The following is a 71,844-nucleotide window of genomic DNA, read 5'->3' as shown; positions in this document are numbered from 1 at the left end:
GCCTTCAGCCAAAGCACGATTATGTCAATGGTGTATGTGCCTCACTGATGCTTCCATCCCAGCAAATTTGGTTGAAGCAGAGATGGTTTAGTTTTGACTGCAGGTTTGACCTAGTGTCCATCAAAGAGAATGGAAAATTTGTTCTTGATTTGCAATGCTACATCAAGATCCTGGGTGTTGAACCACAAAGTCAGCCCCGGGGAAAGCCTGAAGCCAGTCAGTTTCCTTTTGTAGCACTGTATCTCTCTTTCTATTTCTAGTGCACTTTAAAGTACAGGAGGTTGTGTGCTTCTTATCACTTCCAAACAGTGCTCTAACACAAGAAGCAAGCAGCAGACAGGCCATGCCAAAGCACGAGTTAGGAAACAGTCTTAGTCAGGATCTCTTATTATTGTTACTGTGATTATTACAGTGTTGTTGTTGACTTTGTCTTTGCTTTACAAGCATGTAAACCAGCACCAAGAGCAAAGAGCAGAATAGAAATCGCATTTCTGTTGATGCAGCCACTGTTTCCCATTTCTGTTTATCTTTCTGTCTAGGCATACAAGAGGCTCAGAACAGAAACCTGACTCTCTGCCAACTTCATGTCCTCACCCAAAGCCAGTGCATCATCTCACACTGCTGGAGCATCCCTACAGCCATGCACTTTATCTGTACTTCTGCTGTGGTACTGACCTGCAGTGTCTCTAAGAGCCAAAGGACATGCATGTTGCTTAAAGAAAAGCCTGGATGGGTAGCTCAGATTTGATGCCTGCCTTTTAAATAGCTAAAATTGGATGATGAAGACTTCCAGCCCTGACTGTAAGAACAGTTGATCTCTCTGGGAAGTAGAGGTTTCTCACTGTGCTGGTTTTCCTGCTCGGATAGAGTTAGTTCTCATGGAAAGCATACGTGGGGATGAGGTTACACTGCCAACCATCCCATCCTGCCCTGGAAAAGCCTGGAAAAGCTTTAGGGAGGTCAGGACACAGATCACAGGAGACAGTCCTACAGACAGTTCTCCAAAAGGGCTGTGAGCCCCAAAACACATCTCTGTTCCCATTTATAGCATTCCATCCCCTCCACACTTATCTTCACTTCTTTCCCTCCAAGCTTCCCACACACAGTTCTTTTTCCATTAAAATATCTAGCTGGGTCTTAAAAGCACCTAAAGCCTTTGTGGCCTTCTTGGCAAATGCCTCCATCATTGTACTGCCTGTTAGGCAAGAGCTTTACCTGGAATCCCCTTTTGACTAATGGCCTCACTAACTTTGCACCTCCTCCCCAACACCAGTATGAGCTTTTTACCTTGCTTAGTCCCTTCTTATATCGCTAAACTTCAGTTTATGAGTTAGATCCCCCTGCAAAGAATATGTTTTGGATATGGACTCATCCTGATTGCCCCATAGGACAGTAACGTCTTTCCTTCCAACCACAATAAAGCAGTCATTCTTTTGAGTATAGTCACTCTGCAAGGTGATGCCATAACTATTATCTCCCTAAATTTATTAATTCCTTGCTACAGGGACTCCCAGTGTCCTATATTCTTCTTCTCCCTGTGGGATTTAGCCCATTGTAGCTTTAGGGCTGAAGACATCAAAAGATTCCTGTGATTTACAAGATGGCTTTATGCCTTCCTCCTTTCTCTTTTGCTCTGATATTCTGGCTTCCCAATATGACCTTGAGTGCATTCTGATGTCTCATCATATGGTTTCAGAAGTGCACATTTTTGTGCCAAGAAGAGTGATTATTGACCAGGAATGAAAGAAATCTTGTTATTTAGGCTCTGGACAGCAGAACAGAAAGCAGCAGCTTGGCACCTCGTCTTGAGTAAGAGCAGAAGCAAAGTCTATAAAGCTGTCTGCCTCTTTGCCTCACTCCTTTTTAGACACGTCTTTCAAAGCTTCACCTCCAAATGTGAAATTCCAAAAACTACAAGCTTATCAAAGGAAAGGGAGCACAGCCCAGTTGTTATTCCTGAGAGAATTCCAAGTGATATGAAAACAAATAAACCCAAAGATTACATTACAGAAAACTCTCCTGATGCCATTTGAAAGACAGTTATATATACTATAGGGCTGCATACTCCAGACTCTTGGGCATTGCAGGCTCCAGGGATGCTCAAACTCCTTCATTTTGCCAACATTACAAGATGTAGCTTGAAGTCGTTGTTCACACCAAAAGCCAAAGTTATCCAGCTTCTCTTATCTGCTCCCCTGTCTTTATCCAGCTGGAAAACACTGTGTATTCATTTAGCCATTTTTCAGACATGGTCTAGTTACTCATCAGATCAAAAAATGGAGGCTCCAGCGCCTTGGACAGTGCATAAGCACTTAAAAGAGGAGGGTTGGATTTATCAGTCATGGTTTTCCTTGTGGCCATTGTTTCCTGGGGACTCTGTCTTATGTTCAAAAGAAAGTCTGGTGCCAGCGGACTTGACGCTCACCCCTGGATTGGGAAGGCTCTGGACAGAAAATTATGGTAGTGGAAGAGAAAAAGAAGGGGTAGAAGCCCCAGAGGTGATGCAGAGGAGCAGAGATGGGGTGAGAGCACAGCCCAGTTGTATTTGTTTTCATTTCTGCCATTGCATTTACCCCAGGGGGAGCCAGTCTGGGTGGGTGGACTAGAGGTGAGAGGCATTGAACTCACTGTTACTGGGATACAGGGACCAAGGTGGTACCCAACTTTGCTGCATGATTCCCAGCCAACATGCACAAAGGGCTACTCACCAGCTCCTGGATCTTCAAACACTATCCACCTGATTTCAGCTCCATCAGAACATTCCCTCTCCTTGCACCAGAAAGCTCAAGTCCCAAGGAACATCCCGAAAGCCCCTGAAATAACCTTCTCCCAGAAGAAGAAGCCATCCCTCCACCCCAGTGAATTGCTCCCAGCTGCCAGGAGGGAGGAGCAGGGATGACTGATGTTGGCTGAGTAAATAGGTAGATGGACAGGCAGAAAGATTGAGAGATACACATATATACGCATCCATATACATACACACTGAGTTGGATGCGTAAAGAGAATAACAGTTTCTGCTGCACAGCTTATTTGACCTCATATTCTGTTTCTCCCTTGCTAAGCTAATAATCTCACTTGTGGAACCTTATCAAGTGATGTTTGACAATCCAGTAACTATATTGCATCCAGGAGTTCTTTGTCCTGCACCATAGCAGCAATATCTCCAAAGAACTCCTACCACAGCCAGGACGATTTACTCCTCGTAAATCACACACAAGCATTGGCCAGCTCTTCATCAATCTTCCTCAGGTGTTTCCCCACTCAACCTTACCACCATCATCTCCAGGCTTTTCCTGGCAACTCTGATGTTCATTCTTTCAATTGCCTTCACAGTGACACCCTGCTACTGCTTTTCTTTATGCACAAGTCTTAATGGTCCATGGAGATCTTCTTTGAATGTCTCATGAGGTTGTATCCCACAGATACTATGTTAGCATCTCTACCTCAGTGTCTGGTTGTCCATCAATCAAACAGGTAAATATATTTGATAGACTATATACCATATAGGTATAAAACTTATACCTATATATATAAACTTTTAAATTATATATAAATATAACATTATATATTAATATATCTTCTATATAAATATATATTATGTATAAATATGTTACATATAAATATATAATTATATATATTATATATAAAATGTATTAAAAGTATATAAGTATATTGTAAATAATATATAAAATATATCTAAACCATTAAACTTTAGATATAAAATACATAAAATCAGCATTCTCATTCATTTTCCAGTCACCACAGCACGAAGCAGGAGCCTTTCCTGGTTCCCAGAGAAATTCCCTTAAAACGTTTTTTGAAGAGAAAATGTCATTTCTCAACAGAATAAGTTTTCAATAGGATAAGTTTTTAACTGAAATTGCCTGCTGTATTTGAAGACAGTTGATAAATCATTACAAAAGAGTGAAACATTTCCCTGCATTGAATCATTTTGTAATGAAAAAGATTCATTTTACCATAGCTTTTGTTTTGGACAGCTTTTTGGGGTGCTTTTACCTCACTCTCACATGAAAAACACTGTTTGCTACCAAACCCCTCCTACTTTTCAGTTTAAGACTCACTTCTAAAAGCATCGAATGCATTTTTAATTCCTATTTTGGGTAATAGTTCAGGCTTAGCACTGCACTGACACATCTACATGCCTTCCAGTGTGGAGCTGGCTGACATCCAGGCAGCTGAGGATATGGGCAGCAAAGGTCATGTCTGCTTGCAAAAGACCACATAGCCATCCCCTGAAATCCCTCTGGGGAGGGATTTCTCAGCCTAAATGCACCAGGTGGTGTGAAGAAACCCCAAACCCAACCCATTCCTGAGATAGCTTTGATAATCTTTTGCAAACAGCAGCTTCTAGTATATAAGGATGCTGGAGAGGGTTTCTTCGTCAGGGACTCTAGTGATAGGACAAGGGGTGACGGGTTCAGACTGAAACAGGGGAAGTTCAGGTTAGACATAAGGAAGAAGTTCTTTACTTTGAGGGTGCTGAGGCACTGGGAACTGAGTGCCCAAAGAAGTGATAAATGCTCCATCCCTGGCAGTGTTCAATTCCAGGTTAGACAAAGCCTTGGGTAATAGTGTGAGGGGTCCCTGCCATTGGGAGGGAAGCAGAACTAGGTGATCTTAAGATCCTCCCGAGCCCTAACTATTCCATGATTTTCCATCCTCTCTGGCTTTTCCCTACCTCCCATCAGGCTCCTGGTGAACCCTTGCAGTGGTGGGAAGTGCAGCCTGAACAGCACCATGTAAGCACATCACCATCAGTGTGTCTGCATCAGCACACTGATGTTTAGGTGTTTAACCTTCCTCTCCCAGCCTGAAAAGGGGTTCCCAGACCAGGGGCCATGGAGCTGCTCTGGGTACACAGACCACTTCACAGTGGTATTTGAAGTGCTTGAATGCAGCCTGGAGAGCTAAGTGCCTTCTCCAGGGCAGCACACGTGGTGCCCATGCAGAGCCAGGAGCTTCCGATAGGCACGCGAGTGGCTTCCCAAATGCCTGTGTTGAGCTGGCACCATCATGTCCCTCCAGAGCTTTTTGGGCTGGGAAAGCACAGGAAGTGTTACAAGCAGAGGGGGGAAAGCTTTTCAAAGTGATCTCTCTCTATTGCTGCCCTGAAGTCCTCTGTTTTGGGTCCAAAAAGGAAAAGTTGGTATTTCCCAACCTGATTCACACCCCCACCAATAAAAACTTGCTGTTCATCGAAAGCTGCATCCCACTCTTCTCCTCCCAGGACCATTTATGAGCCCCCTGCTCTGAACCGTCACTGGAGCTGCCTGAAATCCTTGTGCTGCCTCAACAATCTGAACCTATTTGGGATGTTTGAGCACAAAGAATTGCCTAGAAAGAGGGGGGAAAATAACCTACCCCCTGTTTCTAAGCAGCTTTAACATATAGCTAATGGAGACCAGCTCTTCTAAAACCAAGCCTGTGGTGTCTAAAGTGTTAGCCACTTGAGATAGTACAGAAAAGTCATAGTCCTTTTTATATCTATTGCCTAGTTCTGGAAACCATCCTGTGAGTAGCCACTTGGACTTTAATAGGATGAATCACTGTTAAAACCAGCATGTGCTTATAAATGTTTACATGAGTGGGCCTAAATGGAGATACCGCAGGGAGGGGAGGGAGAGGAGCAGGGAAATCAAGCTTAAAGCTGCAGCCATTGCTAAGAGACACTTGCCTGGAGGGTTTCAGATCTGCTGCTTCTTGTTTTGAAGTCAAACTGCCCACCCCAGGTACAGAATTACCAACCACAGCACATGGGAGATACCCAGAAGTAATGTCCTCTGCTAATAAATGACACCAGTAGCAGTAGTGCCTGATGCAGAGGTAGTAGCTATGGTGAAGAGGTAAGTCATTCAGGGAAATAAACATCTCCCAGCATTGGGAGTCACAGGGCTATTTACATTTTGGGAAGGATTCATGGAAGGGTCTAAACCTGCAATGAGAAGCCCATGTTCATCCAAAAGAAATCATTAAGAAGCAGCAAAGAGCAGCCTGATGGTACCTGTCCCCTGAAGAGCACCCAAAGCAAAGGTACATACAGATAGAATAGCTAGGGCTGGAAAGGACCTTAAGATCATCTGGATCACTCCAGTGAATGACATTGCCATCATCCCCAGTCATTAATCTGCTATGTCTGTCTTGGTTTACCCTGTATTCAAGGTATCACCTGGTGTACATGAGATCAATTCTAGCCTTAGATCAAAGCTTAGGAAACTCTTAGAGACCATTTCTTACAAGCACACATTAGTTTAAAACAACTCACTCAGATAGGCAGAGTGGGCTTAAGGGCATGGTAAAAAAAGCTCCTCCGGGTTAGTGGTAAGGTTCCTACCAGCTTCAGCAGCTTTCAGATCAAGCCTTCTATGAGATAAACCTTAGGCCCCTACCAGACTTCCCTGGCATGGGATCTGGGAGGTTTGCTGTTGGCTTTGAGACTTTGAATCAGGGCCAAGTGATTGCAGCTCTTGGTTTAGGGGAAAAGGAAACAAAGGAACTATGAGCTTAAAGGATTAAAAGGGAGAGCTAAAAATAAAGTATCAGCAATGCCAGACACCCAAATTTACAGCTTTCCTTGCAAAGAGGGTGGGTTTTCCTGTTGTTTTAGAGGGGAATCAGAGTTCTGCATGACTTTGAAGAGCAGGACACCAACAGAAAGGCTTGTGATATCACTCACTGAGAACGGAGTTGTTCCTGTTGCTTTTCCTGCAACCCATCATCTGGCTAAACATGGAGAAGAACAAATGATTCAGCCTTTTCCTGGTGAGCATCTTCGCTACTTCAATGAAGAATTACCCATCAAATTCAAGAGTCCAAAGATTAAACAGTGAAAATGTATGGGGCATGATTTCTACTTGTGCAGGCTATGGTGGTAACCTGAAAACAAATAGCCCTGCCTTTATGTCTTCGTGCATTGCTGTCCATCCCCTTCCACCTTTGCCTTCACCTCTACATTGTCCTTTCTGTATCATCCAGAGATGATATTCAGGAAACAGGGGTGAAAAAGAGGGGGTGAGAACAGTAAAATGGGACACACCAAGCTGGTTGGAAAGGATGGGGGGTGGGAGGATAACAATGGGAGAGTTGCATAGATGCTGCTGCTCTTGAGAGGGTGAAAGGCAGTCCTACAGATACCATGGGGTGGAGATATATTGTCACTTATAAATTGGGAACTAGACATGGTTTCAGCTGCAGAGGCTCCAACACTGCAGCAATCCCAGCTCCTGGGTGAGCATCAGCCCAGTAGTCATGGGATGTTAGCAGAGCACCTACACAGCTTTTGAGCTTCACTTGCTGTTGACATCCAAATCCAATGCTGTGTGAGGCCTGGCTCATAGCGAGGATTACCAAAATCCTACCTGAGCCTCTGGACCAAGAATTCCAGTTTTCAATCTAGCTGATCCTACCTTGGGGCCTGGATAACCTTTTGGGGTCCTTTGTATCCTATCTCCCATACCAGGTCACCCCACCACAGAAGAACAGAAGCAGGTGCCACAAGGACCCCATTCATCCAGTTATGGCTCAATGAGGGATTTTTCTGGGAATGAAAGAAGAGCAGAGAACCACGTTCAAACCTTTCCTGAGCAGAGAGTTCACTCCTGAGAGGGAACCCAGCTCTTGGACCTACAAAACTATACACACAGAGATATGTTACATATTTATTCGAGGCAGAAATTGGCCAGGAAATGGCTATAAAACACACATTTTGAATAAAAGGAGGGAGATTTATGGCTCTTTTGCGAATCTGAGTCATATCTTTCTGCATCCCCCAGGCAGGAATACTCTAATCACTAACATACTCCAAACATGTACGCACAGTGGGCCGAGAATTGCTTCCTTCTGGCCACAGCTCCAGCTAAAGACGTGATAGGGATTGAGCTACTTTATCTGACAGTTGGTAAATGAATTGCCAATTCATTCTGAGCTCAGAGGGGGATTTTTTCCCCTTTCAAAAAAAGGGTCCTTTTATATATGTCTTTGATCAGTCAGGGCCTTGACAAATTATTTTCCAAGGAATTTCTTGAGCCCTAATGCCATGAGGAGGGAGACAAAAAAAAACCCAAACCTGGATTTGCTCTCAAAGAAAAGCTTTTATGTCTCAAAAATTACAGCAATGTAAGGGGTTTTCCTCCATTTCCCTTCATCTCCTTCGCTTCAAGAAATGGAGGCAGGTAGCCTGAAGAGTTTTCCATTCCACCTAAAGGCAGGAGGCAGATGGGAAGGAAGCACGGCCAGGTGTCCCAACCCGATTCCTCCCCAGCATGGAGGAGCACCATGAACTCTAGCAGAGACTGAAGGGAAAGGTCATGGTCATCAATGACACTGATAAAGAGGCCCTTCAGCACTAGTATGAGCAATGGGAGCAGAGAGCAGCTCAGGGTTGTGTCACCAAGAAGCTGCTTTCTTGCCACATTAAGCACTTTGGAAAGGCTGGGATACAAGAGAGCATCTCCCTCTGGCACTGCTGGCATCACTCCTAAGTGTGAGGATAAAGCAGTGTTTGCTTGTCTTTTCCCAAGCAAAGGGAATGGGGGGAGAGGTTTCCTGGGTTTGCCACTTTACTCTTTTTATCCTATCATTTAATCCCTCTTCTCCAGGCAAGCATCATGTCCTTGACCGAATCCCAAGTGGTCCAGGCAATGAGCTGCACAAGCCAAGTCTGCGCTTTCTATTACCATTAATGCACAAATAATTCATCCCCTCGTTATCCCACTCATCTGTCCTGCAGGAGGGCAGGCGCCCAACAGCACAGGATTCAATTAATGCTTTTCCACTACACTGAACTTCATCAGGATGGCTCCAACTTAAAACAAAACCAAACCCACAAGACCTTTTATCCAGCCTAGCCCCGCATGGGAACATATGTAACCTGTCTACAGGAATCCTCCTACTGGAATCCCAATAGCAGCCCCGCTGCAGACAAGACTGATGGATAAAGCCTTTTGGTTAGGGGCTAGCTGGGCCCAAGAGTACATTGTAGCTTAACCTTCTAAAGAAATTAGCCTAACCAAATCACTGCGGCTGACTCCTGGGGATTTTTCACCTTCATGACCGAAATCCAAGCACCTAAAGAAATAAAGATTTCAGGTTGAATATTGTAGAGGATCCTCAGTATGAAGACATTGGGCTTGAAGAGTTTTTTTGAGCTCATTCACTGTTTAAATAGTACCTGTTAAACTTCTCCTGGCTCACAGAGCCTTCAGATCTGGCTTCAGATTAAGCCTTAATAGAGGTTATATATAGCTGCTGTTCCATCGCTAGCCGCACCTCTCATACAGAGGGCTGCCTCTCTTGCTCTGGGAAGTCAATCCTCCTGGAAAGAGCAGCAGCCGTCTGCCAACCAGGAGTAGGAGACAGAGCCACAGATGGACTCAGCTAACGAACCAGGATGTTCCTGCCCCATCCATCAATAAGTGATCAAGTTGTTAAAGTTGTCCTAAAAGCTGCCACGATCAGATGAGAAAAAGAGATCTTACACACAGCTTTCCTGTACTTTATTAACAGCTGTGTAAATACAAGTAGAATCCAAGCAAACCAACATTAAATATAATCCCATACAAGGATCAGCAATAGCATGGGATATGGAGATAATCCTGCTCAGACCAAGAGCTCACTTCCTTACTGGCAAGAGCCTTCAAACATTGGCATGGACTGAACCACAGTGTCTGAAAGACAGACATTAAGAAAATATCTCAGGTTTTCTTTGGATTGATGGGGTTTTAATGCTATAGCACAGCTAGGAATGAGGTGGCCCTTTTGGTTCTTAGTGCTGACATTGCCATATTTTGTTATCCTTTTAAATACTGATTAGAGCTGAGCAACATTTTGGGATGTTAGGGTGGCTTGAGATGAGAACTGTCTTTTTTCTACAAATAGATCACATCAAGTTGCCCTTACAAAAGGATTCAACAACCACTATGAGACTTACCTCACCTGCCATTCCAACAACAATGTTTTATGTCAAAGAAGAACATCTCTGATGTTTCCTATTCTAGGAGACACTTTACATAGAAAGACACTTTATTGTTTCAGGTGGTTTGTTTAAAAAGAGAGGGAAAAGTACAATTAGAATAACAGAATGGTTTGAGTTGGAAAAGAGCTTAAGATCATCCGGTTCCAGCCCCATGCCGTGGGCAGGGATGCCTCATACTAGACCTTGTCTCCAAAGGCTCTGTCCAAGCTGGCCTTGAACACTGTTAGGGATGGAGCATCTACTACTTGTTTGGGCAACCTGTGCCAGCGTCTCACCACCCTCACAGTAAAGAACTTCTTCCTTATATTAACTTGAACTTCTCCTGCTTTGATTTAAACCCATCACCTCTTGTCCTATCACTACAGTCCCTGATTATTTATTAGTAAGCTAAGCAATCTATGTCCTTTAAGCCTAAGCAGTGTTTTAGTGCTGGCTTAATGCATCCAAAGAGTAGTTACCCACACTGGTCCAACAGTGGTTATAATTTCCTTTCCAAAGTGGTTTTGGAGGCTTGGAAGGTCACCCAGCAGCCTCATCTGTGGCCCATGGCCCTGGCTATGCAGTGCTGCCTCCTTCCCTCACTGCACAGCCTCAGTGTAGGACACTTGGACATGAACCAAAACAGAACCTCATTACTTGCTCCCCATGTAGGCAAGTGCTGCAGTCACTGCCAAGCTGGGTTCGTCATCACCACCTTGACTGGCATTGACCCAATAGCAATACTGGTGTCTGTCACTCAATGAGGCTGTTAAAGTGCCTGTACAGGCACACGCACCCATAACTCACTGACCAGCTCCAGACTGCTTACAGCATCCTGGACCATCCATGCTCCACTGACCCTCTGCCTTCAATTAAAAGCTCACAGAGTCTGGAATTCCCTCTCCTTCCCTACCTAGGAGCACTGAACGTCAAGCTCAGGCAGGACAGTCAACACTACTTGAACAGCAGAAAATACATCATCCTAACTTAGCTTTTCAACCAGGCTTCAGCTAGACTTGCTTTCCCCAGATACATGCTCCAAAAAAGCATCATGTGTTTTAGTGGGCTGCACTGTTTTCAATTAAAAGCTCTGATGAAGAAGGTGCATGCAGATGTCCTCAGGTTTACAGTGATCTTGAGATGGAAAATATTGGGGGGCACCCCCCAGCCTAAGTTTCTGATGAAGATCAGGACCTGCAACTACCTTTGACAGTCACCCATAGTGTCCTCCAAGTCCAAATTCATGAGGTATGGACTGGATAAGTAGACAACAAGGTGGGTGGAAAATTGGCTGGACCATCAGATGCAAAGAGTGATCACCCACAGCAAAACATCCAGATGTTTGCTGGCTACAAGCAGCATCACTCAAGGGTCACTACTGGCCCCAGTGCTTTCGAATATCTTATTAGTTTAAAGACCAGGATGATGGGACAGAGCACACGCTCACCAAGTTCACAGATGATACCAAACTGAAGGAGCAGCCAGTACACTGGAAGGAAGAGCTGCTACTCAGACAGACCCCAACAAGCTGGAGAAGTGGGATAGCAGGAACTTCACCAAGTTCAAAGGCAAAGCCCTGCCTCTGGCACGGATAATCCCATCCAACAGGACAGGCTGGGGCTAGAAAGCAGCTTTGTAGCAAAGGACCTGGGCATTCTGGTGAGCAACGAGTTGAACAGGAGCCAACCATGTAGCCTTGCAGCAAAAAGCAGCTGCACCCTAAACTGGATGATCAGAACCGAAGCCAGCAGGTCGAGGGGTGTGATTGTAAAGGATGTATTGGATGGCCAGACAGCAAGAGCAGGAAAGGGGGAAATAATGTTCCATCATGACCACCTCAACACCTTCTGATGAGAATGTTTCCCTAAAATCCCAGGAGCAACCCTCAAAATTCTGGTTCATTACAGCCCAGGGCTAAGCAAAAACTGAAGTGAAATACTGATGACTTTGGGATCCCTAGAGCTAGCGATAAGGATACCCCAACAGCACAGAGCCCTGCAGTGGTACAGACACATGGGAGATCTCCACGTGCCAGATCCCAGAAAGCAGAGGAAGAGCAGCAGTAGATTATTATCATCACGATGATAAAAACTACAATACAGTTGTTTGGCTTTATGCAACAGAAACATCACAACACCAGCATTTATAGATGTACTATGGGAGCCTGCAGTTCGTTATTAAAGGGCTCACTATGCCCTACAGCAGATTTCTGCCCCTACAATTTAGGGCTGTACTTTCTGTTCATAATCCAAGCAACATTTTTGACCTTGGAGCATATTACAAGTCACTTGTGAGGTCTTAAGTAGAGAGCAAACCCCTCCTGCCTTGCAGCACATTACACTCCCCTGAGAGCACTGCACAGTGCTGTATGGGTTACACAGAAACCCATTCATTCATAGGGACCATTTTCCATCTCCGCATCCCATCCCCAGTTTTTACATACTTGTGCTTATATGTGCTCCCAACAGCAGCATCAACACTGAACTTGCAGCATCACTGAGAACCTCCAATACAAAGCACACTCTTCTTTCTGCCTTTAATCCCTCTGGTGGGAGGGCTCATCCAGGTGGAAATGATGCTGGTGAGAAGCCTTGGAGAGTGTCTCCAGCTGCTGCTGCCTAACTCAGGGCAGCTGCAAACCCCACAAGTCTTTCAATGGCAATGAAAGACCAACAATAATAGTGAAAAGACAATGGCAGTGAAATTCCCGATGGGCATTGCCCAGACATTCCCAGGAGGGGGGCTACCAGGGGGCTCAAACAGGCACCATTGTCCCACCATCAGCCCTTCTGACTGACAGTAGGAGCTGGTGCATCGAAATGCCTTTATTTACTTCATGGAAGAACCATGGCAGATACTTGCTGACTTTTAACTGTACTTTACAGTAGCTGAATCATAGAATCATAGAATGGTTTGGGTTGGAAAGGAGCTTAAGATCATCCAGTTCCAACCCCCCTACAACAGACAGGGACACCTCACACTAGACTGTGTCACCCAAGGCTCTGTCCAGCCTGGCCTTGGACACTGCCAGGGATGGAGCATTCACCACTTCTTGGAGTATCCTCCCATGTGCAGGGTAAAGCCTTCAAAACCCACAGCAAAACACAGTCAGACCCATCTGCTGAGGCTGTAGGATTTGTTTCATCCAGCCAAAGGAAGCAGAAGACATCAGAGCTGCCGGGTGTGATGTGTTCCAAGTGAAACACGTCAGTATTTCACTCAGAAACGGCTGCAGGTTGACAAATTCCCCTTGAAATTTCAAAAGAGCAAAATCTCCTAAACATAAACAAAATATTCCTACTTTTTTGAGGGTGGGAATTTATTCAAGGCACTTTCTGAACGTTTTCCATTCACTTCAAGCATTGACAATTTTATTACTCAAAAAAATGCAGCTAAAGTATTCACTTTTCCAGAGAGAACTCAAAAAACAAGATGGGGTTTTTTTGTCTGGTGACGAGTTCTAGACCCACCTCCAGACAAGTCATTGCTTTTCTCTGTCTGACTTTCCTCTCCAGTAAACTTTCCAACTTTATTATAGAGCCTAAAACCCAATGAAGAACTAAAATGAGGGTGAGGGGAGTAATGGGGGGACTCAGAATCCCTTGAGAGTCTCATATAATCACAGGACTCCAGGAACTGGAAACTTTAAGAAAGGGGGGGGGAAAAAGGTTAAAGAAAAACCCAAAAAACACTTTTCCAAATCACATGAGACCCATCATAAAATTGCCAGAGTTGGCAGCACCATAAAATCTATGATATTGCGGGCTGGATTTATGAGCGAGAATCCTGAGGCTTTGGGATGGTTTATTCCCTCAGCCCTCAGGGCACAAAGGCAGTTTTAGGGATGGAGCATAGCCTGGAGCACCACTGAGCGGGCGATGGGTGACTTTGCCCCCTCTTGAGCATCCTTATCTCTAGGACAAACATCGCCAATGCTCTCAGTGGGGAAAAGCCACCTCCTCAAAAGATTCAGCATCTTTGCTGTTGAAACTTGAAATATGGAGGTGAGCTGATAGGGACAAAGAGTTCTCTGTGAGCCTGCTCAGGGCATCTGCAGCCTCCCCAGGTACGAGCCATGGTAATGCAGGGAGTATTTTAGCCCAGGCAGGCAGCTGAGAAAACAATGTTGTGACCACAGCCTGGGAACTGGCGCTGACTCTTCAAGAGATGTTTTTAGCAGAGCTTGGGTTTCTTTCTCTCCTTCTCCCCCTGAAGGAACTGCACAGCCTGCACTTCTTTATTACAGTTCATCCATAAAGGCCTGGTTTTCTTCTGCCTGGGGATGTTTCACGGCTACTTGCCACCCAAGCAGCAAGCTTGCTCCAAGGTTCCTCACCAAAAGGGATTGGTTCAAGGTACTGAGGTCCCCCTGCCCATGAGGAGGAGGATGGGTCACTGCTGCCTTCACCTGCCACACCAGCCCTACTCCTTCATTGGCTTTGCAGTGTTCCCTTTGGAGCCCAGCTCCCTCCTCCCCCAGGGACATGGTTCACTCCCCAACAAGTAGAGCTCTCCTGGACACTTCCACCATCCCTCTCCCCAGGCCCACAATAGAGCACAGTGCATCCAGCCAGTTCTCAGCACCCCCAGTGGTGTTTATGGGAAGCCACCAGGCAATGCTGAGGATTGTTTAATGATTCCTGGGACTTGGAAGCAAGAAGTGCCCATGTTCCATTCCTTTTGCCATGCTTGGATGGTCTTCCTCAAGTTTCGAGACCTCTTATGGGTGAATTTAGCTCTGAATAGGGTAAATTTTGCAACCTCTTTTGTTCCTTTCTTTCAATGACAGTAATTCCTATCTATTTTTTCCCAATTTTTTTTGTTTCTTTTAATTATCATCATCATCATTATCATACTCTGCTAAGGAATAAGTCAGTAAGAATAGAAATAGATGAAATCACTTCAGCCTGTTTGTGACAGAAAATCACAACCAAAGGGAGAGAACACCCTCCTTGACAGCTCCCAATACTGTTTTGGACCAGCTAGGAGAAAGTACAAGCTGTTTCTCAAGGTTCTACATAGGCCAGGCATGTTCACATCTAGGCTGGGAGTTACCATGTGCCTTTGAACATATCATTTTTTCTTTCACATCCTATCTGATTCCTCACAGTCCTGCTCATCCAATTGGAAGAGCAGGCTGTGCTTATACAGTACAACTGGGCTCCATCAAGACTAACAACCAGGAATGCCATACTGAAGCAGTAGCCAGTAACAAACTCTTCAAGAGGAGGAGGAGAAGGCTATGTAGCATCTTCCCATCCATCTTTGCCTTCATCCCAGATTTTGCTAGTGTGACAGGTCCATCCTCCTGCCACTGATGGCCTCCTTGCTCCTTATGCCATCACGGCTCCACATGCCATGGGGTTCTACCTGGATTTTAAGCAGCCAAAACCCAGCCATCAGAGCCCATCAGGGCATCACAAGCTCCACCAAAGAGCCTCAGCATTTCCCTGAAGAGACAAAAGAATAATGTGAGGAAATCAGTCAAGTTGAAAACTCGAGGCCTTCCAAAGCTTGAGCAGTGATTTAACATGTGAGTTTAGTTTCCTTAATACCCTTTAAGATGCATGACACACATTTCTGGTAAGACCTCTTTACTTCCAGAGTAACCACTGGCCATTTAATTACATGTAAATGACCATATAGTGATAAGATGATTACATGATCAGCAGTGGGATAACAGGGCCTGGGAAGTACAATGCAGTTGACAGCTCAATACAGTGTCATTTTTTATTCCTCAACTCCAAATGCAATTTACTCATTCATTCATCTTGGCCAACTGCATATTCAGGAGAGACAGCATGTGATTTACTGAGCAATGCAACGCTTGAGTAATTCCCTAGGGGTGGCTCCATGAAGACAAACAGCTCGGGGTATAACTTGAGGTCCCAGCCATGCCCACAGAAGGGTTGCATGATGTCTGTGTCTCCTTCTTCTGGCAAACATAGCCGATACCCAGAGTGAGCTCCCAGGGTAGCACAGCATCGTATTTGACTCTGTCTAGCCCAACACTTATTAAACCCAGTTGTTGGAAGCAGAAGACAGTAAAATCAGAGACAGCTGAGTGATGAAAGCCATGCTGTAGCCAGCACTGGGATATTCCCAGCAGACACTACCTCCCAGGTCCTGCCTGCCATGGGACAGCAAGGTGGGAGCATCACCTTTGGAGGTGATGCAAAGCCATGCATTGCAGTGCTGCTGCCACAGGTGGGATGCTGCTGGTAGGACAGGCTGGGGACACCTCCTCAGCTTATTCCCACCCTCCACTTCTTAGGGTGGCCATGGCCCACCAAGGAGACCTTTCAGCTGGATGCAATCCCTTTATTTCTCTGGAGATGATTTTCCCATCTTGTTTCCAATCCATGCAGCATCCAGCATCCTCTCCTCCTTTGCTGAGACTGGGACACAGCCTTACACTTTCCCAGGGCCAGACATCCCCCACCACCCCTGTATGGGAATGGGAGGTAGCTCAACATCCACAAGGGCTTCCTGATGCCACCCCAGCACCCACCTGGATTCCTATGGTTGCTTCTAAGTCTGCCTTGATGGAAAGTGACCCCAAGGAGAGCATAACCCTTGGGGATGAGTTGGGTGGGAAGGACCTGGGGGACCCAGGCAGTTCTGTAGTGGGCAAACACCCAGCCCTAAATACTGCAGGCTCAAGTTCAGCTCATCACTGCTTGACAGCTGGGATGCTACACCTCCTGCAGTACATCATAAATAGATAAGAAATCAAATGTACGGGTATCAAGCAAAAAGAACTAAAAAAGCCACCTCAAAACATAAAGAAATTAAAAATAGGCAGGCAGGTCCCTTACTGTTGAGTGTGTTTGGTATTTATTAGACACAAATTGGCACACAAGAGTATGAAAGCACAGCTAGGTAGGGACCATTGCTTTCTCCTTAGCTACATGGTTTTGAATACCAGTCTACAATCCCTCCCCTGCACATAGCAGCATTCCCACATGTTCCCACCCCCGTCCTCAATTGCTGAGACATGGATATACCTTTTTGGTTCATTAGAATTACTTTTAATTAAAAATATATGTAAATTATATAGAATGTGCACAGCTTGGAGAGGAAAAAAGAACAAAAGAGAAGAAAAGAAAGCAAACTTCCGTTTCAGTCAGAACCGTAACCCCTTTGATTCAGCTGCTTTGTGGCAGACTGAGTTCTTTGAACTTCTATGTATAAATAAATAGCACCAGGAATCTTTACACCTGAAACACTCTGCAGTAGACATGTTTACTTACACATGTTTGCTGTTGCTTTTCTTCTTGCCTCCCCCACTCCCAGCATTTCATGACTGTTTTCTGCTCCTTTTTAGGCACATTTACTGAATAATTCATTTAACAGACCTAGACCAGTATTGCGCTTTCTTTAGGAGAGGAAGGAAAAGAATACACCATAAAATGAAAGTCTGGGATTGCAAACAAACGTCATCAGCACTTTCATGAGCAAACTTCTTCCCTTCGCTGCCTGCATCCTCTCCCTCCCCTTTCTCATCGTTGCAGCTGGCTCAGAGCCTGGTAAAATCCAGCAGGAGACAAGCTGTGGATGTTTCTCCATCAGAGACAGCTGATGGACCGGGAATGACCAGGAGATGGGAAGGAAGGAAAGAAGAGTGAGAGCATTACACACAAGTGGGAAAGGAGATGAGTTTACGGGGCTGGTTCCTGCAGTGATGTGTTTGAGGCATTCATGAGAAAACACAGCAACCCGCAGGGGGGAATTCCACTCGTGGTACAACGCCTGGGCGAGGTAGGTACCTGCTTTGCGTATTTGTGGGTTTGTAATACCTTTTCCTGTCGAAAAGTAACAACAATAATACTGATTTTAAAAAACAGAAAAAGAATAAAGAAACACCACTCCAAAATCCACCCTTGGTTAAAAAGGGATGGTGTCTTTTTTTCCTTTTTTTTTCCTTTTTTGAGAAAATTGAAAGAAAAAATATATATATATTATTATTTATTATATAACATCGTCAACATCAACACCACAAAATAAAAGTAACATCCTAGTTGGTTTCATTCAAGCATTCTGATCGTGTTGAGAAAGGCAGCAGGAGTTTGGTGTCCCTTGGAGAACAAAAAGAGCAGGAGGGCAGGGAAGGAGACAGGGGCACAGGGCTGGTGGTGGCAGCAACACAAACTGGGTGGGGATGGTGGCGGGGAGGGGGGAAACATGTGCCAACCTGTTGGGTTTTCCTTTGAAACGAAAGAAAAAGGGATGGAGGGGGGGAGTAAGTCACACTGAAATGGCTGTTTCATCTGTGGCTTCAATCAGTGTCCGTCCCTCTCGAGTGCTATTGGTGAACATTCAGTTAAAGGAGTCTTGCAAAATACTCTCAATTTTATTATCAACAGGTTTTTTTGAGTTGGTTTTTGGTTTTTTCCTTTCCCCATTTTCCTTTTCTTGTTTGCTTTTTTTTCCATGGTTAACGCTCTTGCACTTTCCTGACCCCCTTGTTAGCTGTTCTCACTCCACTCTGGCACCATTCCCACGCCGTGGACCGAGTGGTATTGGTGGGGAGAAAGGGTTCGAGGCACGCCGTGGGAATACAGGAACTCTGCAGGCTGTAAGCTGCTCGGGGGGGACTGGATGCCAGTTTGAGGTCCACACTGCCGCACAATGGGTTGGTGAGAAACAGAGGTTTGGTGCTGAAACATGCTATGGGTATCTCCTATTTGGGGGGACGTATGGTTGGCCACACTGCTGAGCCGGGGCATCAGTGGCCCCGAGGTGAAGTGGGCAGAGAAGTGTTGGTAGGGTAACCTGTCCATCGGCTGCATAGCAGACACTGTGCAACTGCTGTAGGATGGCACGCTGGGCCACGTGTTACAGCTGATGTCCTCCAAGCTGGGCACGGGGTCCGTGGGGGGAGCGGAGCTGGCATACATACATGCTTGGCGCTGGGCTGATTCAGTCCTGTATGAAGTGTTCAGTCCCTGCTGCTGGGGGTAACTGGACCTGTAGAAAGGATCCTCATCTGCTGGAGAAGTTTCCATGTAGGACTTCTTGTAGGGATGCTCGGTGGTGGAACATTCCTCATCTGTTGGGAGATAAAAACTCCTGGTAGCGAACAACAATACGATGCCCTCAGCTGAACCTCCCTCTCCACAGTCCTCATTTTACCAAGGACACAACCTGCTCAGAGCTGATCCAAACGTGTCTTTCAGTTATAGCAGTGTAAATACAGATCCCTCCTTTGGAATCCACCTGAATCAGTCCTGCTGAAATCACATCTTCCATGGCTGGAGTGGGGAAGGGATTGACTAGGAGCTCTGGGAGGAAAATCAAGGCAATAAGATACTGGAGGGATCCTGAGGTTTAGCTTGCTTGATGATACCCCATACAAATCCCTGAGCTCTTCATCTCCCTTCTGCTGCAGCATTTTGACCAGAGGTGTAACATCTGCCTGTGGATACAGTGCACCTAACCGAGGTCCCCACTCCCAACTGAGATGCTCAGAGCTGATGCTGCTAACTAAAACCCTTTGCAATGATTATTTTTACAGTAAACGAGACAGGAATGGAGATCACAATAAAAATTCCCCCTGGGAGAGCACCAGGGATGGCACAGTTGAGACAATCAGATCTGGAGTTTTACAGCCCCAGTCTTAGGCTGTGCCAAGGAGAGCTGGGCACACAAATCTCATGCAGGGAGCCAAGTGTAACAACAAAGAAAAGTAAATTTCACAGCCAGAAACAAGGCACAGCTTGCCGAGTCCTTTGTTTCCTGCAGCATCCAGGGCCAAAAGAGGGAAGGAGATAAATAATTTAGGTGAAATCTCTAGGGTGAAGCAAACTGAATAAATGAATATGCCCTTATTTATTCATTTGCAGGGTCATCAAATGAAATCCAGCTTTGCTGGAATGGATGGCAAAGTTCCCAAGGACAAGCACTTCACCAAGAGATTTTAAGGACAGTGAGGCAGAGGGGAGCTTCTTCCGACCCAGATTAACTTTGCTGCTGCTTCAAGGGCAAGATTTCTGGCGCAGGCAGGAACACATCCATCCCACTTCACTTGAAGCCCTATTGGCTACACCCTTTCAATGGGGGGAGAGGGGGAACTGAAAGAAAGCCACATGAAATGACCCTTTCCGCATTTTCTTAACAACATGTTTTGAGCTGCAATTTTTTTCCGCCCTGAAAATACAACGAGAAGAAAAAAAAATCCAAAACCAGCTCCACAAAAAAGACTGAAAGCATCTTTCTCCTAAGAAACACTTGCAAAACCACAGGTACATGGGTGCTGGGCTGCTCCAAGGTGAGTGCCCATGTCTCACCTTTAGGAGATGCAGATGGGCAGTGTGGACACCTCTTGTTTCTTGTCAACGTATTTATTGCTAATACAGCCACGTGCTTCCTGAACCCACTCTGCTTGTAAAATAATCCATTATTCCCTCTCAGGTGTCAGCCAAGCCCAGCTGGATCAACTGCTGCTGTAGTCTTCTTGGCCCAACCACCCCAGGAAATACCAGGTACCAAGGTACACACCATAGGGACCTTCCTCTTGGCATCCTTTGACTTTGTAATAGACCATAAACCGAGCTGGAAAAGCACAGTCCCATTTCATGCTTTCTTCCTGACAACGGCAAAACCTGGTTCCTTAGTCCCAGCAACACAGAGCCCTGATAATCAAGTTATCTCCCTCCTCTGCCTTCACTTACATCGAGACAGAAAGTTGGATGGGATAAGTGAGCAATGCAGTAATATCTTTAAAACAGCTGGAACAGCAAGCAGGTAGATGCAGAACTGTATCACCCTCCTTCATCAGGGTCATTTTATATAGGAGAGATGGAGAGGATGTTATCCCCTGAAAGACCAAAGCTGGAAGCACAGGTCTACACTCCCTCCCGAACACAGGTCTATCCATCACAGGAGGTACATCTGGAAGCTTGAGCCTGTGCTTTTACAGACAGCCTCAAAGTTTTGGATCCCTGTCCCACCACTGAGTAATAAGAACACTAGGGTGGAAAAAACAATGTCTTGTAAAATGAAGCATTGTTCTGCTAATAAAGTTTTCAGCATTAAACCGCATTACTCCACTGGCATCAGACATCATTGGCTTGGGGTTTGACTGTTTATTTTATTTCTTTCTTTTTTTAATACACAACACAAAGCGGTCAAACTCTGGTTTTCGGTTGTGTAAAACTGCGCCTGACTTACAACCTCAGGTTGCTGATTTTTCCATTGAGCCCAGACATCCCGCTGCTGGCCCCAGCCCAGCCAAGCAGAGCCACAGCATTATGGATCTGCTTCCAGGATTCATTGCAGGTGAAAGGAGAAAAACAAAAACAACCCAAATTGCAGTGGAAAGCTTGTAGGTGCTCTCTCTTCTTCCATAAGTTGTTGTGATGGCTTTGCTGGCCTCTCTAGAGCCAGCCCCGCTGATGTTGCATCAGGAAAGTCATCATCAACTCCAGGCTGTAAGGTGTGTAAGGACACCATACACATCTCCAAAGTGACAGTCACTAATGAAGGATTACAGTCTATCCTAACAGCTTCTTCCTGCCCTCTTGCCCCTCTTTCTGATGAATTTCCCATCTACATAACTTCAGAGTGCTGGATAAGGAAGAGAACAGTCCATCTCCATCATCACATGGGATGATACAGACCAGAGATACTCAGCTGGTGCCAGCAGATGCATTTACACTGATCCAAGCTCTCTGAAAATACAAAGTCTGATCTGACATTGTCCCACCACTCCTTGCAGAGGAGACCAGAGTCAGCACACAGCAGGCAAACTGCCTCCCTATGGCATATGAAAAAGATCTGAGAGTGGAAAGAGGACATATTCATGGAAGAGGGTAGCAAAAGGAGGACAAGTCAAACAGATCTCTCTCACAACACTGAAGGCTGCTGTTTAATTTCATCCCCACCTGCTCTGGAGCCTGGACAATCTGTGCCAAGGGCATAATCCTCTCCCTGAAGATCCTCTCACCTCCTCAACATCAGTGTGAGCAAGACATAGGAGATAACTGCTCTGTTCTGGGTTTGATTCCTGATGTTGATTCCCTGATAGCACTTCATTATCCTTTTCCTGTTGCCACTGAGCCCTCAAAGGTGCTGGGCACTTCTGGGGGGATGCTGACCATCCTGAGGGATGCTGACCATCCTCTCCTTTTGCTGTTATTCTTGGAAGCCAAGGGTGGTGATCAGCTCTTGTGACCAGTCCCTCGATACTGTGCAAGCCTCAAAAAGCAAAAGGTTCTGCCAAGCAGGAGGAGCTGCCAGCACTTGGGAGAAGCTGCTCCAAAGTGGATCCAAGGAAAACGGAGCCTGCAGAATGGGGTGGAAACTGGCACTCTCACAAGGAATTTGATGATCTATCTAATGAAGGAGCTTGAGCGAAAGGATAAGCAGTTCCAAGATTTCCGGTATTTACTACTTCCAGCTGGGTTGTAAATACCACACAAATGGCTTTTTAAATGGAATTTTCCCAATTCCATCCAAAAAGAAATGCAAACATGTAAAATCTTGGGACTGGGGGGACTGGGCCCACTTCTTCCCCTGCTGTAAATCAAGAGAGCTCCCTTTCCAATTCATGACCATCAGCTCCCCAGGACAGAAGACAATGAAGAATGGGACCAAACTGGTTTGGTTTTTAAAGTTCACCCACACTTCCAGGGCATGACAGTAGGTTCATCCCGACTTTGTGAGGGAGACACAATGGATGATTATCACTAGCACTGTTGGTTTATCTCGTCTGGTTTCTAGTATGAATCTAACATGAGCCTGAATAGCCAATACCAGCATGCGAGACTGACGAGGGCTGTCAAAGACATGGAAAAAGCAGATTCAACCCAAATTAACATCCCTAGAGGGCAAATGAGACTTACATCATAGGACATGAAACCTAAGACACCCTGGTTATTTCAGCAACCACAGAGTTTGTGATACGTCTGCATTACACTGCAGGCAAACACAACAGAATGGGTTGTGGGATAGAGACAATCCAACACCAAAAGCTGGAACCTCTTCCAGAGAGGCAATAAGTTGCCAGCACTGCCTGCAGAGGCACAGGAGGCACCTCCTGATGGGAGAATGGGATGAAGCCATTGAAATGAAGCCATTGCAACTAGAGGGCCACAAGCAACATGACTGCACAGCGAGAGCAGAGTGCACACCAGCCCCCAGGTATCCCCACCACCATGCAGGCAGGCTCTTCTTCACCCTTGGTGTCCTAGCAGCCACCTTGCTCTGGGTTCCACTGCATCTACCCAAGCAGCAAACACCTACAGCTATAGCATAGCTCAAGCCTTGGCCAACTCATTGCATCTTCTAACATCTGCAGGACAAGCAGCATGTCCTCTGAAAAGAGATGCTATACCTGACTTTTGTCCTACAGATTCTTTGAGTGAAGGAAGAGCTGGGTGGGATGAGGAAGAAATCAGTTCAGTCAACAAAGAGGTCTATCCACCCTGACAGTGCCTGTTCTTGAGAAGAAGGGGGAAAGACATTGCTGTATCTCCATCAACCTCATCAGAGCAGGAAGGAGATGAAAGATACATTCTTCCCCATGGTCATGTCAAAGCTAGGTGGCTGAAGGATACCGTCCTCACTGGTTGGAGCCGGTGGGTTCTGCCACGTCCCTTTTCTCCCTCAAGAAGAATGCCAACATGACAACTTTTATAACCTCCCCAGGGAGAGGCTGCTCCAGTCGCCTCCTGTTCAGCATCACAAGCATCCCAGAAGTCTGCCAAGTGGTTGAGATTGTGTAAGGCTGGGAGGGAGCAGAGGTTTAAAGGGATGGCTTTTTAGTTCACAGGAAATCTGAGGGAGCGGATAACACAAGGGAAAACAAGCTCCAATGCCTTAATTGGGACATGGGGCTAAAATGAAAGACAGAAAAGCAAGCTGCCTGCTGGTAAGTCCTTTTGGGCTTCTCCAAGCACAACAATGAGAGAGGGAGAAGTGGAGAGCAACTAGGAAAAAAAGCAACCTCTAACTGGTCTTTGTTGCAGCCTAAAAATCCACATCAAGAACCAAGACCACTCCTTGGTAGGATCCAGGGTTGGAGTTAATCCATCCTCTCAAGACCAGCAACCTTGTGAAATGTCATGAAAAATCTCAGTGTGGAGCTGGGATACAATGCAGGATAATTCTTGCCTTGAGGACCTCCATTCCCCAGGACCCATCATGTTCAGAAGATGCCTGGAGCACCTACCCCATTGCACCATGCTGGGGTTATTCCCAATGCTGCAATCCCACACTCCCACCTGGGCAGCAGGAATTGCCAGATTCAGAGCTCTGGGATGTGTCCTTCCTTCCTTCCTAACCCAGAAGAGCATCACCTCCCTGAAACAGAGGAGCCTTCAGAGATAACATCCTATCACAGCCCTGCTGCTCTCCCCTAATGTAACTCCATATCAGATCTCCAGAGTGAATCCATCTTCACTTGACAGCTAAGAACAACACTGTCAACCGCAGAGCTAAAGCTTTGTCTTAGGTCACCAAGGAAGTAGAAGTTGAAAAAGGTGCCTTCAAGTTACTTGAATAGAGGCCTATTCTTAACTGAGCCGAAACCAAGACTTGATCTCCTGATTGAAAAGGATACAGAGAAACATCATGAGATGTCAAAGCTGGAATGAGATATATCTGAGACACTATCCTGGAAATGGTATTTGCTACAGCAGATACAGACACCAGCTGGTCTCAAATCCAGCTGAATTGCCCTCTGCTCCTGCAAGCGCTTCTCCATCCCTACAGCCTTGCAAAAAGGCAATAAGCCATTTGAGATAAATCCTAAACTGACTGAAGAGGAGTCAGTGTTTGAGGACTTGATGATCCAATGCAATCAATAAAGCTTCCAGTCCAGAAAACAGACAGAGGTGCATTAGGAGTGAACATACTCTTGCTTTCACATTTTCTTAGATCGTGATGCTTGGTGAAAGCTATGCAGAAAAGTAGGAAAGCATGAGAACTGGGAAGGAAAACTTTATATTACACTTAGGAAGGAAAGGCTGGAAAAGGAAGAAAAAGAGGAATATTATAGGCAAGGTTATTTTCCCCAAGTTCAATAAAGACCCTTGCTCGATGCTAGAAAGTGCCACGCTCAGTCTGAGTTTGAGAGGATACATTGGATCACGTTCTGATTTATCTGCACGGAATTTCTCATCTCTAGTGACTTCTCTTTTTTCCTCCTTTTTTAATTAATTTCACTTTGCAAAGAGCTGCTTGGCAGCTTGTGTTGGCTCTCTGTTTCCCATTAACTTTGTGTTTCTTTTCTTTAAGCCCGGGTGGCTGTTTTCGATTTGCTGGATGCATGGGAAGGGGGGGAAAAAGGCACAGGGAGGAAAGTAGGCTCAGGGTCCTGAGACATCCAGCTTCACGGAAGAAGTCGGTGGTATCGGACAGGACACTGCTTCTCTTTGATTAAAGCATTTGGCGGCTTTGATAAAAGGCCCTTAACTGCTTGTGCCACTCAAGCCATCAGAGAGATAATGAGGGGCCATCGGCCGTACAGACAAGGAATCCCTTTGCCAGTTCTCCTGCACTTTCGCAAGGGCCACGCAGGCCAAAAGGGGCCCGGGGAGCTTCTTACAGGGCAGATAGTCGTCTCTTTTGTGACAATAAGAGGAAGTGAGATAATTGGGGGATTGAGGGAAACCACCCATGGAGACACCACTTAGCGGGAATCCCAAAACTGGAAGGAAACCTCTGTTGATTCCTTATCACGTTCCAATGTGGAGGGGAATGATGAATTGCTCTGTGGTGCAGGGACATGCAGCAGTCAGAGATTGTCCAAAGGGTTTGTTGTCATTTGGGACAGCTTGTTTTGGTTTGGTTTTGCAGAGGGGAAGAGGAGTGGGGAAAACTCAGATCCCAGGGCAAAGGAGCACCAAGGATGGATCACAGGCTGAGGGACACCAAGGGTGAATGGGATCTGCCTTTCCATCACCAACAATGGGGCATTGCAGCAACCCAGTTGTGTCAGAGCACCTCAGCAAGGGCTACACACCTCATCTCTGATGTTAGGGGACACTGGGAAGCCACTGCAGCTCTTTCTTCCCCTCCAAACAGCCAGCTCATGTCTAGCATCACCATTTCCAACCATAGCTCTCCTATACTCCATAGGAAAACATGGGGTGCCTGGTCAGCTGGAGGGGTCAGAAAATGAGGCCTCCGTTCGTCACTGTTTAGCTCAATCTGAGGAAAACATGAAGATTCCTCAACTTTTTTGCATTTATATTTGTACGCAACACACACGTCACAGCATCCAGGGGATTCACCAAGGATGGGAGAGAGATTTCCACTGCCCTCCTGCCTCATCTGCCAGCACTTCCCAGCATCCGCTACCTTAGCCTGTGTGTCTACACTGCACATCCCAGTGCCCCAGGGGTTATGTTACTAAAAATAATGACATGTGGCTGACTGATAGGACCATGCAGGGAAGCAGGAAGGGATCTGCTGTGGGGACAGGCTACCAGGCTGGAGAAATTCTTGGTGCATTCGAATGCCGCAGTGCATGCTGACTCTTACTAGTTTTTCCCATGCAATGTAGACTAAATCCTGAGAAAGGGGAACTAGGATAGGCTGTAGCCATCTCCTGTCCACCCCATAGGGTTGCATTCAACCTTGGAAACTCCCTGTACTCTTCTGAGTGGTTGGGGTAGAGCTGATCTAAGGCTTTTGTTATCTCAGTCCTGCAAGTGTGTTTGCATCTAAGCATTTCCACTACTTTAGGAGAGGAAAGGAGAGACCACAAACTGCTCGCTCCTACATGAGAACAATTATCCCATGGATAGCATGGAGCTCTTCACGCCAGGACGAGCTGAGCAGTCAGTGTAAAGCCCTCACAGTTTAATCCCTCAAGCTCTGTCAAAGCAGGTCAGTCACACCAGAGGGGAACAAACATGGATATCATGATTGTCAATCCCATGCACCGTTCATTAGACCAAGCATTTAAGTGGAATTACTTTCCACAGACAACTGTCTCCCAACTGTGAGACTCTCAGTTGAAAACTGTGCAAAAGCCAAGCTGTCAAGGTATCTCCACTTGGAGATTAACCCTGTCTGAGGGGCTATGGAAGCTGATAAGTCATCTTTATCTCTGGCACCAGCTATCTTACTGAATGTGGATTCAACATGGGGGAAAGGCATTGCCACCCCTCCAAACAGCTCCCTCCCAGCCCAGCAGCACAGATGGGGCTTTAGGCTATGGTGAGAAGAGTTTCCCAGCCCAGCCTGGTGGACCTCCACCGCCCTCATCCTTTGCTTATCCTCATGTGTCACCGTAAAGCAGGCTGGGGCTGTCCAGCCTGCGGGCAAGAGGAAACATGAGAAAAAAACACTGAGAGTCGTGTTAGGAAGAGGAAAGCACCGATTGGGGAGCAGCCAAGGTCTGACCTTTTCTCTTGGTGCAGTGGTAGATCTGGCTGTGCTCCTGGGAGATCGGGTAGGGGTTGGCAGGCGGGAGCAGGTCCTGGGAGGTGCTCGACACCCCATTCTCGCACTGGTACTGGGAGCCCAGATTGGAGGAGGCAGAAAGGACCCTGGTCTCACCACTGAAGGGGCTGTGATTCGAGGACACTTTTTGTCTCACTGTGCTCCTGGGAACAACCGGGTACTCTTTACTAAAAGCAAAGAAACAAACAAACAAAATATCAGAAAGTCAATTAATAAATATATCATAAATAAATGGATTCATAAATAAAGGCAGCACATTAAAGTCATGATGTTTGTTTAGACTTTCTGGCAGAGACACCCCTCCCAGAAGGCTGCAGCCCAGTCACACTTCATCCATGTGGCACTCCTCTATTTCACTTTCCTTTTAGTATCTTTCCCTTTAGATTTGTGGCTCTTCCACCACAATTGCTCTTTTACATCCCTAAATACAACAGATACATGCAGTTAGAGCAAAATACAAAAGATTTATATTTACATATTCTAGTAGCATTTATAAAATACATCGTATTTGTATTGTATATGTGCATGTGCACGTGTGCACATAAAAAACTTCATTTCTGCCAAGCTGTCTTAGAGATGGATTAAATATTTAAGTCTACTTTTTCCCCCTTATGGTATTTGTCCCCATTTATTTCCCCAGGGTCTGCCAGTCTGGTTGTCCTGGATGGGGGATCCCTGGACCAGAGCACAAGCTCCACTTCAGAGCACTTAGGAAAGAGAAAGAAATAAATCACCAAGTCCTGCTGCACACCAGAGCCACACACCTCAGCAGAGCCAGGCTAAGAAGGGAAGCACTAATGGAAAGTCTGGTTCATTCCCTTGCTCCAAAATCTGGTTTGAAGCAGGGATTCTTTGCAAGCACTGGCTGGAAATCCCTTCTCCTGCAAGACCCTATAGCACGTTTTGGAGACATTTCTCCAAGCACATCAGAAGTGTGGCCAGATAAGATTATTCCTGCTCTGCAGGAGAGAGAAGTGAAGGCTTGAAAAGGTCTCAGAGCCTTCAACCAAGGTGCAAGCCTCCCCCTGAGCTGGAAGTTCCTTGAACCCAAGCACTTGCTAAAATGCCTAAAGACCAGGTAGTACAGCAGCATCTCACAAAGTACCACCAGGCCTACAGCAGCCATGACCCAGAGCCAAGATTCCAATGCAAGCTTTCTTCTTCTAAGCTATAACAGTTGAATCAAGCTGGCTTTGAAATACCCTACTCAACTGCCCAAAACCATTCTGCTGGAGCAAGGACAGATCCTTAAATCCCACCAACAGGCTCACCTTCCATGTGAAGGAGGAGCCCTGAATCTCCAATATAAAGAGGACCTATCACTGTAGGAACTCAGAGCTTATTTACAACATTTAACAATAGCATTTACATAAACCTACTCAACAGCAGGGAGCTTCCATCCAAACCACTACTGTGGTGGCTGCCAGAAACATCAGCAACCGGGCTGTAATGGAGGGGAAACTCACCCAGGAGCTCAAACCCAAATAAATGTCTCTCTCCTTGTGCCACAAAAGCTTTCCAAACCCCAGGCACTGGTGGCTTGCCAAAGAGAGCCTATTCCAAAGGTGGGGTTTCTTCCCCTGGAAGCACAGCAGCTCTTCCCCACAGGAGCATGGCTTTCCACACACTTGGATGGGCTGAAGAGGCATCTTTTTCTCCTGAAGTCCAGACTGTGCACAAGAACAAGAGAGAGATGGATCGGGAGGAAGCAGATTTATCCCTCAGATACAAAAGACAGCGATGGATGCCATGATATGCAGTGGGCTTCAAATTACCTCTTTGCCTGTGGACACCCCACACTAGCATTTCCACCCTAGGAGCTCTTGGTGCTGGAGGGCATCTTTGGTGGCTTTTCAGGAAGGTCAACAGCTGTGGCCTTCAGAATTCCTATGATCTTCAAACCTTCTGTGGTCTAGGGGATTTTCTAGCCCTACCATGTCATGTTCTTGAGCTGCCTGCTCTTTCACACAGCAGTCCTCATGGAAATAACACCAGCATGACACCCCAAAGCTGCATCCCCACTGTTTCCCTTCCAAGGGGACATAAATGGACCTTGCCCTCATCTCTCCTCCCATGCTGCTGCATGGATTGACTGGCTCCTTCTTCCTCATCTCCACCACCACCAACACCAATTGCCCCAAGAAACAACAGAGGCTCACTATTACTTTCAGTGGGTACCTCTGAGCTACGACGGAAGAGAAGGAAGAACATACCATGACATGATGCCACAACATGTTCTCAGTGCTTTTTCTGGAGGATGTAGAAATTATTGTTTTCACAATTTCTCCCTGCTTCAGTGGGTGAAGAATTGGATGTCTCTGGGATGTGGGATTAGATCTGCATGGGGGTTTCTTACAGTAAATTCTCACAGCAGATCATAGGGACCCCATAGGTATCAGACACTCACTGTGTGAAGCACCACACAAACACTAAGAAGCCATCCTCATCCTAGGTATTTGTCACCTAAATCAACGTTTTCTCTGAGCTGAGATGGGTGAAAAAATAACAATCTGATTGTTTTTTCTTGATAATAAAAGTTTTCTTTCCATAAAGGAGCTGTAGGCCTGAAACAGCAATATTTTCACTCTGAGTGCCAGCATAGGTGATGTCAGGATCCCACACTCCCATTGTGCATTGGGGACCGAATTCCTTTCAGACTGCTTTTCCAAGGGGACACAAAAGCCTCCGTAAGCATTAGAGAACCATGGTGTTCTTCAGGAGCCACAGTGGGAGCAGGGAGTCACATTGGAGAGGGAACAGGTTGGAGACACCAAGTTTCCAAACACCAGTTCCCAGGAGGTATCGCAATGACTTCTCTCCAGACTGAAATATTTCCATTTCAGTCAAAACATGTTGGGTGCTATTTTTGCCAAAAAAATCTACTATTTGAGGAGGGACAGGAAGGAAAGTATTTTTTAACCAAATAGCTCAAATATTCTCTTTCTTTCAGCTTGCTATTTTTCTGTGCACAAAAGCAGTTATCTCTGTATTCCTACCTGTTCCTTCCTTATAGGAGCTCTAATAAAGAGATATCTTTGGTACCTTGTAAAGCAACATCATAGAATCATAGAATAGGGTTGGAAAGGACCTTAAGATCACCCAGTTCCAATCCCCTGCCATGGGCAGGGACACCTCACACTAAACCATGCCACCCAAGGCTCTCTCCAACCCGGCCTTGGGCACTGCCAGGGATGGAGCATTCACAACCTCCCTGGGAAACCCATTCCAGTGCCTCACCACCTTTACAGTAAAGAACTTCTCCCTTATATCCAATCTAAACTTCCCATATTCAAGTTTTAACCCATTACCCCTTGTCCTATCACTACAGTCCCTAATGAAGAGTCCCTCCCCAGCATCCTTACAGGCCCCCTTATATCATCCTGAAACATTTATACTGTTTCCTGAGCCCACTCCATATGGAGTGAACAAACCCTTTGAGTTTGTCCTTCTGTCTTTTAAAATGTTTTGGGGTGGTTTTTTTTGTTTTGTTTTTTTTTTTTGCAGCACCTAAAAGTCACTATTGCCAAACTAGCTGGTTGTAATCCTGAGCCACAGTTTAATGGAATGAAGTTTTGTTCACCACCAGCACAAAAAAGATTGTCGTGTCCAGAAATTTTGTTATCCAAAAAAACTGTAGCTAAGTAGGAAGGGGGGAAAGAAAATAAGGCTAAAGCTGGATTTACACAGGCAATATAGGAAATTGTCCACACAGCAAGAGACTGGGCCAGAATGTCAGTTTTACATGAGGGTGTTAATGGGCTTTCCTTTTTTGCATTAAGAATTGTAAAATTAGAAGAAATTGGTTAGGGGAAAGAATTTACAAGGAAGGAAACTGTTGCTGGTCTATTTAAAGTCTGTTGGAAGCTAATGATGAATATTCAGACTGTAGATGATGTATTACAATAGCAGAAGGGAATGGGAAGGAAGGGGGGAGCTGCACTGCACAAAGTGCTGTACAGTCTCTGCACCATCAGGCTTCCAGCTGAAGGGCCACCAGGAGAGAATATTACTTGGGTTTTCATTAAACCTTGGGGGAAGAAATCAAGGATGAGTTTCAAGTCTATAGCAAAGGCACTCAGTACAGAACCCAGACTCAGTTCTTAACTTCCACCTGGCCACATTTCCCAGACCTGTAGGATCAGACATTGGTTCTGCAAAACCATTTCCTACAAACACACACATTCCTCTTTAGAGTTCATAAAATAACCCTGACCCTGCAGATCAGGTCTTACAAATGAATCTTTCCTGCATTTCCCTAGCACTTACACCCAAATCAGACCTCTGTCAAGTGGAATTAGTGACTTCTGTCTCATTTGCTCTCATGGCATCTTCACCCTGGCCAAATAACATTGTCACCGTGATGCACTCAAGAGCTCCCTATGATCACTTATGCCACAAATTCATATTTAGCAGAGAAATCAAAGGAGCAAATTCAAGGTTGTGTAATCTGAGAGCTGGAAAGCTTGTTGGCCCCTGAAAATTGATAAAAACTATGAAAAAGTATAAATATAAACCTTCACAGAATGACATCTAGTCAACTTTCTTGCTTATTGCCGAGCGGTAAGACAGTAATAATTGTCAATATCTTTTCATGTCAGACTTGGAAGTTTCCTAATGTACCAGCCAATGCACAGTAAATGCAGCTGCCAGACAAAAAACTTGTTTAAACTCTCTTTGAAGATTCATGGTTTACAACCAGAAGCTTCTGCACTGAAGCATCCAACCCCTACTGACCCTAAGCAAATGACTGTAGAAGATGCTTCTGATATTTCTGCAACAAGGCATCATATGCCAATGCTTTCCACAGCTGCTGCAGCTCATGGTAACAAGACTTCAAAAGACTTATTAAGTATCAGGTCTCAAGGATCATACTGATATCTGTTTGAGGTCAAGATGAGGCATGATATGGAAGAGGATTAACCCATGGTTAGCTGCTTTTGAAGGCCCCAAGCTTGGCACTGTCTAGATCTTGTTCACAGTGGCAATTCCTAATCTAAAATCTGACCAACCAGTGGCCAGCTGCAGCAATTCCCTTCACTCTTTCCAAGTTGCCAGAAATCTCCTTAAAATAACTGCTCCTTGGTCACTCACTATGAAAGGACAAATGTTTGCTGTCCTAGCAGTCCTGTTCCCTTTCACACACCCAGCACCTGTGGATACAGGGGTGCAGAATCAGTCTCCAATTCCAGATGTGCAAATATGACTCAAAGGCATTCGGATTTATATTTCCCAGACCACCAATTGTTGTCCTTCCTGCTGAGACCTGAGAGTCAGAGAGAAATGGAAGCCAGCCATAGCAGATATAGAAAGAGGAAGAGAAAATGCAACTGTAATAAGTATACCATCACCCAGGAAAAAGAAACAAACCAGAAAACAATTGACAATTGTTGAGTGCATTCATTTCAGCTTATTTGCAGCATACTGAAATATCGAACTATTCTCATGAGGCACTTGAGAGTGTTTGCACTGGAGAGATTGAAGTGGATAAAATCTATAGCAGGAAAGGAATTGGTATAAAAGAAACTATTGAGCGCTCTCTTCAGCCTTACCCTCAGATCAAAAATGAGCTCTCTTTGCATGGGGACTGCCCACAGCAAATAATACCTTAGACTGAACATCAAGCCAAAGTGCTCATTGAGGAGTATGGTAGGATGTTCACTGCATTCTCCACCAACATATCAAATGTCTTGGCCTTTTTTGCCAGAATGTGAAGGGATCCAATAACTCTGGTTTGGGTGCATGCATGGTACATTAACAACCAGTGCTTCATCTGAGCAGTGCAGCCTGAAGAGATCACTGTAACAAACCCAAGAACCAGAAGTGAAAAGAACCAGCTAGAGATAGAGAGCTATCATTACCAGGCAGATAAAAAGCTGGATTCCTGCAGACGAATGCCACTGTTCATGTTGGACTAAGACTAACCCAAGAGGAGCCGGAGAACTGGTATTGGCCAACAGAGACAGCATCATCACCCCTTCATGCTGCGCCAAGCTTCTGCAGATGAGGTCCTGCTGGGCAGATCCCCCAAAGAGGCAATGAAGGAAGCTGCAGCTACCCTGTGTTGCTTGAGATGATTTTCTCCTTTTAGAAGAGCTGTGGATACCCTCCAGTGAAGCCTGTAGAGCCTTATTTTGGATTTCATCTGAATTCCATCCAATTCTATAGAATACAATTCAAGCCTACAGTTTCCACTGGGGCTTTAACCAGGAAAATTTCCTTGGGGACATTTCTGGAGGAAAGCATCATCTCTCCAACAGATGTTACAACTCCAATTCTCACACTGAAAATGCTTCAGACTGCATGTGGTTCTTGGGAGATTTCAGTGCAGAACATGGGAAATGATCATGAATGTAGAGATGCAACGAGAAGCCTCAAGAAGAAAGGTCATTTGCAGTGGACTGAGACCTACTTGCATCGAACAGACCTACCAGTCAAACACGACGTTAGCAGGGCTCATAACGTCAAATGAACTACACTGCCACACTTCTTTGTCCAGTGGATAGTTCTGGGTCTGTGTCTCACTTTGAAAGGCTTCAAGATATCCCTCAAGGGAGCCAAGACCCACCCTTTCACATAGTCATCTTCCCTCTCAAAAGCTTTCCCAATGAGAAGCTTCAAAGACTAAATGGCATTAATTTGAACAAACAGTAACAGTGGCCTGAGACTTTCAGCAACCCTTCAGCACCCATAATAACTGCTGAAGACAATGGGAGCTGGAGAGGATGAACAAAACTTGGTTAAATGGTCTAACAGTATTACTCTTCTACAGTGCTTTAGCCCCAGACCCACAAACACTTCTCCCTCACTGTGTTTTGGCAGTCACAGATTAAAGCTACAACTTGCATGCAACCCCCAGGCCACCCAATAGTTATGCTTTATTAGTACAGTTGTATTGACATGGGGCATTTTAAAGGCAAAGTCCTACACTAGCATCTGCAATGCAGATCTCAGTTTCCCTGCATCAGCTTCACCCTCTGAGGATTTCTGCTGCATGCTTTGCTCTTGCTATCCACACCAAATTCCCTTTGGCATACCAGAAGGTCTAAGTGGAGGCAAAAGGAATTTTCACAGAGATCCAAAAAAGAATACTTTGCCTAAAATTCCCAGTGTCACAACTACTTCATTATACCTGCTTTATGTTTTCAATTGCAGCAGGAGCACAGAACACAGATACCATATAACTCGCATCCCTCACATTTTCCTCTAGTGTGTTCTCTTTTTTTAACTAAGAAAATCACAAACTTGATCTCATGCTCAGAAACTTGAAAACTTTAAGATCCCTGTTCTCCCACAGCACTCATCCTGTCCAAGAACCTGCTAAAGGGATCCTGTGTGTCTCAGGAAAGAAAGGCAGCAGGAAGAAAATGAACATGTATCAGAAATCACTGTTCACTGGAATTTGAATCTCCTTTGGAGCTCATGGCTATACTTTTTGAATGAAACCATCTGCTGCTGAAAGGCTTAATATTGCTACTGAATGGAGTTTTCTACCTGGACAGACTTCCTAGCTTTTCTTCTGGGAAACAGGAAGAGAAAATCAACACAGAGGTCTTGTGAAGGAGAAAGCCATGGAGAGAAATTGACTTGCAAAGACATCCCCATCTACCCAGATAGCCAGAGCTCACAGAAGCAAGCAGAGATGGAGGGAGAGTCTTCAACAAGGCACCCAAGACCATGCTCTGAGCTCACTCTTGGCATTCTAAGATGTCTTTCTTCTCTGCTTCACTTTCTTTCCTCTCAGTTCCTACTTTTTGCCAGGGGTAGGCATTCAATGGTTGAACCATCAGGCCTAGTCTCCATCAGCACATAAACCTACTTTGACTTTACCCCACTGCAGGACCTGCTCTAAGCTGAGCAGCAAACTGGTTTCCCTCCCATTGTCTGACAGCTAAAGGCATCTACTCTAAGCAAATTGTTCAGACTCTGCAGGTGAGAAAGCAGAGGGAAGGCTCTTCACCCACCCTCCCATTCATGGGCTGAGGTCTCAAAAGAAAGCAGCTTTGCTCTCTGGAAGCCCCCATCACTCTCTGCTTAACACAGAAGGAGCTCAGCCTGGGGGCACGGCTTCTGGACAGTATCTTCAACCACCACACACCTACTCCTATCCAATCCAAACCAATCCTATCCTATCCAATCCAATCCAAACCCCACAGAACGCATTAGAACCTAAAGATTTAATGCTGGGAACACATCTTCATCAGGACTCATGCGTCCAAAGCTGCTCCAAGGTGTGCAAGTGCAAGGACACACTTTAGCCATAGCTGGGACCAATTCTTCCCAGAAATGGGATGCCACAAGTCTGCTCACACACCTGGCTGGGCCAGTGCTTTGTCTGCTGGGATTTGCTTCTCCCAGGGCTGGTTTCAGCTTGGGGATGCCCCTCTGCAACAGCCCTATCCAGGGAATTAAGAAACATGAGAGATTTAAATAAAGAAAACATGGAGGTTTAAATAAAGAAAACACAGACCATGCAAAATTCATTCCCTCCATGGCTATGCCCTTTAATGAGATGATCAGTGACCTAATTTATATCAGGTCACCAGTTTTCGGTACAAAAGGCTGTTGTAAGGAGTGCTTTTTCCAGCTATGATTTTTTCTTAGAAGGAAGAAATAGCACTAGAAATGCAGCCCACCCTATTCTCCAAGGGCATAAATAGGCATCGCTGCTCTAAAGCCAAGGCAGACTTACTTGTACCTACCAGGCAGGGAGTAGGTACATCACTGGGAAACAACATCAATACATAGGCACACACACATGCATTTATATATTAAAATATATTTTAATATATATTTAATTATATTTTAATATATATTTTATTATATTTTAATATATATTTAATTATATTTTAATATATATTTGTATGTTAAACCTATATAAACCACAAAGGTAGGTCATACTTCTCTAGCATACTCAACCCTGAATGGCTCTTTATCTTATATACACATTTTATATATATATGATTTATGTATGTTTTCCTATATTTTTATATATAATTTTGCATATATTCAGATATATATAAAAAGACAAAAAGGTGGGCATATATTTCCAACTTCGAATAGGTCTTTATTTCACTATAATAATCTTATCCTGCTCTCCCTTAAAAAAAGGACATCTTTGTAAAGCTACACAGTCATTTCTATGCTATTGGTACAGAGGATAAGTTATTAAGGAAGTGAGCATCAGAAATCATCCTGCAAAGTCAACGCTGTGGATTTTAACCCTTCCAACCCTGCCAGGTCTGAGTGGGTGTGTTGATAGATTCCAAGTGTTTCTGCTCACTGTATCATCAACTGTGACCGCAGGCCTGCATAAAAATGCCAAGCAATTTTTAGCACAAGCTCAGCATGGCTAGATGCCACTCTCTTCATATGGCATGAAGCCCTTCTAATAGTCCTTACTGTTTTACCTCCTCCCTCCCGCTCCAAAAAACCCCACCATGAATGTAAACCTTCAAATCTTTCCATTTACCATAATGAAAGGGTAGTTTAGCAGCAAAAATGTGCGGGGGACATCGTTACTCAAGTTCCAGTAGAGGCTGGGAGGCTGGCACGGGAGGGAAGGGAGGGAAAACAGCTATTTCAAGTGGTAATACACCCATAAATAAAGAAATATTGACATATTATGCCAGGATCTGTGCTGTCATTGGAAAGGGCAGGCAGGGAACACAGGGCACATTCAGAAGACCACAGAGATTATTTAGATGGAGAAGAGTAACTGTTGTGTATATACGTTTTATATACATATATATATGTAAAAAAATATGATATATATATTTTATATATATTGGATTTTCTGAGTCTGAGCCGGAAAATATTTGTACACCTGAGCACATTTGCCCGTTTGAGTAGGATAACAGGTCTAAGTGCTCGCAGGATTTCAGGCATTATTTGCTGCCTGCCAGCATGATATGCATGGCTCTGGAGAGCCATGCTCAGGTCACCATCTATGGCAACCAGAAAAGACTCCTGCATCCACACCAGCATCTGCACTCCAGCTCTCAACGACCACCTACAACCAACTCCTAGGTGGGTGGTGGAGAAAACTCTCCAAACAGAAGGTCACAGCACAGGTCTCTACAGCCCTCCACTGAGAGCCAGCTATGCTGGTCCTGGAGAATAAGGGGTCTGAGTCATTCCTGCCCTCCTGGATGGAAAATGTTATATTGAGCATCTCCATCTGTCTTAGGTATAATCATGGGTATGGCGCTGTTCCTGCAAAACATTTGCACCAGGAAGCAGCTTGACACATGGACAAAGTTCCAAGTGAAGCGAAAAGCATGAAGTTAAGTATTGGCAGGCCCTGACATTTAGAAAAGGACTTTAAACAGGATCCTTAAACAGGATTTAGGCTTGATTTTCAGCTTAAGTACTTACATCCAAAGCTGACATTCAGAAAGGTCTCTTCAGCCACCTGGCCCTGGAGATCCCAACATTTCTAATACCTCCCTTCTTCAACCTGAAACCATCACATCTGTGCTCCTCCTCTGCATTTCCAGAACTGACCACGCACACACTCCCCTCCTGCCAAAGACCCTCTGAAAGCCAGAGACCAGCACAACACCGATCTCTGCACTAAGATCTCCAAAGGCATTTGGAGCATCTTTAACAAACCTGGTCACAGAATAAGGCTATGAGCTTTGTCTTTAAAGCACTGCCACCTGGGGAAAGAAATACCCCACAGCTCCTCTGCAGTAGCCTGGTGACCAGAGCTTCTCAGAGCTAGTCCAAGTCTCTTGTTTTAAGCAGGTTTAAGCCCACACACAGCCTCAGAGACATCTGCTTAGCCCAGAGCTAGAGGTTGTTCTGGATGGGAACAAGTCAGGAAGGAGTACAAGATCCCTACTGCCAAGAGGGCAAACCATAGGTGAGATCCTGCCTCTGTAACCCAGCAGGTAAAGCATTCACCTTGGAGTGGGAAGTCCTGGATTTTGGCCTGATGGTATTTCAAGAGCTTGACGTGAAACACACGTGCAGATGCCAGAGAAGGGACTGCCCCTAAGTCCTGGCTTAGCTCAAGCCAAAGGGCAACATGCAAAGTAAAGCTCAGGCAGCTCTCATGGTCCCAAGCAGGTCCCCATGTCAGAGGCACGAGTTACCTCTGCATCCTGGACATCCTGTGGAGCTCCATGTCGTCGCTGCCGCGGAAGCCTTTCGCAAAGGGGTTGTTCTCAATCTTTAACTGGGTGATCTGAAAGGGAGGAAATGCAATGGGTTCATCACAAGTCCAAGGCATGGCCTGGGAGAGAGGGGATATTTTTTATTAAACCCAAGCCAATAGGGATGTGGTGAAAAACAGCTTTCAGGAACTCAAGTCATCCTTCAGCTCAGGCACTGACCACTCCAGATGGGCCTTCCTCTACTTCGCTCCACTGGAAAAATATCTCCTGTCAACAACCTCTTGCTTCTCTTAGGCTTGTCCCATAACGAACACATAGGGCTGCACACACACACACAGAGATTTCTCTCTGGAGAAAATCTGCTTTCTTAGAGTTACTTTCTTTATTTTGTTGGGAGGCCGCACTGTCTGCAGAACCAGGGATAAAAGTCACATTGCCTGAGCAAATCCCACCAACACCAACAGGTATTTTCTCATCAGTATACAGCCATGACCAAAACCTTATGTCTCTAACCCTGTACCCCACTACTCAAGCTGCTGAGGCTCACCCTTTATGCATTTCAGACCAGCTAAAGGTACTCCAGGTGCTCCACATCTGACATCCCTCCACAACCAGCCCCACACCTGTAAGCAAAGCATGGACTAACTTCCAGATTTACTTGGAGGACAGTTCCACCTCTGACCATCATGTCTTGAAAGAATATTTGTCTCCCCATCCATTCTAGGACGAATTAACATTGGTTAGCTTGCTCACTTGGTTGGCTGCCTTCAGCATCTAAAGTTTGCCAGGATTATTCCCTCTCAGACTCCTAACTTTGATCCTCTTATAATATGTAAGCATGTTAGAGAACACACACTTATCCAAAGCAACTGAGGTGCTGTCCTCTCCTTCACACAGTCCTCCTGAGTGCTTTAGGTGAGTAGGTTCTCTCAAGCCAGGCTTTGTCATTTAAGCCAATAGTAGCTGTGGACGAGCAACACCCTCAAACGCCCTGGTGATATCATTCATACAGACTCTCTCTGCATGTCAAATGTGATACAAATGCTTTGGGGTCTTTGCACTAAATCTGGATCAGGTGTGATCTAGCTGCAGTGCCCCAGTATTCAGGCAGAAGAGATAACATTTCCCCTTCTTCTCTTTCTCCATCACTACCTGGCAGTCCAAGCCCTTAGCCAAGAGTTGGGAAAACCACTTGCATTTGCCCAGGAGAGAGAACCCTGTGTTTGTCACTGGAGGAACTTCATGTGCTCACCGCAATTTATGGAAACGTTGTCTTTCCTTCCTATTGAAAGTTGGCCAACAGGAAGGAAGGAGCTCAAGATTAATGGTGGGAGAACAGAGAGAGGTTCATGTTCACCAAGTCAAGCACACGCAACCGGACCCTCCTCTTTGCCAAAATTCAAAGAGAAAAACCTGGCTCAGCTAGTGTCAATAGCAAACCCTGCCAGGTGCCTGCACAACCAGATTATTTTGCTATTTTCTTGTCTTGTATCATGTTTTTTTTTACCAAAAGCTACTTGTTCACTTGCCATTTTGCCTAATTCAGCCTCAAAACTCACACAAAGACCCCTGTCACTCCTACGCTTGCTGCCATGGGCATTCCCATTAAATCAGGACCTAATTTAGCAGCTAAACAGGGCATTGCACTACTTTTTTTTGGTCATACATTTCAGATTTCAAAGAGAAGGGTAAACAGCTGATCTATTTGATCCAATTTGCTATTCGAGCCATTCCCTAGCAGTAAAATGTGGGCACATTTTACAATTAAAAGTCCTTCATAATTAGACAACCAGCTGAGTATTTTGCAAAGGAACTACCTACTGGTTTCCACTATAGAGGTGGTGGCATTTGTGGAATGAATAATAGGCATTATTCAAGTTTTTTACTGTTTCTAGGCCATTTGCATTCTGAAGCACACTAAATGTACAAGTTGTCCTCCCTCACCGAACCCAATGGCAATATTTGCTTGCATAAGTGAAGTCCTTCACTGAGCAAGGATTTACAACACTGGCACCAGCACACAGATGTACAAAGGGCCAGATTCATCTCAACCTAACCGAAGGCATTTTAACCAAGGCGCCTACACTGGGAACCTCGTCTCTCAGTGTTCCTGCTGGAATAAGTGGTGGGAGATGGGGACTGCCAGAGGGCACTGGGGCTCTGAGGTGGGCAGCATTGCCTTCACAGGTCCCCAGCTCTCTCCATTCACTGAAGGAGGATTCATCAACATGCTAGCCCCTGATTTAAGGACCTCAGATGAATGCTGTGTCTGATGAATCAAGTCTTTATATCATAGAATCATAGAATGGTTTGGGTTGGAAAGGACATTAAGATCATCTAGTTCCAACTCCCTGCCATGGGCAAGGAAGCCTCACACTAGACCATATCACCCACAAAATGTCAGACAAACATCATATGGGCCCTCAATCTTGTCAATACATTGCTTCATGAGTAGAGAAGTCCCTAACCTGCATCATGAACACGCTTAATAAACAAACATATGTGTCAGTAGCAGGATGCCCCAAGTGAAGCACAGCTAACTTTAGCCTCCTTAAAGTGAGAGATCTGCTAGATTGAAGGCATCTAGGAACCAGGAGCTAGAGAAGGTTTTAAATTAGGTCTCAGCTTTTTGGTGGGCTTCAGATGCGTTTCAGGAGAAGCTTTCTGAACAAAGTTTCCCTAGATGGTAACTCAAGGCATTAGCCCTAACTCTAAGCCAGAAGAGTCCATGCCAGATTTAACAAAACCCTACACAACAAAACAGAAAATAGAGAAGGAGGTGGTGAATCCCTGCTTTAGAAAACAGCCTGGGGAAGATATTTTGTTTGGCCAGTTTTTGTCTGACTTACAAACCGTTTCAGAGGTGGAAAAGCAAACGAGTGGGTGGAAATAACCTCCTGGATCAGCTTTGCCATAGTGAAACTCTGTTTAATTGACTATAACTCATTGAGGGGGGGAGAAAAAGCTGTCAGAAAGTCAAATGACAATTACATCATGAAAAATAAACTGAAATACAACGTCCTGCAAAGTCATTAAGACAGATTGCCCAGGGCTAAATTATATAGCACTGATTCAATAAAACCATAGGGCTACATCTATGTATTTGTTACTCAAATAAACTAATGGCAAAGCTCACTGCTGACCACTGATGCAGACCCTTCTGAGATGAGAGCTTTCCAGAGTGAAGCCTCCTAGATTGATGCTTTTCAGGGCTTGTATGACCCATGGGTTCATCTTCACTTTAACAGGAAGTGACAGTTCCCAATGAAATCTCAGCACTGTTCCTCTGCACTCCTTTCTTTGGGCTAACTGACCACAACGCACATCTGCTGAGACATTTCCAATAGCATCTTCAGCTCCAGCATGATAAAATTTGCATCTAGTTACATCAGGGAAAGACTCCTTACAAAACTGAAACCTTACATGCCAGGTATATGCCCTGAGCTCCATTTTAGTTACTTACTTTGTTATCTCCCAAATTGGTCCCACTTCTTTGGAGCCCTTCAGCTAAGAGAAAAGATGCTACCCTGACCCTCTCAGGCTCTTCTGGAGGCACTTCTGAAACTGCCTTAAAGGCTGGGCACTGTACAAAAGGGACTTCACATTCTGCAAGGGATGGGGACCCTTAGTTTCTGAGCTCTTTTCTTGTGAACATGAGTGGCAAAAAAATCACCCTTCTGGTCACCTCATTTAGTGATGAAGAGGTTGAGGTGTTTACCCTTAAGCTTAGCACACATGGACCTCCCCATGTTGTGGGAATAACATGCTGTCCCTGCTCTGCAGGTGACCACGGTCCTGCTCAGCATGACAGGACCTCAGGCCCAAAAGCACAAAGCCTTTTTCTTCTGCACTCTCATATACTCAGGTGGAAACCAAGCCAGTGTGGAGGAGGAAACCAAACCCGGAGAACTGGGAAGGGAAGGAAAGAAATAGCTGAAGACAAGGTGCCTGCTGAGACTACATACATCTGGCTGAGCCAAACAGGGGAGCTGGATGGGGAGCTGGGACTCAGAGCCCAAGGTAAGAGCCAGGAGAAGGGGGGGCTGCTGGCAACAGGAAGAAGATGATGAACCCAGAAGCCAGTGAAGGAAATGGGAGGGACTGAGAGCCAATGGCTGGTTAAAGGTACTGGTGTGAGACAGAGGAGCTCATTGAGGAGGCTGTTGGCTGAACTGGGAGACAAGAACGGAGGATGGGAAGAGACAGACCTTGCACAGTGTTGAATCGGGGGTGGGAAGGAGGTGGGTCAGAGGCAGGAGTGAGGCTGGAGGGAGATAGGATGTCTTTGAGGAGCTTGGGCTGAGAACCCTGTCCCATGGCTAGCAGGGACAAGACTGAGGACAAAGGTGCAGAGGGAGACAGGACTGATTCAGATACAGGTTGTGAAGGGTACAAGATCTCTTGAAGGAAGCCTGAAACTAAGTCTCCCACTGAAGCCTGGAACGGGACTGAGCATTTGAAAGTAGAGATGTGAGGAGCCCTGGAGAAGGTCAGTGAAGAAAGAGCTCACTGCAATCCCAAAGCAACCACTGCAATCCCGAAGCAACCAAGGGATGCACAGAAGCAACCAGTCCAGGCAATGAAGAAGAGATACATGGTCTCACCTCCCTTAACTCTTTGGATCCCTGCCTCTCCCAGCATTTGGGGGACCCCCCAAGTAAGCAAAGGGGCTCCCCCTTCTTGCCATGCAAATGGGAAGACATGGAGCCAATGGCTCCAGGCTGGGTAGAGTTAGGGGAACACAGCCCTGCAGGGCTCCTCTGGGGGACTGGACAAGGTGCAGTCTCTGCACAGTGGCACTCCATGGAATGCCAGCTGGGCCACTACATTGGTGATCTCTACTGAAGGAACTGCAACCAAAGACAAGGAAAACCAAGCTCTCAGGACAAAGCAACCCCAAGGCCTGCAATATACCTTGATAGAGCAGCAAAAGATTACATGCTCAGAGCAGAGACACCAACTTAACAGTGCTCTTTTAGCACAGTGGTCGTTCTGGGGGTGGGATGAACCTCTACATTCAGAAAGCCCCCCCTCAGGATATCTGTCTATGCCCACTGGCATCTGGGAGTGCATCCAATTCATCTTCAGACAGATCCTTCCCTGTCTTTGTTATGGTGGACATAGCATTTCTGGGTGCCTATAGCATCCCAGCTAAGATTATGTTTCCTTAAAGGAATTTGGGCTACCAAGAATGTTAAACAACTTCGGGGCAGGGGGAGGAATATTGGCATAAACCTGGATATCCTGAGGAGGGAAAACCAATATAAAGCCCGAGTCCAGCTAAGGGGGAAAGTAGGTTGTAAAAATTAATGAGAATAATTGTTGTGAATTCTTGCGTTTGAAAGAACCCTCATGAGGGCAGAACCTTAATTATTTCTGTCTATTAGGGTTCATTTCCTGGTCCTAAGCACTGAGCTAGTACCTAATAAATACAAGCTAGTAACACAATGATTTAAGCTACAGCAAAACAGGACTTAACTGCAGGGGAAAGTTAATATTCGGGACTCAACCTGATTGCAAGCACCCATTGTGTAAATGGCAAGGAAATGAAATGTGCATGTGACCTATTTTAACACCTCAATATTTCGGGGGGGGGGGGGGGTTGGGGGGTTGCAGAGAAGGGGGAGGCGATCGACCGAGCTGCTGACAACCACACTGAAAGCTTTACCTAAACTTTCTTCATAGCTTAAACCTCCTTTTGGGCAGCGAGGCTGGGGATGGGGTGATCCCAGGGTGCTTAAATGTCTTTCCAGGCTGCCTAAAATATCAGGGGAAATAAGCACAAGTCCTACACTGAGATTGCAGCTGTGCTATTGAAATAAATCGAGGGATCTGAACACGGGTATTTCTCTAAGCTGTGTAAGCACAGGCTCAAACTGTGGGCCAGTCATACAATTAATAGGATAATTCACTTATAATGTAGGTCTTGAAACCTAAAACACATGAATATGTGTACATGTATGTGTAAAATGCATGGGTGTATAAAGCAATGTGTAAAATATGGTGGCAAATACAAGCTGTGTGTGATTGTGCAAATAGGAAAGTTTGTGTGAAGGATGCGCTACAGGTGATGGATGGGAGAGAGGGATGGCTGTAAATGGGAAAAAATAGGTAGTGCTTTGACAAAGAGAGGTGGGATGGACAGGATGGACAGGCAGACCCCCCCTTGGGGAGCTCCATACAGACAGACACAGACCATTGGGACTGTGACCATCATTTATGGCAACAGGAAACACAATCTGCATGGCAACATGGGAAAGCTGAATGTGGGGGTCCGCATGTGGAAAAGACCCAGTTGCCACCCAAGGATGTCACCCCTTGCACCCAGCCAGCATCTGCAACGTCAGCTACACACCACCTCAGCCTCGCTATTATTCTCAATCTGCACTGGGACAAGCTACAGATTTTATTCCCTTCCCTGGAGGGAGATGCCATTTGGGGTAGCTCATTCCCTAGTTTCTTTTTATGGCTCTGTCTTCCTCAATTGGGCTTTATCTTGGGGCTACAGCCACTCTTTACTCGTTTTCCCCAACGATTCAGTGCAGCCAGAGGAAGAATGCGTGTGTCGGGGAGGGGAGGGGGGATGTAAGTGTGTGTAAAACGTGTAGGGGGTGTGTAAAATGTGTAGCGGTGGGTGTATATGTCTGGTGGGATGCGAGCGTGTGTGTCTGTAGGGATTCATGCGTTTGTCAGTGCCTATGTTTTGACATAGACGGATACACAGATGTCATTTCTTATCAAACAGATGTTGTTGATTTACAATCAAATAGCCCTGCTCCTCCTAATATGGCACTTTTCCCAAACTACTGTACTTCGATGTTTCTGCTTTGCTTTTATTTGCATGATAATTCCTTTCTCTATAAACCAGTCCTATTTTTCATCAAAGGAAAGCAGTTAAATTCAGGTCTGTTTTCTCAGAGGGAAATGCCTTTAAAACGAGCAGTGTGTCCTGTTTTATTAACTCCCAGTTCTATTAATATTATATTCTTTCTCCGAATCCATCAAGCAGAAGTTAAACTTGATTTTATAGCATCCACAGCGGAGTTATAATTTAAGGCATAATTTGGCGGGGACTCAGTTTGGATTCAGTTTGCTTGTCCTGGTCGTGCCAACAGCTCCTATTCTAAAGGGCAGGGAAGTATTTTCTTTTCTCCTTAGTTACGGTGAGACACTCTTTCTTCCCCAGCTCTCTACCTCTGCTCTCATGCAACTGCTTTGCCAACTGATGGCCGGAGATAACACAGTTACTTTGCATAGGTTTAGGAGCTTCCTGCTTACACCTCCAGGAGAGCATCTAGGATTTAGCCAGGGTGTTAAATTACCTTTCTCCATTTGAAAAACAATGATTTCACTCTGTCAAGTGCAAAGGAACCATCCTACCTGCCCGTAAGTACAACTTAAAGCTTGTAGAAATTACTTTGTACGTGATTGAGGGAGGAATTTGCCGGTTTTTCCCCAAAGGAAAATAATTGGCTTTTCCCGGGGTTCTGCCCTTGTGATGGTCTGCAGGCAGCAATGAGGGGCGGCTGGTGAAAGGCATCGCTAACACATCTACTGGGAGCTCCCACCCTGAGCCTTCCTCCTCCTCCTTCTTCCTCGAGGGATGGGGAAGCACAGAAGAAGAGAAGCGGAGTCCCCCGAGGGGGAACCAAGCCAAGAAAACCCTTATTTCAGCTACATTCTGCTTTGCTCTGCTTTGTTTTGCTCGGGCAGGCTGGGATCTGATCTCAGGGTCAGAACCTCCCTTTCCTTGCAGGGCCCCCCCGCTGCCACTCGCAGCCCCCGGCTGGGGCCGGGCCCTTCCCTGGGCCAAGGGCCGGGCCGTTATCGGCCCCCGGTTGCTGGGGGAGAGCGCCGGGCTCCCCCCCATCATCACCAGGCTGGGACCGGCGGCAGGGGGGGGGAGATAAAGGCAACTTCCCCGGTTGGTCGGCTCCTCTTGGAGCAACCCATCCTGTTGAGCTAATTCCCCCCCGGGTCGCCATGAGCCCAGTCTGTAGATGATTTGTGCGGCCAGGAATAACAGAGGGGGTGGGACGGGGCGGTGATGAGAGGGAAGGGGGAGAAGGGAAAGGGAGAAAAAAGGGGAGGTGGAGGGAGAAGGGAGGAAAGGGAAAAGAAGGTGGTGGAAAAGGAGAAAAGGGGGGAAAGGGAAAGGAGGAGTGGGAAAGGGAAAAGAGCAAAGGAGGGAAAGGAGAAGGAGGGAAAGGAAGAAGGAGAGAGGGAGGGAGAAAGAAGAAAGGAAACGGGGAAAAGGGGGGGAGAGGATAGGAAAAAAGAGAAAGGAGGGAAGGAAAAGCGGCAGAGGGAGGAGGGAGACGCCTCGCCGGTGTGAGGCCCGGCCCAGCCCCTCACCTTGTGGTTTTGGTAGGAGGTGACGGCGATGAAGGCGGTCTCCGGGAAGACATGGGTGCAAAAGGCGGTGTTCTTGGAGCCGAAACCGTTGTTCTCGTCCGCTTTCACGATGTGGAGCCGGGGCTGGTATTTGTGCATGGAGTTTAGGATGATCTGGGCAAGGGAAGAAGAAGAGGACATCCCGTGGGAATGGAGGGGGCACAGAGCGGAGCTGCAAGCCGAGAGGAAGAGGAGGAAGAGGAGAAGTGCCCGCAGGTCCTGGCACTCTCTTCCTAACACCTGCGTTGTCCTTAGCCCCTATCTCCCCCCAGACCCCTCCAAGGGCTGATATCCATCACTCCAGAATTCCCCACCCCAGTCAAGCAGCCCATCAGGGCTGGTGATGCTGTGAAAGGGGTGCTCATTCTCTGCTACTCCCCCGCCTCCAGCCCTGGCCTATGCTGCTGTGTACCCCCGGGGGAAAGCGGAGCTGGTCCCCAAACACCCTTGGGCATCCTGAACGTGCTGTTGGTGGGGGCAAAGAGACCAGAAGTGGGGGGCTGAGGGATTTAGTGTGTCCCGCAGAGGATGGGAGAGGAGGAGGTCGGGGACCGCTCTAAATTCAAGATAAAACGCGGGCCCTGCTCGGTACCGGGTTAATCTCGGGGGAAGGTGGCGGGGGGCCGCCCGGTCGCGATAATGACTGCCGGACCCTGGCGACAGCGAGACGCAGCGCTCCCCGCCGCCGCCTCCCTGTCCTGTCCCGTCCCGGGGGTTTAAGCAAATTGCTTTGACATCCAGGAAAGTCGTAGACATCAACGGTGAACGATCTAATGGCTTTTAATTTCATTACAGCGACTCTAATTGAGAGGCTCCTGGTGCAGCTCCTCCTCTGAAGTCCCTCATTGTCTCCCCAGTACCTTCGCTTTCTTTAGAGGGACCTTTCCCCAGAGCCGCCTGTTCGCAGCGGGGGATGCCGGGACCCGTCCCCCAGTAATGCCCCCCAAAACCCCACCGAGGGGGTAGGAGAGGTCCCCCCCCCCCCATGGCTGCGTTGTTCCGGGATCCCCTCTCTCCCCTCCCTCTTCCCGGAGGAGTGGGAAAAGTGCTGAGCCCTGGAAAAACAGCTCTTGCCAAGCACTTTGTCCGCAGCTCAAGACAACAAATGAACTAAAAATGACATTACTAAAGGAAAATAAGATAAATGCACCCCTCCCCAGCTGAGGTGAAAAGAAGCTCGTAAAAGATGCTCAGCATTAGGGTGTGCTGGGGGGTGTCTCTCCAACAGCCTCCCCCCTCGCTTCTCAGCGACTACATGGGCAAGGATTGAATAGCCAGAGATGTACCATTAAAAAGGGAAGGAAAAACAAAAAGGAAAGAAAAAAAAATCCAACACTTGGAATAAAAAATGAAACTAAAGTGTTGAAACGAGACTGGAGGAAAATATACTCTTGGAAAGAGATGGCGGGATCTGGACTCGCATACCCGTTTAAGTAATTATATATATATTTTATAGATATATATATATTATTCATACACGCGCATATATACTCGCTCCGAGGACCAAGCATCTTTGGGGAGCTCCCAAGGAGGGCTGGTTCTGGCTGCAGAATTCACACAAGCTTTCATGGCCCCACGGGTCCAGCAAAGCCCTTTTTATGTCCAAGAAGCTCTAGCGGGATTTCAATTACTTTCTCATTATTATTATTATGGTCTTTAATTATTGTTGCATTTTCTTTGGATTGAGGGATCCGCATGGTTTAGGTCCTATTTCCCTCGAATAATTGTGCCTGATTGATTTTACCTGTTGGGCAAACTCACGGAGGCAAGGAGCAGATTTTAACGCTCCACAGGTCCCGATGAGATTAAAACAAGGTAGTTGAATACTCAATTAAGCCGGGCGAGTTTCTCTCACTCACGGATTCCAGCCCTGGGGATGGGTCATCAATTCCCATTCAGTGCTACGAAATAGCCTGGGTTTGAGGTTTCTGCTTCCATTTCGCGGGGAGGGGAGGATCCTTCATTGGGGTTTACCCCACTCTCTCAGGCAAGAGAACAATACCCCACCAACCCGCTGGATTTGGAGATGGGTGACATTGCCATGGCCTTGGTAGCGCTGGCAGTGGCGGGGGGACCACACGTTGGTGAGGGAGACGCTGTGGGAGATGACTGTGAGTACGCTTTGCGGGGGGGACTCCTCCCTTCTCCCGTACTTACATGTCCGAAGGGGTCGAGATGGTTGTTGGTGAGTTTGAGCTTCTGGAAGGAAACCAACTGCCTCATCCAGTGGGCGCCGGTGGCCGGGGAGTCGGGATGCACGTACAATCGTCCAGGCATGGCCGGCTCTGCCTTCCCCGTCACCGACCTGTGAGGAGGTGAGGGGACACGGGCCTTGAGATCCGGCCTGGGAAGGGTCCCCTCCCATGGGCTCCTGCTCCCCATCCATCCCCTCCCGTGGGGTATTCATCCCAATACACATCCTCTCCCGTGGGTGCCCCACACATGCACCCGGGTGTCCCCACGCCTTTCCTGGGGAGGAAAAAGCGTTTACAAACGCTGCTCAGGAATTAACTGAGCTCTCTGGCACCTCTCCCACCGGAGCTGGCTCTCGCCATTTCCCCGTTTAACCCCATCATTCCCCCCCCCCCCCCCCCCCCAATTGCTGGTTCTCAATCCTTAGAAATAGAGATATTCCCTTTCTTGTTGCAATTAAACTATCAGCTCCACAATAGCTAATAATCCCATCGTCAAACAGGATTACAGTTGTCGTTAGCTAATGGATGCCTTTCCCAAGGACCGTGGGAGCATCCCGAGAGACTCAGGTGAAGCCCCTGCACCCAACGTCTCTCTTTTCCAGGGGAAAAAATTCAGAGCTGAGCATCTTATTCATGGGTATCCCCAGGTCGAAAAGCCCGACAAAGAGATTTCCTCCTTCCCCTTTCCCCACGCATGCCTACCATTTATTATCTGCAAATTTATATCTGTGGTCATCCGCTGGTACAATATCCATCAGCAGAATGTACTTCGTTTTTGGATTAAGTCCAGTGACCTTCACTTTGTAACTGGGGAACATGCGCCTATTAAAACCGAAATAAAACAAATAAAAACACAGGTTAAAAAGCGAAGAAGGGAAAGTTTTCCAAGGTGGTTTCATGTGGGTGTTTGCCGGGGGGGGGGGGGAGGTCATTTAACAAAAGAGCAAAGCCACATTCTCCCTTCCCGAAAGGCCAGGGGAGGGCTGCACCCTTCCTTCCCCTTAGGGGGGATGTTTGGATGCTGCTGGGTGCCCCTCCAGCCCCCAGCTGAGGCAAAATAGGCGATTCATCAAGGCAGAACAGTAATAGGAGGCTGGTGGGTTTGATATTGACCTACTCGTGTGCTTGCTGGTCTATTCCTATTTGTATTCTTTGTTTCGACTCTCCCTTGAATAAAATCTGATCATGAGAACTTTGGAAGCGAGTTACTTCCCTCTATACATAAACGGCTGGAACAGGAGAGGATGTTTGCAAAGAAATATGTATATATATATATTAAATACATGTATTTCAACCACCTCTATGTGCATCATCGGTTGAATGTGTAGATGTGAATAAAGCGCACCCCAACCTACAGGTACTCAGGTGTCCCACCAAATCCATGCGCGGGGGACATCAGCAAACACACCTGACAAAGACTTGGAAACCACTCGGATACACGCTGAAGAACAGGGGCTTTTCGAAATAGTTTCCATTACTGCAAGGCAGGGACTTAAAACATTCGGTGTTATTTTAGTTTGCGCTTTCCAAATATTTAAAAATAAAGCCTACGAAAATGTATCCCTGGACTTAAAATACGCCTAAACAAAACCCCCACACCTCTAAAAATACCGCGCTCCCCCCCTACCCTAGTCTGGGTTCTTATCTCTGCCATAGGGCAGCTGGGCTGGGTTTTAATGCTTGGAGGAGGGAAAGGGGGGAAAACTGGGATTTACTTTAAGGTTTAAAGGAGAAGAAATTCAATTCCACCTGAAGAATGATCTGTAAGTCTACCGATAGCACCTGACCGGCGGGAACACGGCCTTCTCCAACAATAAACACGGTGAATTAGAGAAATGAGGAAACTGATCGCGTATCTCCCCTGCAGCCCCTGCCCTGTAAATGTCTGTTTTATTGCTCTCCAGATGAGATTTCTGTCCACTGCACTATTTTGGTTGGAATTTCTGCAAGGTGGTTTCTGTCTCCCTCCGTTAGCTGCTTTTTTTTTTTTTTTTCCTTTTTATTTCCTCTTTTTCCCCTTCTTCCACCCCCTTCTGTTCCCCCCCCCCCCCCCCCCCCCAAACTCTGGTTTGGGGCGGTCCCTTCTCTCTCCCAGCCCCTGTCCCATTCCGGGTTGTGGGGTTCGGACGGTCCCCAGCAGCATCCCCCCTTTCCTCGGACACAAACCCCTTCTTTAAACCCCACTTTCAGCAGCAGCGAGGTTCAAGGCGAAGGCGAACCATGAGACAAATGTCTCTGCTAAAACTTCATACAACCGACTCTTGCATTTTCATTTACTTACTTTTCCCCTCCTACTTCAAGTAAATTTTGGAAGATCACAACAAACGCCAGAGGACAGAGTAAAATGAAAGCTTGACTCCGCGTTGTTGATTGTGCCCTTGCAAACTGAAGCTACTACATTTCTACGCATAGAGAAGGTTTGAGAGGGCTTTTTTTCCTTCCCTTTCTCCGAGGGTTTTAACTCAAAACTCATAACGAAAAGAGCCTCTCTCGGGCTGCCCCAGTTTAACGACAGGACTGGAGACACTCTTTTACTGCATCTCGCTGCCTTAGGCACCCTTCAATCTAACAATCCTCCAACACATTAATAACAAAGATAAGGTTAAAGCGCCCCAAACGCACTCAAATACACACATAAATATCTGCGGATCGCGTTTACTAAACCGGTCATGGAATCGTTTACGTGGGATCCCAATAAAGTTGGATTTGTGAGGCTGTATATTTTCCTACACTCCCACACAAACACATCCAGAAGCGTGTGTCTGGACGCGCTTAGAGCCGCATGCTATTTATTTGCGGACACGTCTATCTGTGCATCTAAACAACTTCGTGATCCGTATATAAACAGTAGCACTAGACCACATCGAGTTTTAAGTGGGGTGGGTGTGCTCGCCTTGGTGTAAGCAAAATAAATAGGACCTGTCGGTAAATAGCGTAAGGCATTGCGAAATCGCAGATGGGCCGAGCTACTCCTTTAATTAAGAATATATTAATAATAATAATAATAATATTAATAATAATGGTAATAATAAGTCGCCCAGCGAGCTGCTATAACCAAAGGTAGCTTCTGGCCAAGCAGTCGCAGCTCGCATTCGCCTGGAAAGCTTCCAAAGGCCTGAAATTGGGATTAACGATCCAACGTTCTGGTTAAGAACGAAGCCAGAAGAAACAGTTCCTTCTGACTAGATCGTCGCAGGGATTGTTCCCGGCGCTGCCGGGGCCGTGGCACACTGACATGGATGGAAGGGGTCTCCATACCAGAGATGTGACCGTATCGATGTCAGGCAGAGCAAGGCTACAGCCGCGGACACGCAGTCGCATCCACGCTTGTGTGTGTCCCTATTGCAGGCAACTTCTCCCCGCAAACAGGCCCACAAAAGGCCGATTCAGCCACCCAGAAACGAAGGGGAACGCGCCCCCCCCTCCGCTTCTTACCTCCCGGCCTTTGTTATGATCATCTCCGTCCCCACTTCGTGGAATTTCAGCCACAGCTCCCGTTCGTGCAAAAACACCTTTATCCCCTCCATGCCCTGCGGAGGGGGAAGGCACAGACCGTCAGCCCGGGGTGGGTACGGGGGAGGCCGCCACTGGAAGCTCGGAGGGAAGCGGACGGGCGACGAGGGCCTGAGCTCGGGGCATTCCTAGGAATTCCGGCCCTTTGCGCCCTGGCAAAGCCGGGGACAACGGGAATTGAGGCCGGGGGGTGCTGGCTGGGGGACTGGGGCAGGACAGTGCGGGCCACTGTCCCCAGTGTGAGGCAGGCAGGGCTAGGAGCGCTGGGACCAGCTCAGGCCGCTCCAGGGAAGGCGAAATACCCCAAAGCTTTGGCCCAGGCGCTCCAAGAGCCACTCGGAGGAGCCTTACACCCGCCGGCTCCTGTTTTGCCTGCTGGAGTGATGTGGGGTGTCCCCTCCGTCCTCCGGCCAGGCTCATCCCTTTCACCCCCAGCCCTAAGCAAGGGCCGCCCGCAGTGGGGCCCTGCGATCCCAAGGTCGGCACCGCGGATGCCACCGTGGTGACCACAAATCCCTATGCCGTAGGGTGGGAGGCACAATGGGCATCCCCCTCTTCGCTGAAAACGGAACCGAAGACCCCACCAAAAGCTTCAGGGACGGAGGGGGGGGGGGGGGGGGGGAGCAATTTCCAAATGGCCCCGGGCCCCAGGGCTAAACCCGGTACCCGCACTCCAGTGGACGGCACCCACAGCCGGGGAAGCGCTCGAACCAGGGATCTACCAGCCAGGGGGTAAGCGGGACTCTGAGGAGAGGCTCCACAGCCGCTGAAGGCGAGGCGACATCGGTGGAAAAGCTCCCCTCCCGGCCTTCCCTTCCTCCTCCTCCGGGCTGCCCGAGGCCGAGCGCAGGGAACGGCTCCCGGTCCCGCTGGGAACGGGGAAGCCGAGCAGGGGGGACCCTAGCCCGCTGCTGCCTCGACCCGTTCTCGCCCGGCAGCGCGGAGGTCAGCTGGGTCCCCCATAGGAGCCCACCCGTGTCCCGGCATCACGCAGCACCCGGGGAGAGAAATGATGGAGGGTATGAGAGGCACCATAAGGGTGTGCCAGGCACCAGGGTGGCCTTGGGGGTGCCCATATGTGACACCCCCTTGTCTGCCCTCAGCGCCCTTTGCCTGGGTGCGGGCAGAGCTGCGGGTGCACTACTGTGGCTGTACCTGCGTGTGCCTATATATACATAAATATATATATGTTTATATCTTGCACAAAGATGCACAGGCACAGCAAATACATGTTTGTGCATGCACTTACATGTGCATTCGTACCCTCACGCGTGGAGCCCTTCACCAGCAGACTCCTCTCCCCGGTATTCCGGGTGCTTTTCCGCACACACCCCAAGACTCACGCGTGTGCTTCCCCGCTTGAACACGGCCCCAAATAACGCTAAAGCAGAATAAGGCCCAAAGGCAGGTGGGACTTCTCAAGCCTGTGGGGGCCTAAACCGATTCATCCCCGCCCAGAGCTGCAGCAGACACCCAGCTGAGCTGATATCTGGGGGGAAAACGCCGAGAAAAGGGGGAAACACAAATGAAAGCAAGAGGAAGAGGAGCGTGAGTCCTTACCTGCTGCGTGAAGGCTGCCTGGGGCGAAGTGGGGGACTTGCTGGTGGCCCCCAGCTGAGTGTCCTGCTTGGCTTCAGCCTGGAGCTCCTTGGCCTCCGAGTCAGCCGGCGTGGTGGGGAGCCCGAAGCCTTCCTCGCTATCCGCCATGTTACGAGCTTCCTTCGCCGGATCCCCCACTGCAGGCACACATGGGGAGAGAGCAGAGATAAGAGACGCATAAGTCAACGCTGACGTTTAATAAAATATAGAGCTATCTATACGTTAGCGATGGGAAAGCCAGCCGGAGCCCTAGGCAGGGCTGCCTGACAAACCCGCGCTGTCCGCAACTCACTTCCAGCTGCCCGGGGAGGGAACGAGGCCCTTTAACTTTGGGAGAGGGAGAAATAAAGACTTTTATTTATTATCGCAGCCCGCAAGGGATGATAGGATTTGGGGAGGGGGGGGGGGAGGGGGGGTGGAAAAGGGGAGGGAGGGGAAGGGGAGGCGGTATTATTGAATGCATCTTTTGGTAAAGGTAAACAGCGTATTTTAGGTCTGTCTGGCAGGACGCAGGGAGCAAGGCACCGGGGGGCCGTGGACCGGCCAACTCATCGCAGAAGTGACTCTGGAGGTTTGGGGTTCAAAGTGTGTGTGTGGGGGGGAAGTGGAAGAGACTCCCCCGAGCTTTAGACACCTCCAATTGCCCTGGGCTCGCTGCTGCCGAGGGGGCCGAGAGCCCCTTTCATTGCTCCCAGGGAAACGGGAGCTTTCGCCCCACTCCGGTAGCGACCAAACAATTGCCACCGACACGCCAGGCCCCTTATATCGGCCCGTTTGCAAAGAAAATTCAACTTCTATCCTCCCTACTGGAAAAAAATAAAACAAAATAAATAGTAAAATAAAATAATAAAATAAATATTTAAAAAATAAAGATAAATAAAATAAATAAAAAAGGCTTTTCTCCCCCTCCCCGCACAGTTGCGAGGAAAGCAAAGGATGGACGAGATAGTTAAAATCTAAAAGTACAAATACATCAGTCGGCAAAGACACTGTGCAAGGTAACGCGCACTCGGGCTGGTGGAATTGGGGCTGAAGGGAGCTAAGCCATAACACTGAGAGTCAAACTACACCGGCAGCGAAAGCGAGCTTCAAAAATACACGATTTCTCTCTGACGCGAGTAACCACAGCAAGTTCTAAAAGCGTTATTTTGACGTGGCTTTAAAGGCTCTATCAGGAATGGTAAAAGTTTCAAAGCAGCACCAAAAAAGAACAGATAAAAGATAAAAGCAATTGAATTATCTGTTAGTTTTTGTTCTTAAGAAGTTTAGAGTTTTAGTAGCTTGGGGTGGGGGGGAGAATCTCTCTCGTATGTTTCAAAGGGGATTCATTTTGGAAAGGCCAACCATATGGAGGCAATATTGGTTTTAAGTACATGAGAATGTTTTGAAATGAGTTCTCCTTCACCCTGCAACAATATTAAAAAGCCTTAAAAAAGGATGAAAAAAATAAAAAAAGGCAAATCTCCTTTAAATACAGAGGGAAATTAGGGAAAAGAGTGGGGAGAAAATTGTCTTCCCTGCTAGCGGTGGGTAATAGGTACACGTACATATATATAATTTAAAAGGACAAAAAGCGAAGGGATTCCAGGTCCGCACCTCTGGAACTAAAGATCACGCACACAAACGGCCCGGCCTCCCCTCCCTCCTCTCTTTCCCTCCCTCCTTCCCAAACGCTCTTTTCCCACCGCACACCAGCCAAGAGCTTGGCACTAAGTGACTGAAGGGCGAAGCAAAAGCGCTACCGAGCGCGGAAAGTGTGCGGAGGGACGCGGGGCGCTGCAGAAGCCGGTGTCCCTGGCCCGGGCTAGGGCCCAGCCCGCGGGGGCAGAGCCGAGGCTCCAGGGACCATTTAAGGCTTTTCTCTTCCCCTCCTCCTCCTCTTCTTCTTTCCCCCCTCCCTGAACTGTTGTTTCCCTATTTTTCCCCTTGCTGCAGCTTGGGAAGTTCCCGTTATCCATTTTTGAATCGATTTCCCTCCAGCTTGGAGCTATTATTCCCCCTTGAGCTGCCAAAATTAGAGGAGAGGGGGAAGAAAAATAAATAACATTAATAAAGAACGTTTATTAAAACAAAGAAGGAGCCAGCTATGGCAGCGCAGGGCAGCCCGGCCTCAGCGAGCCCTCCGCGTCGAGACACGATAAAGCAAATATAAAAATACTAGTAATAGTCATTAAAAAGGGGGATAACAGCAAAAATAACCCAGCAACTAAGAGGAATTGGGGATCCATGCCTTCTCTCTTTTTTTCCCCTTTAAAGAGCTGCTGAGAAGAAATAGAGCTTGACAGAACCAGGCCGCGGTGGCTGTATGAGAAACGCATCCTGCGCTGCTAAAGTAGCACCAAGTGGGTTTGCGGAGGGGCAAAAATAAAGGGGAACAGGAAAAAGAAAATCCCCCCCTTTGCTTTTGCCCCTCGCCCCCCCCCCCCCCCTCCCAGCCCCACACGCGGCCGCGGAAGCCCTGGGAGGGCAGTCCCCCCCCCTTTTCCCATTCTCCCCCCGTCTCCCGAGGCCTCACAGCTCCTCGGCAGCGACAATCTGTGCCCAACAATGCCCCCAGCCAGCCCCTTTCGCTCTCTCTCGGTCACCCCCACGCACACACGGATGACAGACACCGACGGACATACATGGCAATGGAAGAGCTGTTACCTTGCTCGCTGAATTCCATGCAATCAATGCATCTCCGTACATATAATGTGTGTGTCTATTTTCCCCCTTTGCAATGGAAATTACAATGGGATCAGGCTTCGCGTGTGCATATTTCCTTTTATTTATTTATTTGCGGATCAGCATGTGAAAACCCAGCCTGGAAGAAAAAAATCTATCCAATGCAAGCCTGCTTGTCTGCTCCTCTCTCTCTCTCTCTCTCTCTCCCTCTTTCCCTCCCTCCCCTGCTCTCTCCAAACACTTCCAGGTTGTCAGACGCACTAGGAAGGATCCTGAGACCAAGATAAAGCCCCCACCCCCACCTCAGCCTGATCTGGAAGATGCAGTTTTCCCCACCCCACTCTTTCTACTCCCTACCTAAAAAAAAAAGATATAATAATAATTTAAAAAATAAAAATAGCAATTAAAAAAGAGGGAGAGGATCCAAGAGAGGAAAAAGAAAACTGCTCCCTCGTGCAGGAAAAAATCAAATAAAAACGCAAAAAAAGAAGGAAGAAAAAAAAGTTTCGGGCTGGTGGCGACCGCCGCTCCTCCGGGCAGGTTCGCGGCGCTGCCGCCGTGGCTGCGCGGAGCCGGGCGCGGAGCGCGGCGGAGCGGAGCGCGGAGGTGACGTGGGCTCGTCCAGCTCCGTCCGCCAAGTGCCGGGACCCACTACCCAACCAGCTGGGATCCTGCTCCGGAGAGACTCACCCTCACACAGCCCTCCCCGCCCCCTCCCCCCCAAACCTCCTTTTCCAGCCTATTTTTCTGGCCGGCAAACAAGAACAAGGCACAAAGACAATCATCAAACTCCCCAGCAGCCCTCCCCCCTCTCCCTCACCTCCTTCCCCTCTCCCTCCCTCCCTCCTCCATCCATCTCTCCCAACCAAAGAGAAAATTCAGCGCCTGGGAATATCTGCCCCCCCCTCTTCTTCCTCCCCTCTCTCACCCCTTTAAATAAATCGCTGGCTCCTCTAACCTCGCACAGCCCCCCAACACCCCCCTTCCTCAAAGCCAGTCTAGAGGTGTGGATTTAAACCCAGCTTTATATTTGCTAATGCTCACCGAGGCCTTTTATTGGGGGGGTAGAGGGGGTACCCCCTAAATGGACTCGCTTAGGTATAACCTGGAGGTGGGGGGGGGGGAAGGGAAAGGATGAAACGCGGCGGAGTGGGACTGAAAAATCCCTCGAAGATGGACCCCTAGTGGGGTTGTGGCCCTTCTGCCCGCTTGTGAAGGCAGCCAGGCTCCTTCTCCTGCCCTTCCCCATCCTCTTCCTCACCCCGCGCAGCGCTGCCCTGCCGCGGGCCGCAGCCCTCCGGAGCTCTTTGCCTCGCTCAAATAATCAACCCGTCAGGGAGGAGCGGGGATGTGGCTTTATCTGCATCTTCCTTCGCTCCCTTTTTTTAATGTATTATTGGGAGGGTAAAGTTGAATAGGTCAGCGCAGGGTAAACAGCCTCCCTGTCGCATTCTGCGGGCTGAAGAGAACCAGATTGGCAAGGCGGATTTTTGATAAGACTCGGAATAAATGGCATGGTTTAGATCTGCTCTGCCCACCCTCCTCCTCCTCCTGCCCCCACCCTCTCCTCATCAGTGTGTCCCATCCCTGTCTCCCCCCTCCCTTCCAATAAAATAAATCCCTCACCCTTTTCTGCTTCTCGCTCGTTTCTTTTGCATTTCATGGAAGTTTTCAGCAATCCCACCCCTTGCTCCCAGCTCCCGCAGGGCGCGATAACACCGGAGCCCCCTCAAAGTTTGAGGTGAGGAAGCGCAAAACCTGGGGGTGAGCGGCTATTGGGGGTGGGGGGTGGAGGGATGGTGGGATAGGGAGGGCACCATTTCCCATGCTCGCCACAGTTCAAGCTGCTACTTGAGAAGGAACGGCCAACAGTAAACGGTTGCAAATAAGAATAATAAAATCACTGCACTTGTAGCCACAGAGAATAAGCCAAAGAATGCTACTTAAACAAACAGAACAAAGCTTACCCCATATTTCATTATTTTTAGAGGGAAAGGAGCCGTGGAGCTTTTCCAAAGACAAATAAACGAGGGAGCGAACCGGACGGCTCTTCCCGCCGGGAAGGAGGCAGCGGCGGAGGCGGCCGGAGCAGCCCCGGGGCCTGGGGCGGGCGGCCCGGCCGAACCCTCCCACCGCACCGCGCTGCTTCGAAAGGTGCAAACCAGGGGGTGGAAAAACAAGGGGGAAATAAAGAGATATCAAGGAGGAGCTGCCGGGAAAGCCGCGGAAGGAACGCGGTGGGTGCAGCCCTGAGCGTACACTGGGAGCATCCCCCGCGGTACCCAGAGCTCCAGAAAGAAGAGGGGGTTTCTCTTAAAAATCCCAGCGAAAGCAGAGAGGAGAAAGGTTTCTTGCAGCCGGTAGCGAGGGGGAACCCGAGCTTCCCTCCCTTCGCCGGAAAGAAGGCAAAAAGTGAAAATCCCTTAAGTTTGGAAGAGCGAACCCGAGCACGGCCGCTGCCTGGGAAAACACTCACCTCTCCAGTGCCAAACTAGCGCTCACACACCTTGAAGACAAGTTGAAAACGATGCAAATAAATCGAATTTATTTCCGTCTGCAGGTTGGATGGGGGTAAAAAGGAAGGGGAGGGGGGGGAAGCTGGGAAAAGGATGGCAAGTCCAGGACCGTAATGTCAAGGCGAAGGAGCCTTCCAGCTAGAAGCCGATTTGTGGTCTCCGACAAATTAAATATTACTGTTTATTACCAGCCATACTCCGATAAAATAAAGAGAGTTCAAGGCGATAGCTGCTATCTCACGAGCTTTGCTCCTATAGGACACGGAGACGTCACCAACCACGCAACTGGCCTGTTCTGTCATGGTTGACTGCAGCAGTAATGGAAGGTTAATTTGTATTATTCTCCTCTTTTTAAGGCTCTATCAGTGAGATTCCTGCTTTTTCTTTCTCCTTCCCTCCCCCCCAAAAAAAAATCCATTCAGTGCAATGCAAAATACAACGAGGCTGTGAGTGTGCAACCTCTATATATAGATGTGTGTGTGTGTATATACACATAAATATACATATATTCACACTCCGAGAAATATAATGCTTATGTATATATGCAGGTGTGAGCCCGTATAGATCATATATGTGTGTATTTCTTATGTATATGTGTGTATATATATATTAATCTCATATATGTATGTGTATCACCCAAGCAGGCACGGAGGCGCTGGAAACTCCAGGAGAACCCGCTCCTTCTTGGAATGGAAAAGGCAGAAACCAGCAGCAAAGCCCCCCTTCACCAAGAGCAGCCCAGTTCATCCAACGGTATTGGCATCGTTCAACTTAATTTAGTAATTTCATTGTATTTTCTTTAAATAATGCTCTTAGAGCTAGCAGAAAACTCGTCAGATGAATGTTCAGGCGCTTCTGGAAGGCAGCACACAGGGCTATATATAGCAAATGATAACCTGGTTATTTGCACAGATTCAAGAGTGCTTCGGGAACCAATTACTTACTCTGATTTGAAATAAATAAATAAAATGGGGGGGGGGGGGGGACGTAGTAAATCGAGGCTATTATTTGCCAAACAAGATTGACAAGGGAAGGGAAAAAACAAGAAATCACCCTAAAAAACACCAAATGCCTCTGAGTACAGGCAAGAGCTGCGGAGGAACCGCTGACTCTTCTCCGCGTCCCATCTTTCCTTTAAGTTGGAGCGATTTGGGGATGCATATGGGGCCACTGCAGAAAGATTTTATACACAGCACCCCCCCCTCCACTCCCTACTCCCCCCACCCTCCAAAAAAAAAAAAACCCGATGCTAAAACATTACTTTCTCCAACAGAAAAAAAAGAGAGGAGGAGAAACAGGGAGAAAGAAACTAAAGAGCAACCAACACCTATGGAGCGAGGAGCTCCTGGACGCTGCGGAGGGTGAGTGTTCCCTGCCGAGGGGGCTGCAGGCAGCATCCCCCAACCTCCCCGGTCGACAGAATCTGCCTGGATTGACCCGGTTCCCCCAGGCTGAGCGCCCACCCCGGCTCTGCAGATCCCGCTGGGAGCCAGGCCCTCCACAAACAGCACGAAAAAACACCACCAAAACGCCCAAAATCAGCAAAAAGAAAAAAGGATGGGGAAGAGAGAAAAAGCCCCCTTGTACCCCGAGAAATAAAATCCTTTTCTCCCATCCCGACCTCCACCTAAATTTCACCCCACTCAAAGGAAGCTGCAGCTGGGCTCCTGCGAGCCCGAGCCCCGAACCGCTACCAGCCCCTTCCTATAGATACACATATAGAAGTATAGATATGTGTGCAACGCCTGGACACGAAGTGTGCAAACGCACACACGACACCTTCTCCTTGCTCCAGTGCTGTAATACATTTTATACCTTCAGATTGAACGTGCAACATGAACGGTTGAGTGCAGAGCTGTATAGATACTTGTCTATATATACGTGTCTGTGAGTATGTATACAGACACGCACATCACAAAATCATATGTGCGTGCATCAGCGCTAGTGCAACCTTTTGCACATTCGCACAACGGTGCAAGTGCAAAGCCACCCTTGTCCCGGCCCTTACACATGTAGATATTTACCTTTCTCCTGTGGTTTACACACAGGGCTTTTGAGTGTGCACAAACATCACTCTGCCCCCACCCTCCGCGCAGCTCAGTGCAAACCTGTGCATCCACTAAACGCGGGGGGGTGTGTGTAAATGTGTGCACACCGCCTATGAGCCCTACTCCGTGTATATATATATACGTATATATATATAAACGCATAAAGTAGATATAAATATCTATATAAAAGCTCCTGCAAGCATAGAAACACCGGAGCGTCCATCAGCAACCACAGATCCAACCCCCCCACTTACCTCCCTGGGTGTGGGGGTGCGTGCTTGGGTGGGAGGCCCCCGGGCCTTTTGTACATACACACACACGCGTTCGATCTCCCTTGCTCAGCTCCCCGCCGCAGTCAGAAGCGCAGGATCAGGCCCAGGCCCCGCCGCCCGTCCCGGGGGCCTCAGGCCGCGGGGAGCCCCCGCTTTTTGAGGCCGCATGGCCGGACCCCTCTGCCCTTTTGCTACCTTCGGAGGATGTCCCTCGCCCTGGAGGTTTCTCCTATCGGCTATTCCCCAGGAGAGGTGGAGGGACAGGAAGGAGGGGGGGGGGTGGCCGGGGTGCTGGCTTGCAGTGGGGTCGAGGTGTCAGCAGTAAGAAATAGTGCCGAGCATGAACTCATACCCCACCTTCTCCCAACACACACCCCCGCTTTAAAATCACTTCTTGGGGCGGCTCAACCAACTCGGAAAGGCTTTCGTTATCCACCCGTAGCCGGCGGCTCCTCGGCAGCAGCCCGGGGACCCGGGCATGCTGCCCCGGCCGGTACAACAGCGGTTCTTAGGCCTGCGACGGCTCCTGCTTGCTCATTCCCTCTTCTCCCCCGTCTCACCCCGAGATTCCACTGCCGGGGTTACCCCCCCCCCCCCCCATCCCATTTCCATTTTTAAGCAATTTACTTCCACTTTTTGACCATTTCTCCTTTTATTCCGCTCTCCCTTTTGTTGGCCGCGTTACCCGCTGTGGCGAAATACGCACCTGGGAGAAAACAAACCTTTAAAACAACCATCCTCTTTGGAAGCGTTTTGCTCCATTCACTTCGTGTTTTCTTGGTTGGTTTGGAGGGTTTGAGTTTTTTCCCCTCTACCTTAGGGGCAGCTCCTGCATTGGTCTCTATAGCCCCGATACAGCTCTCCCTGTGTCTATATTGGCATGACAAAACCCTGCGTTTAGCGGTCTAGAACTCGCTCAGAGGAGGCTTGTGGGGTAAATATCTGGGGTCGAGCTTTTTGCTTTAACTTGGGGGTTTTGTAACTACAGGTGAACACCAGTTTTCTTTTCATGTTTGTGGTTTCGAGTCCCTTTTTTCCTGCCCTTCTTGCTACTTAAGGACCAAAAAAAAGGGAAAGAACTTTGTCATTAAGAACTGTTCCCCCCTCCTCTCAGCCCATTCATTTCCCAGGCAAACTCCTGGCTTCAAAACGGTGACCAAAATGTGCAGCATAAACAGCCAGGCTGCAGAATCGCACAGGGCTGCCCTTCGGAGCCGTCCACTCTTGGGCTGCAGTTCCCTTTTTCTCCCGAATGACAAGCGGGGAAAGGGTGAGAGGGTCCCAAAGTCAAGCTATGGGCATCCCTGCAGCAAAAGGGATCTATATTCTCGCCCCAATTTGCTTCCAAAAAGCATCTCCACCGGAACTAACCGCAGCCCGGGGCAGCCAGGGCTCGGTCCCCTATCCAACATTTCCCGTGGCCACAGTGCTGTTTGAACAAGGGGGAATTAAGCTGCACTTCTCTTTCCCATCCCTTTCAGAGAGCCAGGCCGGGTGATATTTTGGCATGGGGTGCCCATCGGGTTCCCCTCCCCGCCCCTATCAATGACGGATGCGCCGATGGAATGGGGTGCGTTATCGATGCCGGAATGGAAAGGCTAATCTGCTCTTGCCAAACAGGGTGTCAATCAGGGCGTTATCTCTGCCCAAAGGAGAAAATAAAGGCAGATAAGACCTCCACTCTCGCCCTGGGAAGAAAGCTAATGGGGGCAAAAGGGGGAAAGTCTGCAGCGCCCTGTGCCTTTCCCTGAAAGTGATCTTGCAATGACCTTGAAGGGGAGGCGGGGAGAGGAGCCCCTACCGAAGGGGTTTTAATCAGTGCCTGAATAAAGGCCGCACAGACAACACCTGTAATTGTTCTTTCCTCTCCTCCTTTTCCTCCCGGGCCAGGAGCAGGATCGGTCCCCGCTGTGCCCCGGCTCTACCGGAGATACCAGCTCAGGCACCCACATACCGACCTTACTCTAAAACCTTCCTTCCCAATTAATTTTTCTTTCTCTATTTCCTTCTTCAGGATCAATTTTCTCTTCTTTATACTTCCTAATTTTCCTTCCTTTTTCTTTTTGGTTCTCCTCCTTTTTCTCGCCCCCGTTCGCTTTCTATCCCCTGCCCTAAATTAACACAGAGGGAAAGCGCAGCCAAGACCGGCCGATCCGTTATGACCACGTTATCCTTTGTATTACCAGGATACCCACAAATTTCGGGAGCTGAAGAGGCTCCCAGGAAGGCCGAGGGCGGCCTCGCTGCGCGGAAAGAACCGCGCTACCCCGTGGCGTCCTAAATCCCATCTTTTATCCATGTAAGGAAAATATAGATTCTGTAAAATCACCCAAACAGCCCCTGAGAAACTCTTCTTGTTCTCTTCAGGAATTAAGTGCAGAATATATATATATATATATATATATATATATAAAGGAGAAAGAGAAAAGGGGAAAAAAAGGAGCATTTACCCCCTTACATGGGGTGCCATGCCACAAGCTGTAAATCCGGCCCAGCTGCGCGGCTGCGGATAGTTCCTCGACAACCAAAGTGGAGGGCACAGCTCCACGGGTGTGCGAGGCAGCACCAGCGCTATTTGCAAAGAGCGTTTCCCAGCCTTATCCCGCCGATCGGGATTCTTATCCCGAGGATTGCAGGTAGCTTTCCCCTACTTTTTTTCTACTGAGAGGTGGAGAAAGGAGCTGGGAATTTGGGTGCCAAGAGATGCTGATGTTGGCAGTCGGTTTGGTGAATCCGATTTTTATAAGCCCTTGTGTTATAAATCGCCACAGATTTATACCTATTCCACGCATATTAGGAGTCCGTGTTGCATACCTGCTCGTTCGTTTGGTCTAGTGGTTTTGGGCACAGAAAACGCTGCTTTCAGGCGTTGGAAGAAAATATTAGGAGCTCATTTCGTATCTGTTTTGAGGGGTTTGGGGAAAGAGATGTACACGCTTCTTTCCCTGCACCAGTGTATGTCTGCACAGGGGTTGGGGGTCCAGCACATTTTGGGTACTATACGCTTATTCGTTCATTTCCAACGAATAAATCCGGGATTTAGGGAATTAACGCTCAAATCTCCGCTCAGAACCATCCCTCGGTGGAGCCCGGGCGGTACCTGCGGGGCCGAGCCCGGGTCCATCCCCCCTGGGCCGGGGGCAGGAGCCACCAACTTCCCTCTCCGGGGGCCGGAGCAGCCGCCGTTCAAGACAATGTCTATTTTCTGTCATTAATAACTCGGGTTTTTTTTCTCTCTCTCTCTCAGGAAAAAAATCGCTTTTGGATCCAAGATTGGTTTTTATGATTCAGTTGGACAAGACGGAACACATGTTAGTTTAAGCAGGTTCATGAAATAGCTGTAAATCAAATAAAGTTTACGAGTTTAGCAGGAAATACTGAAAAGATTAAGAAAAAAAAATCCCCCCGTTCGCCGAGGCAGAGACCAGCAGGGCTAAAATAGTTGGTGGAGTTTTGTCCTGCTCTGTGTTTCTCTCTGTTCTCTTGTGCATCTTGCCGATTAAAGGCCTTGAGACCCCGTGTTGGCGCCAAGTGGCATGTTATTAATCAGTTATCCCGAGGTTCAGTCCACATAAGAGAGAAATTTAATCACCAGAAACCAGACCCGACATAAAAGAGAAATCTAAAATCAATTCCCTCCCGTCGCTCCCCCCCCCCCTTCCCCACCTCCGAAGCGATCAGAACGAGCAGAAGCAATCAAGATCTCGCTCCTTCTCCCTCTTAATTGCAATGGGAGAACGGCAGATTTATCCGGGATTTATCCCAAAGAGCAATTGGGAAAAAAAACCCAAATAACATTTAAAAAGGAATCTTAAAAGACCCCAAACAAGAACCCGTCATCACAACACAACAATTTTGTCCTTGATCTCGCTATAAAAACGTGATGGGGGAGAAATATCCCAGGCGGAGGCTTTTATAATGGAAAGTGTGTGTGTGTGTAGGGGGGAGGAATGGCATTTATCGCTGTTAAAATGATCTTTGAAGGCTCCCGGGGTAAGGACCCATTGAGGGGTCCCTCCACCCCAGATGCCGGTCCCAGCCTTTGCCTCCTTCCCCCAGCCCAGGCTTCACTTGAGGACGAGAATCCTGGGAGATGTCTCTCCCGAAAGCTGTGTGTGTCCCCCCCACCCTGGGAGCCGAGTGCTTCCCGACCCACCAGCAGTGCCCCTGTCTTCTGCCAAGGGGTTTTGGGTGGGAATGGCCAGGTTCGGGTTAGGCCGTGTGGGTTGAAGGAGCCCTTGACCCTTCTCTCTGCCTCCAGGACAGGGCCGCGGAGCAGGTCCCCTCCTCCTGGAAGGGACCGGAGGGGATAGCAGGGGAAGAATGGACCAAAACATCCCATTCCCTCCCCGAAAAAGCCTGCTTGAAACGCGGGGAAAGCGGAGGGGCTCGGCCGCGCAGCTTCCACACGTGTTTTCCATGGGACACCCTCCGGGTTTTCCTGCACGGCTTGTGGAGGGGGGGCTCTCAGTCGTCCCTCATCTGCGGCTTGGAGCCGTGAAGGGCACACGGGGGAGGCCGGAGGCAGCCCCGGGGCTATATTTGGAAAAGAATTTGGAAGCCCTTCCAGCAAATCTGTGCGAAAGGTACCGGCCCGAAGGGACGGGCAGCCCCGGGGGGTGCCTCTTCCCCGGCCCCCCCTTTTCTCCCCATGGTTCGGGGCGCCCCGCATCGTCTTTATTCCTGGATAGAGAAAAGGGGCAAGAAAACATGTTTGTCCCAGCAGGAACAACCTCACCCCGCTCTCTCCCCATCCATGATAGCCGGGGTTTAGCAACAGTGCCCCCCCTCAATGGGTTAAAAGCTCCTGAAGAGGCTCTAACTCTGTGCCAGACAGATTTGCTCGTTTTGCCTTAAAAAACACATAGCCGGGGGGTGTCCTTCGGGCCTGGGAGATGAAGGAGAGCCGCTTCCCCGCAGCCTCCTCCCACCTGAGCAAACCTGCTTGGGATATTTTAACGAAAACCGCATTTCTTTCTGCCGCATTTTTCTCTCCACCAACACCCCCTCAAAACCCTAGAAAGCACTGATTTGATTTGGGTTGCCTGATGGGCTCCTTTTCCCTCCTGATCGTTTTCCTACAGCCCAAACAGACTGGAAACCACAGAGAAAATAATCAAAGTGCAGCATGTTTCCCCACAGTAGGAATGCATGTTAGCACTCTCTCCACGTCTCGATCCTCTGTTGGCGTGTGGGTATCCATGCGGAGATGCCTCCAGAGGCAGATGCACAGATGCAAGAAGGCTTTTGGGTGTTCACAAACAACTCGGACCTAGGGACGTGGGCAGCCCACGACCTCGGGGTGAGGATGCCTGCCTGGAGCTGAGCATTTCGATGTAAACGCTGGGAGATACGTGCACGAATGGGCATAGAACCAAATTGTACCTGCTCACATCGGTATTTTTGGCTGCAGCCCCTGGGGTGATGCCAGCAACCCCATGGGTACAGCGCCCGTGGGTGCTCCTTCCCCACTCAGCCCTAATAACTCATCGGCTTCTCCGCCGCCTGGCTGAGCCCCCTCAGCCGTGTTGCCAGGGAAAATGTGGAAAAGGAGAGGGAAAAGCAAGATTTGGGGAAGGAGCGGGTGGAGGGGGGTCGTGGCAAGGGGAACGGGTGGGCTCCGGAGGGCAAGAGGTCTCGTTTTCCAGCAGAAAATGGTTTTCCAACCCCCCCATCTCGCTGTCAAGCACATCCGTAACTCCTCCTCTGTCTGCGGAGCGGCTCCGCTCCCCCCCGTCCCGGCTCTCGCAGCTGGGAGGCGTAGGTAGCTCCAGATAAGTGAAAGTGGTATTTTTATAGGCTGATAAAAGAGACTTATCTCGGCTTTCCCGAATCTGACAAAGATTCCCTAATTGGTCATTTGCCCACAGCAGCATCCCCAGACCAGGGCCTGGTGGACGCTATTTTCAGCCTCCAAAGGGGGTGTTGAGCCCCCTGCTCCCCGTGCTCTTCCCTTCCCACATCTCCCGAGAGTGCTTCTACTCATGCCCGTTCACCCGCATAGGCTGAGGCTGGGGTGGATGGGGAGCCCGTCCCCATCACTTACCAAGGGCTCTGCCACGGGTTCCCTTTGCAAACCGGGGGGACCCTCCGCCAGGATCGGCCTTGGGGGAGTGATTCCCAGCCGCATGTCCCCTGAAAGAATCAATCCCAAGGGATTGCCTACCGGTGAGGACTCATCCCCCCGTTAATCACCCTCCATGTGTTGGCTGAGAGTGCCCATAAACTGCATATTAGGTCTTTTTGTGACATTAAATACATTTTAACACCTGGAAAAGCCTTCCCCATCACTTATATATGCAGGTTTAAGTCAGGTGAAAACTCTCTGCTATGGATGGATGAGTGGAGACACACAGAGTTCTGCACCAGCGCTGCCTAACTCCAACCCACTGGGTGCTGGGATTAAATGTGCATTTAATCCTCGGGATTAATTACAAACAACGAAGTGCAGTCACCCTTTCTCTCATGGCTTCCCAGGGAGCCCAAGTCCCCCTCTAACAAGCTACAACCCTCTCACCACCAGCCCCATCTCTGTCCCATGCACCAGCTGGGATTTTTTCTCCTCTCCAATGTATTTCAGTCAACAGGTTACCAAAAGAACCTCAAAGTACAGAGGAAACGCAGATCTGAACAGTCAGCCCTTGCAGCCAGCTTGCATCACAAGCCTTGAAGCAAGCTGGGAAGTCACCCACTACACTTATTTCTCATTTTCCTTCTTTCTTTTCCTGGGGAAGGGGGAAGGGACTTGGGGATTAACGGCCCATCTGACCTACCAGTGGTGGATGCACATGAATCAAACACAATCAAAGGCCCCAGTGTCAGCATTAGCTTGACCCCTACAACTGGCTCGGGGCTCAGTAAGCAGCGAGGCCTGTTCTGGCCAGAGCAGCATGAACCTTCCCCTGGGTTATTAATGCCTCCGGATGGCTCTGCCCAGCCTGGCTGAGCCCATCACGTTGGGGTTACAGCCACCTCAACCACCCTGGGGTGCAGGGCTGATGGGGATGGACCTGGCTCTGCCCTGCTATGGCAACACCAGCATGATGGTCATGCTTGGTTGAGTGAAAACAGGTCTCAGGGCTTTAAACCATCCACTCAAAATCATAGACAAGAGGAAGGGAGGTGGGGTTTTCTTGGGGCGGGGGTGGTGTCTGTTTTCTTTTTGCTTGTGGTTTTGTTTTTTGGTTGGTTTTCCCTTCTGCTCATGTCTTTTGCCTTTCCATGACTTTTTGGGAATTATTTCCCTGCATTGGTTTTGGAAGAAGATGATTCACATCCCATCAGACCCTCTGCAGCTAGCAGCACAGGGCAAGGCCAAGCCCCATGGGAACAGTCAAAGTCCCTGTCCCACCATGCAGTCATTTGGGACCCACATCCCAGCTAATGTATTCCATGCAGTGATTCGGGACCCACATTACAGCTAATATGCTTCAGACCTGGCCCCAGGGCTCAGCAGATGCTGAAACATGGAGGAGCTAAACTTCATTAAAGTCCAAACAAATGCCCCATGGCATCTTTGGAAAAAGGAGCGGCACCTGAGCACACTGAATACCTTTTTGTCTTCATGGAGAGGAACAAAGGACACATCAGTTAGTTCCTAAATCAGCTCACCAGCAGGAAAGCAGTTTGTCTGCAGGAGCTGATTTTGATATGAGTATTTCAGAAAATACCCTCTTTTCAGTGGACTTTTCCCTCACCCAAATCATCAGGATCACCACTGGCTCTGCAGGAGCAGTCCCCAAAGGGGATGTACATGGTCTCATCAAAGCTTCAAGCCCACCCTCCATTTAAATGTCATTTGTTAATGGAAAGAGTATAACCTCCTCTTCTCCCTGCCTAGTCCAACCTGGGCTATTTTTATTTCTTTCATGCACGCTTTAACTTAACATTGACTTCTGCTTTTAACCTGCTCCTTCCAAATACATATAAATGCAATCCTCCTATTGAAAGAAGATGTTAACACTCTCTCAGCTACACTTGGGCCTTCAACTGTAACAGCTTGGCTATCATTAAACCTTGTTATTTTCTGCAACAACTGGATGAATAAGGGCTTATGTGGGAAATACAAGCTGGGTAGGGGGCTGCTGGCTGGGAGGGCTGGCACCAGTGCATGGACCACACTCCTCCTGGCCCCCCAGAGCAGATTCAGGGCCAGGAAGAACCGTGAAGCTGTAGCTGCTTGAGTTGATTGCCCTGCCTCATCAGGGCTGGTCATGCTGGAAACAAAGCTGCTGCTCACGGCACTCCTTCTGCCAAAGGTTGTCTGCAACCTGATTTCAGATTAGCAGCAGGAGTCTGGGTTCTAAACAGCAGCCACAGCCCTGATGGTTATGAGCCATGAGCTGGAGAAGCTCCTCAGCACAGACAGAACAGAGAACAGGTTACTGGGATGGAGCAGGGAGGACAGGTCTACCCATGGCCAACAAAGCAGAGGGCTGTCCCTCACTAGGGTCCTTGGTCTGCAGTACCCATGGAACTGGAAATACTAGTTCCTTATTGTCACAACACAATCACGGGACAAGATCAAGAGAGTGAGGTATCCACTTCAATTTCAGTGGATGCAAATGCTTACATTTCTGATAGCTTTTTGAAACCCTGAGAGTAAGAGCTGTTGCTCATCCGGGTCAGTACCTTCTCAACTGGTTTGGTGGTGTCTGTGCAGTCCCTAGTGCATAAGTGTCCTTATTACCCTATGCGGTCTCAATGTATTCCATGATGGCAGATGGTCCTAGAGCACTAGCATGGGGACTCACATCATGTCAGCACTGATCCTCTCCTCACAGTAAAGGTGTTATCTCAGGATCTCAAATACCAGGAGCATGGAAAAAGTCCAAGACCTCCAATTTTGGACCATTTATTGAACAACTGTGGACCTATCTGTGGAATGGTGGAGTAGTTTGATGTCTTTCATGGTGTCATTACCTAGTACTAAGGTCTTGGGTACAACAAGTACCTGGAGATCCTGTGGTGGGCTCACCCACAGTGGAAATAGGGCACTTCAGCATCACACAACTTTGCAAAAGGATGTAAGAGAACAAGTGAGCCTCTATTCATTCCCCCTCAGCCCCTCTCTTAATTCCATCCAGATCATAGACCTAGCTACATTATAAGGCTGGAAACTCAACATCCCTCTGATTTGGGTAAGTCTTACTGGTAAATGCTCTAAAATCCATCTGTGGATTTTACAGACCATTCTACAGACATGGTTAAACTGCAACCTAGATAACTCTCACTGCAGTTGCTGCCATAACCCAGAACAGAAAGTCAAATCAAAGAGAACAGGAATGGAAAATAGAGGAACAGGGAACTGCAGGAAACAGAAGCAAATTTGCCTCAAGAACAAGGCCTTCAGTATCTGTTAGTCAGATTTAAGTGGTACTTAGGACTTTTACAAGCCCTGTGCATCAGAGAGAATTTAATGAGAGACAGAGAGTAGCTGCTTTATGCTAAATCAGCCATGAGGGATGCACCAATCCTGGGCAAGGTTCCTCAAGCCAGGATCTCGAGCAAACCCTCCAAAAAGCTTTGCCTTGTTTGCAAAAGACTGAGATAGATTATAAACTATAAATCCAATATACCACAGCTGTATGGAGAGTGGCAAGAAAAGAACAGTAGCTCCAGCTAGGTAATGCCTCTTTCCTCAAGAAACTTGGGCTATCTGCAGTGAGTTCTCCCCATAGCACCAGTCAGGTTGTGGTGGGATGGAGGTACCCCACTCATCACAGCATTTCTGCACAAAACTATAGCCTTTCCATTTCTCCTTCTATGGGAAGTCCTTAGCACACATTTGGTGCAGTTTACAGGATGATGATGACAACGTGTTTCTCCTAAATAAAATCCATTTTTAAAGAGTACATGTGCAATTACTTTGGGTTTTGGCCTGTATTCAGGAAAGAATTTCCCCTCGGGTCAGATTTGGCAGGGACTGGTAAGGTTTTCTTGCTTTCCTCTGTAGGGTGGGCCATGGTCCACTTCCTAAGATCATCTGGACATTTTCACCTAACAATTTCCCTGCTACTGCAGGGACCTGGGACACTGGCAATGCCCTTGATCTCTCCTGCATGTTCAGGTTTTTGTGGCTTTTGGTCTTTTGTACTAAAGGTCTTAAATTTGTTATAGGGTGTTGGGAAGTGTTTTATGG

General features: G+C 47.8%; 1 protein-coding gene across 1 annotated transcript; it reads right to left on the bottom strand.

The window, feature by feature from the left end:
* Positions 1–17,993: 17,993 nt before the first annotated feature.
* TBX5 (T-box transcription factor 5) lies at positions 17,994–54,339 on the bottom strand. The gene is made up of 8 exons (XM_034068330.1): positions 54,165–54,339; positions 52,527–52,621; positions 49,794–49,913; positions 49,054–49,201; positions 46,858–47,010; positions 38,482–38,573; positions 27,326–27,552; positions 17,994–19,022 (listed from the first exon to the last, which is right to left on the bottom strand). Exons 1-8 carry the CDS (start codon positions 54,309–54,311, stop codon positions 18,439–18,441), a joined length of 1,566 nt encoding a protein of 521 aa, XP_033924221.1. The 5' UTR covers positions 54,312–54,339; the 3' UTR covers positions 17,994–18,438.
* Between the last annotated feature and the right edge of the window lie 17,505 nt (positions 54,340–71,844).

The sequence above is a fragment of the Melopsittacus undulatus genome, chromosome 12 (genome assembly GCF_012275295.1).
Source record: "Melopsittacus undulatus isolate bMelUnd1 chromosome 12, bMelUnd1.mat.Z, whole genome shotgun sequence".
Lineage (NCBI taxonomy): Eukaryota > Metazoa > Chordata > Aves > Psittaciformes > Psittaculidae > Melopsittacus > Melopsittacus undulatus.
Note: the sequence above shows the minus strand (reverse complement) of the source record. Positions and strands in the feature narration are given on the sequence as shown.

What these genes read in the sequence shown, in the direction of transcription:
- TBX5 (XM_034068330.1), bottom strand. Translation starts at nt 54,311, where the DNA reads ATGGCGGATAGCGAGGAAGGCTTCGGGCTCCCCACCACGCCGGCTGAC. An exon ending in CCTCCTACCAAAACCACAAG is followed by an intron (nt 38,574 to 46,857) that starts GTGAGGGGCTGG and finishes CCTCCCTTTCAG; the next exon opens with ATCACCCAGTTAAAGATTGA. An exon ending in CCACTGCACCAAGAGAAAAG is followed by an intron (nt 19,023 to 27,325) that starts GTCAGACCTTGG and finishes ATCTCCCAACAG; the next exon opens with ATGAGGAATGTTCCACCACC.